General features: G+C 45.2%; 1 protein-coding gene across 1 annotated transcript; it reads right to left on the bottom strand.

The window, feature by feature from the left end:
- Positions 1-8,718: 8,718 nt before the first annotated feature.
- GALNT12 (polypeptide N-acetylgalactosaminyltransferase 12) lies at positions 8,719-47,606 on the bottom strand (the record flags this gene model as incomplete). Its single annotated transcript, XM_082656979.1, has 10 exons — positions 8,719-9,175; positions 11,402-11,548; positions 16,773-16,886; positions 18,802-18,933; positions 21,324-21,500; positions 22,883-23,000; positions 25,761-25,946; positions 28,643-28,832; positions 33,454-33,623; positions 47,242-47,606. The coding sequence occupies 10 exons, from the start codon at positions 47,604-47,606 to the stop codon at positions 9,035-9,037; spliced, it is 1,740 nt and encodes a 579-aa protein (XP_082513105.1). The 3' UTR covers positions 8,719-9,034.
- Positions 47,607-60,948: the final 13,342 nt, after the last annotated feature.

The following is a 60,948-nucleotide window of genomic DNA, read 5'->3' on the forward strand; positions in this document are numbered from 1 at the left end:
TAGCTTAAAAAGCCTAATAGTACTCAAGGTTTATAATAAAATCAGCAGTCCCCTGTCCCAACCCTACCCAGATCTGGCTCTCAAGAGAGCCCCTCCTCTCAACATTTTCAGCAATTTCTTCCAGTATTTGCCTCAGAACTTCAAATAACACATTAGCCCTGCTTTCTCACGATTTTTCAGTTTTAGACCATTATTACTGACTTCCTATTATGGAAAATGAAGTTTCTCTTATACCATTTCTCTCCCTCTTGCTGTCCCACCCTACAGCCCACTAATGTCGTTTCACTGCCCTCAGAGCATTTGGGGGGTCCTGAGCTAGATGAGACTTCTCTGCAGGGATGGGGAATGGAGTCTTGACCTTCGGTTAAATGCAGAAGATTTAATGCAAGCGTCTATCTTTACTCCCTCACAGAACTCCAGTGAAAACCACATTCCATAATGATGTTTTGAAGAAGGGAGGGCTGACAGCCTGGAGGAGAGAAGATTGAGACACATATCCTCTCTCCTTGAATCTCTGAGGGGAAGAGAGAGCACACATGCTGGGTGGCCTCTAAGCGGGGGGTCCAGAGCAATAAGGAGGCTACAGAGAGACAGATTTCAGCCTCGTAAGAAGTTGTCCAAGAACACAACGGATGACCTGTGAAGAGGGGAGAATCCCCGCACCAGCAGTGGGCAAGCTAGGGCTGGTTGGCCACTGCTGGGGACAAGGAGGGACTCCTGCTTAGGAGGGAGTTGAATACATGACTTGTAAAGTCCCTGCAAATTCTATAACCCAGTAACTTGCTTCTTTTTATAACAGTTGGCAGTCAGAATCCAGTGGTGCTGTGCAATCACTGTTGAGTTAATAACCAGAGCTGCCCAATAGACACACCCATCGGGCAATTTCTTTTTAGGACACTGAAATAACCATCTTAACAGTCTGATGAGCAATCAGTTCCACTGACCCTTGCCTTGTAAAAGAAGGTTCGAGATGATTCACAGAGCAATCATGACATGGCAGATGGGACAGAACTCTCAGTCCCACGGGCTCTAAACCCTCCAAAGACAGCAAAGTGCTGGATGGGGCAACCGCAGGGGATCTGGCCACGGACTGTGGGCCTCCTTGGCTTTGCAGCAAGAATCTCAAAGGGGAAACTGAAGAAACACCCCCCACCCTCTTCTTGAATCCTGCCTTCCTACTCTTGCCTCGTTTTAAAGAGAAAGAGGGCAGAGTGTGGGTGTGGGCAAAACGGAGCCCACCAGGACAATGGCACCTGGAGGAGCAGGTCTGCGCCCCCAGCGGCTCTGAGCCTGGAGCTCTATGCCTGGCTCTGCTCCCTGACTTGGCACTTGCCCAGAGACGTGACTCTGCTGTGACCCCTGTACTCTCCAAGCAGGACAGACTCTCATTAATTCTCGTGCCATGACCAGCAGTGTGCTGTAACTGGACTAAGAGTGAGAGGAGGGCTGTGGCCAGGGTGTACGAGCTGCCTGACTTGGGCAAGTCGCCTCCCCTCCCCTCCAGGAGGTACCAGGTCCCAGCAGTTACAACTGAGCTCTGGAGTTAGACCATCTGAGTTCAATTCTAGCACTGCCCCTGATTAGCTGTGTGACCTGAGACAAGTTCCCTACACTCTCTGAGCCTCAGTGTCCTCACCTTTAAATTGGGGATGGGGGAAGCTGGTAGGAGGTGAGGGGAGGACCAACACCTACGTTACTGGGTGTTTTCAGCATTAAATTAGCTCATTTACATGAAGTGCTTAGAGCAGTGCCCAAACTCATGGTATTATTATTATTATTATCAGCAGATGCTGAAAATAAAAAGGAGACAGCAATCCTCACTCGGCTGACTTTATAGGAGCAAACAAAATAAAACTCTTGAAAACAAAACTCTAAAGTTGTGTATAAGTGTGAAAAATTTGGTGTACAGTGCATTAAATCTCACAAACATTAGGAGACTGTAAGAGGCCAGCATTTCCAACCCCACTTGCTTAAATAAACGTTGCGGCTATGATACAACAAACCATGTGGCAAAGTCTTTAGAACTTCTTATCAAGATAGGAAACTAATTTTCCTTTTTATAATTTAATGTAATACAGCAAGCCAATATTTGAAGATACAATTTTTTTAAAAAGAGTACCAATTTAACACTTTAAGAAAAACACACCCAGGCCAAATTTAGAACGCTGATTACTACATAGACTGACAGGTATTGACAAAGAAAACGCTGTCCCTAACTTGTTGTGTGATCTCAGGCAACCCCCTTCCCTCATGGGCCTCATTACCACCTCTACCCACTGGGCAAAGGATGATCTCTGGGTGCCTTCCAGGTCTGCATCCCATGGACCTGAGATTTGGAGGATTCTTTTAGATCAACAGACACGCCTGCAACTAAAGCATTGTGATATTTCCTGAGCTGACAACACCATCTAGTGTGTGTGTGAGAATACACACCAGGGACCAGGCAACCAGGACCTGCATTCTTATTCTCACTTGAATAATCTGCTACTCAAAATTTGATCCAGTGTGGCATCATCTGCGTGCTTGTGAGAAATGCAGAATCTCAAGGCCTATCCCAGACCTGCTGAACCTGAATCTACCTTTTAACAAGATGTCAAGTGATTCCCATGCACATTAAATTGTGAAAAGTACTGCTTTCATAGGAGGAGAAAAGGGAAGCTAGTTAGCGCAGGAAATTTCCCTTTAACACATATCCAGAATCGACCCATATAAATAAAACAAATCCTTCCCAACTCATGTGTAAGGAGACTGTCATGCAATGAAGGTTCAGGTTCTTGGGAATTTTTACAAGTTTTCAAAAAGGAATCTTCTGGAATGGTAAGTAGGCATCTGATGAGATGGGCATCCCTGAGCCAGAGTTTCAAATGCACCTGCATGGTCTACATTGTTATTAATGTAATAATCATACTGATGAGTCTTTGTTTCCACAAATTCAACATGAACTTGACCACTCTGAGCTCCCATAGGCCACCTCAGGTCCCAGCCACAGGGCCCATCACAACATGGCAGCTGATTTCTTCAAAGCCAGCAGGAGAATCTCTCAGCAAGCGACCTCTAGAGGCTGAGGTTTGCAGCCCCACAACCTCAAGGAACTGAATTCTGCCAACAAACAGTGGGCTTGGAAGAGCCCAAGTCCCAGATGAGATAGCTGCCCTGGCCAACACTTTGATTTCAGCCAGTGAGATCCAGAGCAGAGAACCCAGCTAAGCCATGTCCAGACTTATGACTTACAGGAACCACTATATTTGCCGCTATATCTGAGGCAATCTATTACGCAGCAATAGAAAACTAATAAAGATTTTGGTACCTGGGAGTGAGATGACACTCTAAGAAATACCTAAAATGTAGGAGCAGCTTTAGAATTGGGCAGTAGGAGGAAGCTGGAGGAATTCTGCAGCACATAATAGAGAAAGCTTAAATTTCCTTAATTGAACAGACTGTTAGCAGAAATATAAATGTTGAGGATGCTGCTGGTGAAGGTTAAGAAGAAAGTGAGGAACATGTTATTAGAAAGTGGAAAAAGGAGATCCTTATTATATAGTGGCAGAAAGCTTAGCAAAATCGTCTCCAGCAGTTATGTAGAATTTTTAAGGGATGAACCTAGTTATATAGCTAAGGAGATTTCCAAGCCGTGCTGAAGATGCTGCCTGGTTTCTTCTTGCTGCTTATGGTAAAGTGAAAGAGGAGAGAGATTATATATGTATAATGTTATACATAACATTATATATATATAACTGTTATACAAAAATTAAGTAGGACTGAATTATTTAGAAAATTTTCAGCCACTCCAGATGGCAAAAGAGGCTAAAAATCAGAATGGCTACTGAAAATGTGGCACAGAGAAAAGACTGAGTGTGTGACTGTACAATCTTCTGTTAAAACCTCAGAGAGATCAAAAGCTCAGAACGTTCAGTCACACAAAGGGACCTTTTAAGAGATCAAGAGTGTGTGCATGTCATGGATCTTCTTGACTACACCAGGGGCATCCAGGAAGCTGAAGGTCATTATCACTCAGCCTTCTCAACAGGAGGCCAAGAGAGAAAAGGGATTTGTTTGAAAAGATCTAGTGGATGTGGCTTCTGTCTAATGGAGTGAAAAGCAGTGAATCCATGAAAGACCACAAAGTTCTTGAGAATTATCTCAGCAGAAATCCTGCCAGCTGGGGGGACTTCCCTGGTGGTCCAGTGGCTAAGATTCCATGATCCCAATGCAGCGGGTCCAGGTTTGATCCCTGGTCAGGGAACTAGATCCCGCATGCCACAACTAAGACCCTGCACAGCCAAATAAATATATAAATAAATAAATATTAAAACAACAAAAAAAGAAAAGAAATCCTGTCAGCTTGGACAAAATGGGACAGAGAGAGAGAACAAAATGAAAAGAGGAGGTTGGACAACCAAAATTCTACTGGTGGGAAGCAGGCTCACAAAACGACTCAGCTGCAAACGTGTGTTACTTTTCATAAAATAGTAAGGATGACAAGAAGGTGGAACCACGTGCCCAGAGGGAAGAGCCAAAAGCCCCTCATGATTATTCCCAGGTCTTGAAATTGAATCAAGAAAAGTCAAATGTTTACCTGATTTCAAAACAATTATGGACCCATGACTCCTTTTGACTTTCATTTCCCCCTGTTTGAGCCAGAATATCTATAAACATTATCCTATGCCTTCCTACCACTGTATGTTGGGAGTATTGGGGTGGATAAATGGCCTCTTCAGTGTAACAGATGGAGAGCAATGGTGTCCTAGCAGCTGCATATACTGAAATGAGCTGCACCTGGACCTGGACCTGATTTAGATTTTGGACTTTTAGCTGATGAGATTTAGATTTGGATGATGAAAATTTAGACTTTGAACTCATGCTGTAATGAGATGAGACTCTTGGGAACCTTGGGAGGGAGTGAATGTATTTTGCGTGTAAGGGATGTGAATTATTGGGGATCAAAGGTGCACAGTGATAGGCAGAACTCTAAGATGACCCCCCAAGATTCCTGCCTCCTGGTACACATGCTGAATATAATGCCCTCCCCTTGAGTGTGTGCAGGATCTGTGAATATGATGGCATATCACTCCAGAGAGGGAATTACCTGGATGTAATTAAGGTCCCTAATCGGTTGACTTCTGAGTTAACAGAAGGAAGATTATCCTGGGTCAACCTGACTAGATCAAGTGAGAACTTAAAAGAGATAAGAATCAGCAACAGACACTCTCCTACTGGCCTTGAAGAAGAAAACTGTCATGTTGTGTAGAAGGCCATATGGCAGGGAATGGAAAATGGCCTTTTAGAGCTGAGGTCCTCAGTTCTACAGCCTCAAGAAATTGAATTCAGCCAACAATCAGTGAGATCACAGATGAGATCACAGCCGTGGTGGACACCTTGACTGAAGCCTTGGGAGACCCTGAGCAGAGAATCCAGTCAAGCCATGTGCAAGGGACTTCCCTGGTGGCACAGCACAGTGGTTAAGAATCTGCCTGCCAATGCAGGGGACATGGGTTTGAGCCCTAGTTCGGGAAGATGCCGCGGAGCAACTAAGCCTGTGTACCACGACCACTGAGCCTGTGCTCTAGAGCCCACGAGCCACAACTACTGAAGCCCGAGCACCTAGAGCCCATGCTCTGCAACAAGACAAGCCACCACAATGAGAAGCCTGCGCACCGCAATGAAGAGTAGCCCCTGCTCGCCACAACTAGAGAAAGCCCGCACGCAGCAATGAAGACCCAACGCAGACAAAAAAAAAAAAAAAAAAAAAAGAGCCACGTGCAAACTTTTGACCTACAGGAACTGTAAGATAATATATTTAACGTTTTAAGCTGCTAAGTTACAAAGGCTTCAAAGCAGCTATTAAAAATATATTCAAATAATTAAAGAAAACTATAATTAAAGAACTAAAGGAAATATGCTAACAATGAGTCAATATATAGGAAATCTCAACAGAGAAACAGATACTACTGAAAAGAACCAAATGGATATTCAGAGTTGAAAAAAAATGACTACAAAAAATGACTACTGGAATAAAATGACTACATAGCTCAATAGTTTGATTTGACAGAAGAAATCAGTGAATTTAAAGATAGATCATCAGAAATTATCCAATTTGAAGAACAGAGAAAGGGGCAGAAAAAATATTTGAAGAAATAATGGCTAAAACCTTCCCAAATTGATTTTTAAAACATTAAATTACATTCCAAGCTCAACAAACTCCAAGTACAATAAATACAAACCACATTTACACATATCTTAAACTCCTGAAAGACAAAGAGAACATCTTAAAGGCAGCAACAGAAAAATGATTCAACCCATACAGGTAACAAAATGATTAATGGATGACCTCTCAATCAAAACAATGGTGACACTATGGTAGTGTAATCCCAAATTCACTGTGCTGAAAGAAAAAAATCCTTGTCAACTAGCATTCTATATCCAGCTAAACTATCTTTCCAAAAACTGAAAGCATAATAAAATCATTCCCAAATAAACAAAAACTGAGAGAATTTATTGCTAACATATCTATCCTAGATGAAATACCAAAGAAAGGCCTTATACTGAAAGAAAATTACACCAGAGGGTTACTCAGATTCACAGGAAGTAATGAAGAGCATGGAAAATGGTACATAGATGGGTAAATATAAGAGACTGTGTGTATATTATGTGTGCATATTTTTTCTTTTTCTCTTACTATTTAAAGCAAGACCTAAACCACTCTGTTACTGAGTTTATAACATATAGATATAACATATATGTCCATAATAGCACAGGGGAGGAGACAGGAGCTATACTGATACAAATTTGCTAAATTTTACTCAAATTAACTCAATACTAAGAATGAAGAAGATTGTAATAAATCCAGGAAGCATAATATAATCCCTTAGGGCAACTGCTAAAAAAGTAACTAAAAAATATATCTGAGAATTTAACAGAAGACATTCTTATCCATATCATGCAGATGAGGAAATGAGTGCTAGCAGGTGAAGCAACCTACCCCAGCTGGGGCTGGCCCCCAAGATCCTGACTCCACACAACAGGACTGGAGGCCAATCCATACCTTCCAGTGGGGCAGGTGGAGACCTACCCAGGCTGAGATTCCTCATCCATTAGTGAAGGGAAGATTCCTCAAAATATTGTAAATTGCCTTACAGTCTGAAAATATCTTCCTGGACACCCTGAATATTTTTATTAGTTCTTCCATCCTAAAAATTACCCCGTAGAAACTGCTGGCGAGAGTAAGAGGGATGACTTCTCAAGCAAAGCTAATTACCGGCAGTGTCCAGTGAACACACCCAAAAATGCTTGTGTAGACTCCCAGCACTCATTATGAATTTGATCAGCATTAATTTTCCGTCTGCCTGAACTGCCTTCCTATACCCTGGGAGGGGCTGACATCCCTTCAATGGAGCTCAGACTGACACTGCAGGAAGGGCGGGAGGAGGGGGCAGGGCAGGACTTCTTACCTCCATTACAGGCCGAGGGGGCATCTCACCTGCTTTATAAGTTACCACAATGGAGGAGGGAAGCTTTGGCCTCACAGCATATTACATTTACAGGAGAACTGAGCTGTGCTGGAAGGAGTTCATATCGTATTCCTGCCTGCTGAGGAGCTATTTAATCCTGTAAAGATAAAATAGCTAAATTATTTAATATTTATTTTTGAATAAACACCTACTGATGTTTACTGTGCTTCACATTTTATAAAGTGCATTTTTGAAAACAGAAATTTAATGAACCCATACTGTATGCCAGGGACTAAGCTAAGCCCTCACCTGTTCTTTGTTATTTAATCCTAACAAGTGCCCCACAAGCTTGGTTTCATTATTCTCATTGCACAGATGAAGAAACTGAAGTTCAGAGTGGTTAAGATGCATCAGATTGATCCAAGCCAGGTGAACTGGATTTGTTCCTGGCTAATTGTTAAACTGCATCCCTCAAAGGGGAATGTGTAAAAAAGAGCCTGAGACAAAATTTGATGCTTTTTAATCAATTGAAGACATGTGTGTCATCTCTCACATCTGACTGACTGCAAAAACAAAGATTGGCAATGTTCTTGCTTTTTTTAAAAAAATCACTCATATTGACTTCATCAAGTTGACAAGATCTCAGAAGTAGATCTGGGATCCTTCACAAATCAGAATTATGAAGAGAAACTGCAGCAGCTGCTGTGGCACAAAATCTAACATGGATTGAAATGACCAAATATTATTAATGTACAAATTTGAAAACTGAATTTCACATACAGCATTACATTTCTCCCTGACACTAATGTGTGATAAAAATTAAAAATGATATAAACATGTTTTAAAGTCATTGTGGTAATTACTAAAAGTAGCCAGCCATCCCACAGCTAGGCATTGTCAGAAGTCTACTCTGTGCAGTTGAAGTTTATATTAGCCCAGTACATCAAATTGTTCCCTTGAAGTTTCAACTTTGGTGAGTCCTCTTCGACTAACATAAAGTTTTGACTATGACAGCAACACATAACCACATAGCATTCTTCATTAAATAAATCTAGATTATCTCAATGACCTGAAGGAATCAATATAATGTTCCAGTGTCCACCTATCTACAATGAGAAAAATCTTAACCCAATGTTTGAGGTATTATCAATTTATGCAAAGTACATTGCATGAGTCTAATTTCCATGCAAACATCTTCATACCTGGGAATCCTTTCAAATACCAAAATAAAATATTTACTTTTTTGCTAAGGGGAATAAAAAGACATGACAGTAGAATATACATCTTGATAGAAAAATAGTTAAAGCTTTTAATTCTCTGAATACCTAGAGTTAACATTTTATGACTACCCTTTGAAAACAGGGTATTTGGGAACAATTTTAAAGTTTTCAAAATCAGTACAAAGCTTATTCACATTTTTATTAAAGCCAACATCACTTTCACAAATCACAGAATGATTTCCTTATGAAAAGAAGAGCAGCCAAGTGTTTGGTGTGTCTGTCTCTGTGCTTAGCTAAGTCTGTTAAACACGGAGTCCAGGGGCTCCCCCCATCTCCTCTAGATGGGCTCCGTAGTACAGTGACACTTCATACCATGTGTTCCTTGAAGAACCATTTCTGATGATCTGAGTTGGTACAGTCTCGTAAGAGTGGTACAAAACCGTCGCTCAATTCCTTCCTCTCAGCCTGAACACATTTCTTGGACTGTACATGAAATAAAGAACCATCCTACAAAAGATAATAGACATTGGGTGTTCAAGATAATTATAAGCAATTCCTCAGAAAGTATCTTTTCCTTAAAATGTGTTGTTAAGTGCTCAGGGTGATTTTTATTATTTCAGAGATATTTATTGAGTAGTGAGTGTCTGCAGGTATGAAGGCAGCCCATGACTGTCTGTGCAGAGAGAGGGCCAGGCGTGTAGAAACGTATGTCATGCTTGTCTCTCCCCGGAGCTCTTCATGGGGTCCGTGACTCTACCGTCAGGGCCGATGGTGCCACCTGCTGGCCATTCTGGGATCGGTCAGACCCTATATCTCACCCTTACTGATGTTCTTTTCCTTCAGGGTAACCAGGACCAAAGATCCTTTATTAATCTCTTCCACTTCTCTTAGGTCAACTAATTCCATCTCTGGTAGTCTCTTTCTCCTATGTATTTAAGTGGAGAATCTGGAAACTTGGCTTTAGTCCCAGCTCAGCCACAGACCGGCTGGGTGAGGGTACAGGTCACCAGAGAGGAAGCTGGTTCTGCAAACAATGCCAATTCCCAAACCCCGAAGGACAATGACCCTCTCTACCGCCTCTCCCATTTCTTCTTTCCCCAACTGTTGTTGAGTTAACTCGGCAAGTCTCTCCCCAAGTTCTGGAGTTTATTTTTTTCCCTCTGTCTCTCTCTGGTGTAAGCTGTACAGCCCCAAGGAACTTCATCATGGTTGAGAAGCAAAAGGGCAGAACAAGTGGCATACCTGTTCCAGGGAAACAGAACCCTTGGAAATAAAATTAGATGCAAAAGAATCTCTATAATATTAATCTGGAAAGCCCTTAAAGGTGCTCATAAGTTGCCTTTAGAATAATGTGAAAGTAAATAATTAAAACTTCCCTCCTCCCACCTTTCTAAAGAAACTTGCTTAAATGGTCACTGAAATTAAAGATTTTTAAGGTAAAATTTTAACGACATTTCAAACCAATTTCATGATTTCTTTTTTTTTTTTTTTTTTTACAGTACACAGGCCTCTCACCACTGTGACCTCTCCCGTTGTGGAGCACAGGCTCCGGATGGGCAGGCCCAGCGGCCATGGCTCAGGGGCCCAGCCACTCCACGGCATGTGGGATCTTCCCGGACCGGGGCACGAACCCGTGTCCCCCGCATCGGCAGGCAGACTCTCAACCACTGCGCCACCAGGGAAGCCCCATGATTTCTATCTTGCATTACTCTTCTTTGAGGGCTTACAATGGCTTCCAGTTGGAAGAAAGAAGGGAAGGACAAAACTTTTGGGGTTTACAAAAATATTTTTCCCTATTATTTTTTATATCACATAGACAGCACTATGGTGCCTGGTTTTTCCAGGAAACCTGCAAATTTCGTTGCTAATCATAACACTTTCTACAGGAAAGCATATTCCAACTTCTAATTATACTTAGAATTAATCCATTTATAAGTAGTATAGATGAATCTTTCTATCCCTGGGGCCAGGCTGGGAATGAAAGTTTTCCATTGACATAAAAGTGAACTAATTCTTTCTTCTGAATTATTTTCTTTGGATTTATTCCCTCAAGTGCTTTTTTAGTGAGTCTTTGGAGATGACTGGTGTATGAGTCCCACCACGGGCTTACTGCAAACATGGTAGAAGTAGTGCCTTTCAGGCGTGAAATAACACCCAGTTCCAAATCAACAATGGCTCTTCTGATAGAGAACCAACTCCATCAGAGAGGTTTTCTTGGTTATTATACAAGTAACAATTAATGTCTATAGAGCTTTACAGCTTCCAAAGACTCTTTCTGGCCATACATCTACTCTTCACTAGAGGTAGACAAGGCTGTGATTATTGTCCCCACTTTAGAGCTGGGAAAAATGAGACTTAGACAACGGGAGTGGCTTCTACTTGGATCTAACCTCATGTCCTCACACTTGGCAATTTGTTTCACTCGTTTGAACCCCACATGATCTCTGAACACATTGGCGACAGCGCCTCTTCCCATTCCAGCCAGTCACAGCTTAAAGTGTAAGGAGGACAGAAAGACTGAAAGGGAGTGGACAGTGAGGAAAGAAGGAAAGTGCTATGAGTGCTGGATGCCATGGGATCCCTTGGGGTCACTGTGAAGTTCCTGGTCTCCTGTAGGAGTATGTAGTCTCACATCCCTGAGACTTGCTAGGGACTTGCTTTACTTCTAGACTCCCCTCTGCAGCCCATGGGACCAGGAGTGACAGCAAGGAAGGCATGAGACAGCTCCCTTACCTGCTGCAAGATGAACTTCTGATCCTCTGGGGTGGCTCCCTCGCAAAGATGCATGATGAGAACATCCATTCCGGCCTCCACCGCCACGCAGCCTTCTGGCTGGTGGGTGTTATAGCGTATTTCATTCTGGGACGTGTACTCGAAAAACTAGAAACAGGGCGGCCAACATGTGCCAGTTACCCTCTGATGTGCAAAGAGGGAAGTCTTTAGAAAGAGGGATGAAAACCTGGGGTCACCAGGGCGTGGGTGCTGGGATCCAGCCTTCTCCCCTCACCCACCAACACCAGCCTGTGTCCCCGGAGCACCACGTGCACCTCTGGAGGGGTGCTTAGCAAGCATGAATGGAGGGGCCCTTTCTCATCCTTCTCGTTTGCTAGATTGTGAGGGTGGGGCTGGTTCCTGGGTCACCCCACACCCGCTGTGCCTATCCCCAGGCTGTTGCAGAACGGCAGGAAAGAAGATGGACCGGTCCCAGCAGTCAGGGGCTCTCTGTGACCTTGACCAGCCACTTCCTCTCCTTTTCTTCATTCCTTTCCTCCTCCTTCCCCTGAAATATAATGGAGGCAACCATACCTTGGAGACTATAAAAGTTCTGTGTACAAGCAGGCAACAGGACTGCTAACAGGAGGACTTGTTCTTCAGAGCAATGGTTTTCCTACCCTAGTGTGCCTAGGAAAAATGCTGATTCCAGGCCCCACTCCCAAAGAGGGAATGAGGATTCCTTCTGTCTGAGATGGGGCCTAGGAAGCTGCACTTTTACACTTCTAACAAGACACACAGCCACCCATCCACCATGATCCATCCCCTTGCTTCCAGGAGATTCTGACACAGGTGACTGTTCTTAAGGCATATGGAGCACTGCTTCTCAAACAAATCTCCCTGAAAGCTGGTCAAGACAAGAGGTGGGTTGGGGAGGGATGGGATGGATCTGAGAATCTGCATTTCTAAGCTCTCAAGTGATGCTGATGGTACCACGTGGGGACACCTTTGAGGAGTGCTATTCTAAAGGGGGTTGAAGAACCTGAAAATTTTAAGGCTGTAGGGGTCCGAATTATGAAAGCTTACTGTTGACCATAATGGTGCATAATATTCAAATGGAATCGGGGTGACTCCAGGTTGGAGGAAAACTTGAATGCCCATCCCTCGTCTCCAGTGTCTGACACCTTACTTAGGACAGCAAGGCTTTGAAGGTCCAGAACCAATGCTTTGCTCTCTCCTGCATCCTCCCCTGGGCCCACCCTGAAAGGCTTGCCTGCTTCCCGGGCAGGGTCCTGTTATGGTCCTCAGAACTTCCAGGTCTTGCTCCCCTGCCCAGCTTGCAGTTCAGCACTTAACCCAGACCGATCTACCTGGGCCCTGACTGATGAAACTGCCCTAAAAACCGCTTTGCAATGTGGCACTACACATCAAATCCTATAATTTCATTTAAGAATTAATTCTGGAGAGACCTTCAAGATAGCAGAAGAGTAAGACGTGGAGATCGCCTTCCTCCCCACAAATACATCAGAAATACATCTACACGTGGAACAACTCCTACAGAACACCTACTGAACGCTGGCAGAAGACCTCAGACCTCCCAAAAGGCAAGAAGCTCCCCACGTACCTGGGTAGGGCAAAAAAAAAAAAAGAATAAACAGAGACAAAAGAATAGGGACGGGACCTGCACTTCTGGGAGGGAGCTGTGAAGGAGGAGAAGTTTCCATGCACTAGGAAGACCCTTTACTGGTGGAGACAGGGGTGGGGTGAGGGAGAAGCTTCAGAGCCGCTGAGGAGAGCGCAGCCACAGGTGCGCGGAGGGCAAAGCGGAGAGATTGCCGCACAGAGGATCGGTGCCGACCAGCACTCACCAGCACGAGAGGCTTGTGTGCTCACCCGCCGGGGCGGGCGGGGCTGGGAGCTGAGGCTCGGGATTCGGTCGGAGCGCAGGGAGAGGACTGGGGTTGGCGGCATGAACACAGCCTGCAGGGGGTTAGTGCACCACGGCTAGCCGGGAGGGAGTGCAGGGAAAGGTCTGAAGCTGCCTAAGAGGCAGGAGACTTTTTCTTGCCTCTTTGTTTCCTGGTGCAAGAGGAGAGGGGATTAAGAGCGCTGCTTAAAGGAGCTCCAGAGACGGGCGCGAGCCACGGCTATCGGTGCGGACCCCAGAGACGGGCATGAGACGCTAAGGCTGCTGCTGCCGCCACCAAGAAGCCTGTGTGCAAACACAGGTCACTATCCACACCTCCCCTCCCGGGAGCCTGTGCAGCCCGCCACTGCCAGGGTCCCGTGATCCAGGGACAACTTCCCCAGGAGAACGCACAGCGGGCCTCAGGCTGCTGCAACGTCACACCGGCCTCTGCCGCCTCACGCTCCCCCGCATCCGTACCCCTCCCTCCCCCTGGCCTAGGTGAGCCAGAGTCCCTGAATCAGCTGCTCCTTTAACCCCGTCCTGTCTGAGGAAGAACAGATGCCCTCAGGCAACCTACACACAGAGGCAGGGCCACATCCAAAGCTGAACCCGGGAGCTGTGCTGAACCCGGGAGCTGTGCGAACAAAGAAGAGAAAGGGAAATTCCTCCCAGCAGCCTCAGGAGCAGCGGATTAAATCTCCACAACCAACTTGATGTACCCTGCATCTCTGGAATACCTGAATATACAATGAATCATCCCAAAAGGGGGTGGACTTTGGGAGCAACTGGAGACTTGGGGTTTGCTTTCTGCATCTAATTTGTTTCTGGTTTTATGTTTATCTTAGTTTAGTATTTAGAGTTTATTATCATTGGTAGATTTGTTTATTGATTTGGTTGCTCTCTTCCTTTTTTTTAATATACATATATATATTTTTCCTTTTTCTTTTTGTGAGTGTATATGTGTATGCTTCTTTGTGTGATTTTGTCTATAGAGCTTTGCTTTTACCATTTGTCCTAAGGTTCTGTCTGTCCGTTTTTTGTTTCTTGGTTTTTGTTTTGTTTTGTTTTGTTTTTGTGGTACGCGGGCCTCTCATTGCTGTGGCCTCTCCTGTTGCGGAGCACAGGCTCCGGATGCGCAGGCTCAGTGGCCATGGCTCACGGACCCAGCCGCTCCGCGGCATGTGGGATCTTCCCAGACCGGGGCACGAATCCGTGTACCCTGCATCGGCAGGCAGACTCTCAACCACTGCGCCACCAGGGAAGCCCTGTTTCTTGGGGGTTTTCTGTAGAGTTTTTAGCACTTGTTATCATTGGTGGATTTGTTTTTTGGTTTGGTTGCTCTCTTCTTTCTTTCTTTTTTTAAATTACTCTTTAATTTTTTATTTTTAATAATTTTTATTATTTTTATTTTAATAACTTTTTATTTTATCTTATTTTTTTCTTTCTTTCTTTTTTTCTCCCTTTTCTTCTGAGCCATGTGGCTGACAGGGTCTTGGTGCTCTGGCCAGGTGTCAGGCCTGTGCCTCTGAGGTGGGAGAGCCGAGTTCAGGACACTGGTCCACAAGAGACCTCCCAGCTCCACGTAATATCAAATGGCGAAAGCTCTCCCAGAGATCTCCATCTCAATGCTAAGACCCAGCTCCACTCAACGACCAGCAAGCTACAGTGTTGGACACCCCATGCCAAACAACTAGCAAGACAGGAACACAACCCCACCCATTAGCAGAGAGGCTGCCTAAAATCATAATAAGGTCACAGACACCCCAAAACATACCACCGGATGTGGTCCTGCCCACCAGAAAGACAAGATCCAGCCTCATCCTCCAGAACACAGGCACCAGTCCCCTCCACCAGGAAGCCTACGCAACCCACTGAACCAACCTTAGCCACTGGGGGCAGACACCAAAAACAATGGGAACTACGGACCTGCAGCCTGTGAAAAGGAGACCCCAAACACAGTAAGATAAGCAAAATGAGAAGACAGAGAAACACACAGCAGATGAAGGAGCAAGGTAAGCACCCACCAGACGTAACAAATGAAGAGGCAACAGGCAGTCTACTTTCCTGAAAAAACTTTCAAGAAGAAAGTTTTTCTACCTGAAAAATAATTCAGGGTAATGATAGTAAAGATGACCCAAAATTGTGGAAACAGAATGGAGAAAATACAAGAAACAAATACTGTATGCTAACACATATATATGAAAAAAAATATGGTTCTGAAGAACCTAGGGGCAGGACAGGGATAAAGACACAGACGTAGAGAATGGACTTGAGGACATGGGGAGGGGGAAGGGTAAGCTGGGACGAAGTGAGAGAGTGGCATGGACATATATACACTACCAAACGTAAGATAGATAGCTAGTGGGAAGCAGCCACATAACACAGGGAGATCAGCTCGGTGCTTTGTGACCACCTAGAGGGGTGGGATAGGGAGGGTGGGAGGGAGACGCAAGGGGGAGGAGATATGGGGATATATGTATATGTATAGCTGATTCACTTTGTTGTAAAGCAGAAACTAACACACCATTGTAAAGAAATTATACTCCAATAAAGATGTAAAGAAAAAAAGTATTAATTGAGTAAGTCATCTGAAATGCAGATCTGTTGGTGTTTTTTCCCTCTTTTTTTTTTTTCTGACCAAAGATGTCAGTGGCAGGGTTATTTATAGTCACAAAAACAGAGAGAAAGGGAATCAGTTACCTCAACAGTAATTAATATAGCCACACAAAGGAATATCAAGGGGCCGTTAGGAATGATATTCTCAAAGGGTGTCTAACAATACAAGTAAAGTATGATTAAGTAATGGAAATAAGAGACTATAAAACATGTAGACATTATAACAACTATTTAAAATACATAATACCAAGCTCATGCATTAAAAGACATCGGGGGACTTCCCTGGTGTTACAGAGGTTAAGAATCCACCTGCCAATGCAGGGGACATGGGTTTGAGCCCTGGTCCAGGAAGATCCCACATGCCGTGGAGCAACTAAGCCCATGAGCCACAACTACTGAGCCCGCGTGCCACAACTACTGAGCCCGTGCACCTAGAGCCCATGCTCTGAACAAGAGAAGCCACCGCAATGAGAAGCCCACACACCACAACGAAGAGTAGCTCCCACTCACCACAACTAGAGAAAGCCCGCACACAGCAACGAAGACCCAGCGCAGCCAAAAATAAATAAATAAATTAAAAAAAAAAAAAGACACGGGAAGTAAATATATCTTAATTATAATGGTGGTCGCTCTGGGTCCTGTCATTTACTACTTGCTTCTACTTTTTATATTTCCCAAATGTTCTGTGATGAGTATATATTACCTTTATAATAAAAAAGTCACATATTTAATGCTTTAAAAACACACAGATTTCCCCTCATCTCCCTCTTTAAAGGCCCACACCAATGATCCCTTGAGCACTGAGCGTCCCATTGTCCATTGTCCCAGAGCTTGAGAATGTCAATCTATTAAAGAAGCAGCACCTACCTGGTTCTGACCCATCCCATGACAGTGGTACAGAATGACCTGATGTCCTGTGATCTCGTGTTCATTGGGAGGGTTATAGTCAAAGCAGTAATCTTTTAGTCCTTTGTTCTGGAGCTAAACAAAACATAAAGGCATTTTAGTCCAGATTCCACCTAAGGCTGTGTGGGCGGGTAAATGGAGTAAGAGGAGTGGCTGCCTCAAGAACTGGACTCATTGCTAAGAGCCCCTGCCATTTCTAGTTTTAAAAGTGTTTTCCCATCCTATACCACAGACAGGAATCATAAGCTCCATTTTAAAACGATAAACCTGAGGAGCAGAGAGATGAACCCTTTATGGCCTGAGAGCTCATACCACTTCATGTCTCATTAGCGCAGCCTTACTGCTGCACTAGGCCAAACACAGCTGGATTGTCACCTTGCGTACGTACCAAGGAGCTCCTGCTATCGCACATCTGCGAAGGATACCCCAATTGAGAGACCCGACATTCCACAGATCAGAAGTCCATCATTGTAGATTACAGGAACAGCATAATACAGAGCCAATGATTCACACACAAAGTCACACAACAGGTAAGCGGAGATACCTGAGTCTTGAATCCAGGACCTCAGACTCCAAGTCCAGTACTCTCTCCATCACTCAATATTGCCTAATCTAATGTCATCTCTAAGGTACTTTTGGATCTAAATCCCTTTAATCATTCTAAGAGCAAAAAACCGTGGGAGGTTCCATGCTCCTCCTCCCTTCCAGGAGCCTCCAGAGAAAGACTCAAACATCTTGCAAATCCCTTTCTGGAGAGTTTAAAGAACCTCCTTCTGAACCCCACTCTTGCCCCGGCCCTTGTCCACCTTTGACTAGCCTGGTCCTGAGGATAAGACTCAGCCATATAGAAAGAAGAATCCACAATCCACTAGCTCATAAAACACAGAACAGCATGTTCTTGATGTCCCTTTGCTTGTGAAGGAATCTGGGAACAGGAGATGTGAATAATCAGAGCATCTTATAGCTAGAAGAACTCAAACGTCATTAAGCCAAGTTGTCCCCACTCTTGACCACCAAAGAACCTCAACCTCAAATCATCTCCCTACGTTCAAAAGATGTGGTCTTCCAAAGAAACTACAAGAAAAACTAAAAAAGAAGAAAAAAAAGGAGAAACCCCTAAAGATTAAAACAGATTGATTAAGCTAACTATATCAACTTGGTGATAGACATAGAGAATGTTTTGAATGACTTTAGAGCATAGTATGTTTGACTACACTTCCTTAGTGAAATCTATTTTATAAATAAATAGAGCTGCAAGAAATCTTAAACCTCATTCAGTATTACACTGTCAGTGGGAGGGTGGAGCAGAGAAGAGGGAAAGCAAGAGAGGCAAAATCTTGGTAATTGTAGAATCTCAGGGACAGGGCTCATTACACACTCTCTCTGCATTTCTGTATGTTTGAACATTTTCGTAATGCTAACTGAAATGAACACACCAATACCCTTTGTATTTATCAAGACTTCCAGAATGGAACACAGCTCTTCTGATGAACACAACACAGCAGAAGAGGCCTCCCTAAGTTGGTGGAGTTTCAAGCAAAAGCCAAAGGTGCTGGACATTTTAGTTGACCTCATCCCAACAACATTTCTTTTAGGTTTTTTGAAATAACACAAGTGACTCTCCTTCCCTACTACTGCTTTTGTGGATCCCTGAGTTGGGAATTAGTAACTGGTCCAGTTACTGAGACTTGAAGTCATGTGATAGGAGTTAGTATAAAAAAATAGGACTTGGGAACACCAAGTTTCCAAGCCTCAGTTTCCATCTGTAAAATAGGAGGCTGTACTCACCAATTCTGAGATGCTTCCTGTGCTGACATTCTGGACCTGAGGCCCAGAGACTCAAGGGGAGAAGGAAGGACAGTGGATGAAAAGGGGGGAGGGGTGTGGGAGAGGCCAGCTGTCGCCATGAAGGGGTCTTTCTTTCACAGAGTTCGTCAATCAGACCTGGAGGCCAGGAGCACCCTGCCCAGCATGGGTCCACCTCGCTCACCATCCCGAAGAAGCCAGGCCTGTCCTCAGGCACGTGCAGTTCTGGATACACGGTACTCAAGAACCACTTGAAGTCCTTACACTGGAGCCTTGCACGGAGCTGCCTCCTCTCTGTCACATCCCCAAAGGGTTCCTGAGAAAATGACAAAACAGTGAGCCCCTGCAGGCCACGGCGCTTCCTATCAAAGCCCCTCTCTCACTCACTCAGTAAGCTTTTATTGAGCACCTATTGTGTGCGTAGCCTGCACGGTGCACGGAGGATAAGGAATGGCCTCAGACGTAGTTGCAGCATCTTAGTAGGAGAGACTGCTGCACAAACAATGACATCCCCAGGTGCTCTCACTGCAGGGAGGTGTGGCCAGGTACAGGAAGGAAAAACACAAAGCACCTGCAGATGGGACAGGGAGCTGAATTCTGGGGCTGCACCAGCATCCCTGGCCCCATGTGTCATCCATGAGCGTGTGATCACAGACCAGCAACAAGTCAGTAGCACACGTATGCCATAATGTTCTGATTCACCACTGATACCTGAACACTCACTTCCAAACAAAGGTAAGTATTCTAGAGGTAATTATGAATGAAAACCTTATATGCCCAATCTATTGAAGTCTAAATATATTCTTCGGATAGTAAGAGCAAAATACTGCAATAATAAATACTTGTAGAAGTTTAGTTTTATGGACAAAACCAATGATTAAGAACTTTTTTTTTTTAGCTTATTAATTAATTAATTTATTTTTGCTGTGTTGGGTCTTCGTTTCGGTGTGAGGGCTTTCTCTAGTTGTGGCAAGCGGGGGCCACTCTTCATCGCGGTGCGCAGGCCTCTCACTATCGCGGCCTCTCTTGTTGCGGAGCACAGGCTCCAGACGCGCAGGCTCAGTAGTTGTGGCTCACGGGCCTAGTTGCTCCGTGGCATGTGGGATCCTCCCAGACCAGGGCTCGAACCCGTGCCCCCTGCATTAGCAGGCAGACTCTCAACCACTGCACCACCAGGGAAGCCCCCAATGATTAAGAACTTCTGAATAATTAAATAAAGCAAGCATCTATTTAGCACAGCAAATGTGCAACCACAAGAGCAATGCTGAGCGCAAAGATAGGACTGTCCCTGACGTTATACTATTAAAATTTGACAAGTTAAACATTTAACAAAATGGTAAGGATAGGAAAAACATTTGAATAAAATTTCCAATTTCTCCTTATTTCCCAGAAGTTCATTCTTTGATGAGAGTCACTATGACCTCATCTTCAACCAAATGTCCATTTCAACACATGGTCACTGGTCATTCAGACAAAAGGTGCATGCAGTGCCCCTCTTACTAACATATTATTCTTTGGGAACCATCAGGAAGAGGGATCTGTGGGTTTCAGACTGGGTGACAGGGAAAAGCAGATGTTTCTACCCTGCAGCCCTGGGCAAGAGAGAGGAAACAATGACCCTGGAGCCCAGAGGCAGAGAGAGACCAAAGGGGAGGTCAGGGTGAGGGTCCCGAGGGTTCCACAGAGCAGAAAGAGATCCAATGGGGTGGACCCAGTTCTACCCGCATCAGCTACGAGGCCTTGGGCAAGTTCCTTAAATCACTCTCTCTCTGAGCTTCAGTGTTCTCACCTATAAAATGAAAATTTCAGAGCTACCCTGAAGGGCTGCTATAAGGATTCACAAGAAGAGAGTTTCATCAAGTGGCCAGGAAAGAGGTCTTGGGACAGAGCTTCTTGTCTTTCCACGTGGCCCTTAGTTATGTGAACACAGGTAAGTGGGAACCCTGTCCTGGGGTGTGCAGAGGTGATGTGTCAGAGGCAGTGAGGCTCTTTGCTAAAATGTACTTGTAACCCCAAAATCAATACTTGTGGTGTCTTCACGCTTTCAGTCATTCTAAAACATGACAGTCACCCAACGTGCATGTTCCCAGCTGAGGTCACGTCTCAGTTCTTGTTCTGAAAGCAAGTGTCCTGTTCATGGTCTATTTAGTGGCACGGTTTTCAGATTGTTCTGCATTGTGTTGGTGATTTCACTGTTTTAAATGGCCCCCAAGCGTAGGGCTGAAGTGCTGTCCAGTGTTCCTAGGGCAAGAAGGCTATGATGTGCTGGAGGGAGAAAATAGGTGCATTGTATGAGCTTCACTTGGGCATGAGTTCAATGTAACCAATCAACAGTATATATTAAATAAATTATTTAAACAGAAACACACATAAAACCAAGTTATGTATTGATCGATCGACAAAAATGTCCACCTGCGAGAGGTTTGCAGGACTCTAACCCTGTACTTCCCCCACGAGCAATGGCTCAAGAGTTGGTTCCAAATTCAGTGACTGCAGTGCCTGTATGCAGCATTGACTGCTGCGAATAGTGAGAATCAGCTGTCTGTTGTTACTGTAAGTGAAGGAATAAAGTTTTCCCATACAAGTGTCATGAGCACCCAATTTCCTCTCTATTTCTGGAACTAGATCTACTATGGTAGGAGGACAGAATTAGCTGCTGTTGTTCGGATGCAGCCAGATGGAGCGTGGGCAGGCCGGGGAACTCACCAAGCGGGCCTGGGGGTTGCGATGGTAGTAGAGCTCTTTAAATTCATCCATCCACACTTCAGCTGCGCGGACACTGTTGGCCAGAGCCTTGTTGCGGGAGTAGGGAGCTTGCCTGGGGAAAACGTGGCCAACGTGCGAACACGGGTGTGTCTCCAGGGTCCCCCCGCACTGCCAGATCTGTACACAGAGCGGGTAGGAGGTGCGGGGTGGGGAGTGAGTGGGAAGTCAGCTGCAGGTCCACAATGCCCAGAGCAAGGAGGCTGGACACACGGAGGTCATGGTGAACACTGCCAAGGCCTCACCCCCCATGGGGCAGGGGGCCACTCCCCCAGCATACTCAGGACACGGGATGCAGTCAAAGAGCAAGAAAGCAGCCTCAAAGACAACTAAGCCATCGGAATCCAGACCCCAAAGTCCATGCACTAAGGCTCATGCGCTTGACTCCTAGGAGCACCGACAGTGGACCTCGCTGGGAACTTACTTATTATGTAAAGCACAGGCTGATTACCTGGTCTCCTAGCCACAGAAGATAGGAAAGCAGCAAGTAAGAAGAGAGGTTTGGAAGGGGGACAGGAAGAGCTTCTAGAGGCAGACAGAGCAGCCTGACACCTGGGGAAGAGGTAGAAAGACCATTAAAAGCACACCCCAAAACTCAGCAGGTGGAGTCATCTGGAGCCTTTGCATGCTGGGGCAAACGGCTGTGAATACCCCATTGTCCCCTGGATGTATGACCAAGGATAGCAACTGGTGCTTATAATGGGGGGGGGGGGGAGGTGAGTCCTTAGTGGAGAGTCAAAGCCTTGTGTATTAACTCTTAAAGCAGGAAACCATATAAAATATTTGTAAAGTTTAAAATTTTCCATTTAAAAGCACGAACATCGACATAAGGTTTTGATACTTAAAATGCAAGATTCAATTAACTAGAAAATACACCCAAATGCTTGGGCTTTCCCAAAGGGGCCTCTGGGGATCACATACAGCAGAATCAATAGATGGGCTCATTACAAAAGGCAGATTCCCAGTCCCTACCGTAAATCTATCAAATCTGACTTTCCAGAGACCATGCCTGTTAATCTGCATTTTTAACAAGTTTCCCTAACAATTCTGCTATGTGTCAAAGTTTGAAAGTCACTGTGCCAAGTAAAGAGGCTACTTTATCAAGCAGTCAAGCAAATCAAGGCTCCAAAACATGGGATCAGGAGGCAGGGACCCGTGTTTTAGTCCAGTCTCTGCCATACACTCTGTGAGTGACCTTCAGCCAGTCGCTACCCGCCTCCGGCCTCTGCCCCTCCTCTTTATGGAGTGAGAGGAAAGAACCAGGTGAGACTTGCAAGACCCTTTCCAGCCCCAAATCTATTAAAAGTGTATTTTTTTAAAAAGTTTACACAAGAAGACAGGCGTGATTACAGGATATGTGTGCCACTGTCATCTTTGAGGATCGTTGGATAAACTGCCAATATGGAGGAAAAGTCCACCAGGCTCTCCTAGCAAATACATCCTTCCCAGAGAGAAAGAGAACAGGTTAAGAATGAGTCCAAACAGAAGACTGGAATACTTACTCTAAATGAGAATTCGAGGTTTTCTCCGCCCCAAACTTCCATTCCTGTATCGTAAGACCCCAGGTATTCAAAATATTTCTTACTCACAGAAAACAGCCCACCAGCCATGGTTGGAGACCTAGAAGCGTGTGAATCATAATTCAAGGTAAGCGGCAGGAAACCATCACAGTTAGTTGAATCCCTTCTCACCACAAGCCTGGAGTCCATTCATCCATATAAGCATACCCTGAGTTCACGTTCTGGGCCTGGTGCTGAACTGGGCTGGAGGCACAGACGTGCCCCATAGCCCCTGCCCTGGGGAAGCTCACAGACATCTCACCAGGCAAGCACAGAGCAAGGTGTGGGATGACTAAGGCCAACCTAGGGCCCAGCGGGAATGCAGAAGCAGCCATGAGATGCGGAGGGGGGCGGGTAGAGCTAAGTTTCTCGGAGGAGGCATGGTCTGCAGCACAAAGGGAAGTTAGCCAAGAAGAGGCATGGAATGGTCCTCCAAGAAGACAGGAGCATGAGCAAAGGCCCAAGGGTGAGAGAAAGCCTTGTACTTCTAGGAGCACAGACAACAAGGAGAGATGAGAAGAGAGAGACCAGGTTCTAAGAGGGTGGCAGAAGTAAGGGTGTGGTGGCCTTGCTCGTGCAGCCCTCACAGATGTCCTTTATGGGCCAGTAGAGGCCACTCTGGCATCTTAAAGCTCCCCAAGGGCTTGAGCCTCTCCTGCTGGAATGGCCTCCCCTGCAGGACCCACACGGCCAGCTCTGGCCTGCTGCCTCAGCCAGCCCTGTTTCCTCCCTTCCAGGTTCATCTAGGAGATGGCACTGGTTTCAGAAATGGCCCAAGGCTTCCATCCTACCCCCGCAGAAAGCTATAGCGTCAACACACCACAGAGATGCAGAGGAATACATTTAAAAATGGGGAAATTATAACATGAAGAGCCTAACAGTTCAAAATTTTAAGATCCTCCAGTAGTGCTTCCAGGCCTTGACAAAGTATTGGCTTTTCCTGCACTCCAAGCTCTGGGCCAATGAGAACAGGACAGCAAGACTATGGAAGAGAAGGTTCTAGGCTACAAAGCATTTTCATGTGTGTTCATCCTAAAGGCTAGGAAATAGGTAGGTGGATATGCTCATACCTATTTCACAAGTGAGAAAACTGAGGCCCAAGGATATTATGGGAGGGGAAGGATAGCTGGCCACAGTGTCCCTGAGCATGTGCATGCGTGCGTGCATGCGTGTGTGGCGGGGGGGGGCAGTTTGTGTCAGCATCACAGGCTGCATATGTGACGCTTGATATGATCCCTCCTACTTGGTGTCTCAGTTTCCAAACCTGTTAGATGAGGGGTTGGGCAGGATGCCGCCCCTCAGGGCTCCCGTAGAAGCCTACATGTCATCCTTGAGTCGTCCTCCCCTCATTCCCATTCAATTCCTCCCAATTTTCCCACCACAAAGTCTCTGGAGTCCACCATGTCCCTCCATCTTCTCCTGCACCATCATCTCTAAGCTGGAGGACTGCAACGCCTCCCAGTGGTGCCCCTGCCTGCAGCTCCACCCCCTCCAGGCCCCCACCCCCCACCATGTGGCATCCAGCACAGATTTTAGAGAATGCAACAGGCTAAATAAGGTCACTTCCAGCTCAAATCCCTTCAGTGGCTTCTGAACACCCACAGTAAAGTCCAAACCCCTTTCCTTGGCCTTCAAGGCTGGATATGACTTGGCCCCATTCACCTCTCCAGCCCTGTCTCTCAACACCGTCTCCACAGTTGTTCCTCTCCAGCCAGCACTGGGTCATCTCAAGGTCTGGACTCAGGTGGAAGGATTCAGAAGGCCAGCTGCCAAACATGGGTGCAGATCTACGACACCACTTCTGGGTCAATACCCCAGTGATAAAGCTGAAGTCCAACCTCCACTGGCCTGACTCCCACATCTGTCTCCCATTTGGTGCTAAACTTGGAAGGAGAGGAAGAAGCCAGACTATGACTTCAACACCTCAAGAATGAGGGCAACCCAGCACCGCTTGAGCCTTCTCTTCTCAGACCCAGGCTCACCCACTGGCCAAAGCTGGACCCTGTACCCCCAGGTCTACTCATCCCCTGCAGCTCAGAAGGAGCCTGACAGTGTGTCCTCAAAATATTAGCCATGGAATCACCATAGCAAGTCCAGTCCTAGGTATATACCCCAGAGAACTGAAAACAGGCACTCAAACAGACAATAGTGTACCGCTGTTCACAGCAGCATTATTTACAATAACCAAAAAGTGGAAATAACCCAAGTGTCCATCAACAGACAGATGGATAAAGAAAATGTGGATGCATACACAATGGAATATTATTCAGCCATTAAAAGGAATGAAGTTCTAGAAGGACCTTGAAAATACTTTGTTAAGGAAAAGAAGCCAGACACAAAAGGATAAATATTGTGTGATTCCACTTATATGATGTACATAAAATAGGGAAATCCATAGAGATGGAGAGTAGAGTAGAAGTTACCAGGGGCTGGAGGAGGGGAGGAAAGGGAATTATTGCTTAACAGGTATAGAGTTTCTATTTAGGTTGATGAAAAAGTTCTGGAAATATGTAGAGGTGATGGTTCTACAACATTGTGAATGTGCCTGATGCTACTGAATTGTGCATTTAAAAAATGGTTAAAATGGTAAACTTTATGTTATACATATTTCAACACAATTTTTAAAATAAATTTTAAAATATATATATATATATATATATATATATACACCAATATAAAATCCACATATATAGCAATGATTTTTAATAAAAGTAAACAAATACTCTGGAAAAAGAAAAGAGAGGCAACAGCTAACCATCCCTCCTGAGGGCCTTCACTGACAAGTTGGCCAGATGCGTGCTCAGAGAAGTCAACCCCTGACCTGATGACATCGATGGGGGACCGCATGCGGATCCTCTCCCTCTCGGGAACCACGTGCCACGTGAACACCAGCCTCCAGTCGAAACCGCCAATCTGGGGCTCCCCAGCGTTCCCCAGGTACTCGAAGGTGTTCCAGTCGATCACATCGATCACAGGGCACACCACTGCCAACTCCTCTTCATGGATCCTGAAAACAGTCAGAAGAGCCTTCCACTAGAAGGAGGAACACCTGTCTGAGAAAGGCCTGCTTCTCTTATTCCAGGGGTCTACAGCCAAGTCAGCCCTGGCAGGTGAGCAAAAGGGGGCTGCTGGGCGGTGGGGGGAGGCAGGGAGCTAGGACTCTGGCCCTGATATGAAAAGTCCCACAGCTTTAATATTCTGATTCCATCTAGAGATATTCTGGTTAAATTTGAATCCCTCTATGAAAGTCATGATGTCAAAATTAAAGCTAAATTTTAAAACGGAAAGCACATTTTCAGTTTCTTCAAGACTGCAAGAGATTTCTTCATTTAATTAAAATGAAACATCTTCAAGTCAAGAAATAATTATCTCCCTGTGAACAGAGATGCGCCCAGACCAAAGGGTCTGCTTTGCAGTTAGAAAATAAATTTTAATCCTGCCTCTTATTTACTGTGTAACATTAGCATTGTCACTTAACTGCTTAGAGCCTGTTGCCTCATGGGTTACACTGGAAAAATATACCTACTCATAGGTTAATGTGAACTCCCTACGGGAATGTTTGTAAGAGGCTGGCAGAGAACCTGGAACTACTGCTATATTTTTCTTTTAACCTTTTTTATTATTAAATGTTACACGTAGTGGAAAATGTGATAATTTCCTTTTGCAAGCATCAGCTTGTGCGTAGTCTTCAGCAGTTCTCTCCACAATAATTCTTACAAGCCCAGCCATCCCAGCAGGCTTCCGGACTGTGTTTCTTTGCATTTGACAGCACACCAGGAAACATGAACTGAGACTGAACCACGTGTGAACGCTAGATTTCTCTGGGTTACATTTTGGGGGCAGTTCTCTAGAACTTGAGACCTATAAATCATTAACTTGTGACTTGCAGTCCAGCTGGTTGGAACCACGGGTAGTCTAATTTTTGCAAGAAAGGGAAAAACGGGGGGAGCCTGCACTGGAGTAAAGAATTCTAAATCACGGTTAGAGAACGTGCAGGCCCAGTAGCAGTGGTTACTGGGTCGTGTTTCCTGGCATCTTGTGAGCCAGGGACCAGGGATGCAAACATCCTGCAGTGTGCAGTCCAGCCCTACACAGCAAAGAATGGTTCTGCCCCAGATGTCAACAGCAGCTTATAAAATGCCAGGAGCACTACCCAGTTGATGTGACAACCAAAAACATCTTCCACTTCCAAAAGCCCCTGGAGGAAAGGGGCTACTGTGCCTGGTTGGGACCACCTGAGGGACAGTCTACACTCCAGTGTCTCAACTCTGGTGCACCCTCAAGTCTTCAGGGAGCTTCTGAAACATCCAGAAGGCCAGGATCTACCCCTCCAAATAGTCCAGGAGTTTTTAAGGTTCCCCAGTTATTTCTAAAGGGTAACCAGGGGAGAATCCCTTTGTCTCCAGGTATGGAGCAAGGACGTGATTATGGGGAATGCTGCCTCGCTCTCTCCAAAGGGTGGGACGGGGTGAAGTGGAATTCTAGATGGCATTAATGAATCAGCTGAAGGGGAAAAGTGCCCCTACCATGACTTTAGACAGGCCTAGAGGCAGCCCTCTGTATGCACAGTTGGGGAAGGGGGGAAGGATGAACTCACTAGTCCGGGTTCCAGAGTGAGCACCTAGCTGTCACTATGTTCTAAGTAATCTCAGAGTCCATCACTGGCCTGAGGAATCCTGAGTCCTTTCTGCGGGTGAAGCTCACCAGAGCTGAGCGGGAGAAAGAGGCAGCAAAGGACCGGGACAGCAGGAAGTGGCAGAGCAGAGCTCAGTCTCATGCAGGAACAGAGGCGAGGGGGTCCCTAGCTCTTTCAAACAGACCCTGACAACCAAGCGTTGGATGCCAAGGGAGAGCAGTTTGCCAAATGCACAGACTCTGATCCTCCAGCCCTTCACCCACTCCACAGGGAGGGGACCAAACAGAGACCCCCCAGACTTTCCTCTCCCACCCGGAGGAGCTCTGGGCTTGCCAGCTCAGCTCCTGATGCTGAATCAGTAGGATGGAAAGGGAAAGAGAGAAGAGAAGAGAACAAAAGTAGGCCGAGGGGTAGATGAGAAGGTGAGTGTAAGAGACTGTGGGACAGCAGAGGAAATATCCTTGAAGACACAGCCATATTTATACTTTCATGACTCTATAAAAAATATATTAAAACAATATTTTATGACTATATTGGTAAAAAGACAAACAATCCAGGCTAGATTCATTATTCTATATTCATTATTATGATATTCATTTTCCATTCTGATTTTAAAAGAAATTAACATAAAATTTTTTTGGGGGGGTCCCTTAAAGTTTCATGGGTGGGCCGTAGGTATTGTAGGTACTGCATGTAATAAATAAGTCAGCCCAGCTTGAAGGAACGACACCAAAATGTATACCCTCCAGGAGTGCAATTCTGTGTGACTGATCATATTTTTTTCTTGGTTGATCATACTAAGTTTTCTACAATAAACGTGTATAATAAGCAGTAATAAAAGCAAACACTCATCTAGGACCTCCCACATGCTGGCATGTTCTAAGCACTGTCCGTGTATTAAGTCATTTAACGGCCTCCACAGCCCCAGGAGGTAGGGACTGTTACCACGCTGTTACCAGGGACAGAGGCTTTGCCCAAGGGGCATCTGAGCCCAGCACCCCTGCCTCTCATGCCAGTTTGGTCAGGGCCCCCGCCTCCCCCCCGCCCCCCACCGACGGTCCACGCACCTCTGCAGCAGCGGCTCCAGCCACCCTTCGTGGCACTCGCAGTGGCAGTCCAGGAAGGTCAGCACGTCGCCCTTGGCCGCGGAAGCCCCCAGCAGCCGTGCCCGCACCAGGCCCTCCCTCTTGTTGGCGCGGATCAGGCGGACCTTGGGCAGCCTGGCCAGCTCGGAGGCCAGGCGTTCCTTCAGGTGCTCTGGGGAGGCAAGCGGGACACTGAGGGTCACCGCCACACATCCCCAGCCGCGTCCTTGAAGGGCCTCCCTGTTCCCAAAAGAAGACTAAGTAGACACGAGCCTCCTTTGCTCTGCACCAGGGACGTGCTCACTGCACCCAGAACCAAGGCTGGAAGCCCCTGAAGGCCAGGGAGGCTGAGGTGGAGGATTCCAGAACCACCAAATGCTCCCGTTCAAAACACACGCACATTGAACTGTACTCCTGAAATGAGTGAATGTGTCATGTGGATGTATCTCAACAAAGCTATTACCTCCCAAAATTACCTTGACTTGTAAACATTTAAATAAAAAGCACAAGAACCATCCAACCACGACTTTTCCAAAAAATTGTGTTAATATAAACTTTGTTCATTTATGTTAATTATGCAACACATCATAAAATTTTAATTTATATGGAATTATATTAACATAAATTTTATTTATAATACAATTACGTTAACACAAATTTTCTCAGAAGTACGTTTCAGTTGACACAGTAATAATAGTAACAATGGCAGCCAACATGAGAAAGCCTGCTGTGCTAATTACAGTCCAAGTGATTCATAGAACTCACATGAGTCTCATAACAACCCTATGAGGTAAGTACTACTACTGTCCCCATTTTATGAATGAGAACATTGATGGCAGAGAGGCTAAGTGACGTGCCGAGGTCCCAGACAAGCGAGCTGAGGAGTCATGATGTGAACCCAGGGACTCTGGCTCGAGTCTGCAGGCTTAACGCTGCCTCCAGAGCTTTCTTCCACAGCTGCCCATCCTTGTTAAACAAATCCAAAACTTGTCAGGAGGACATGCTTATCCCATTTTGTAAGAGAGGAAATGAGTCCTTAAGAGTTGAAAGGATGTGCCCACAGCTAGAACTGGCCCCAGGACTCCCAACTCCACACACAGGCTCTGGGACTAGAGGTCCCGATTCATGCCTCTCGATGGGTAGGTGGAGGCAGGTGAGAACCAGTCAGGTAAAATAAAAATGAGAGAATCTCCCCACATCAACATGGGCTTCATCTCAAAGTCCCCCTCAATCATCAGTGACGGGAAAACTTTGTATAATGTTCTCAGTTGCTTTGTTGTCTGTGAAATGTTTCCCTAAGTACTCTTGATACTCAAACAAGAAACAAAAAACATTCATTGGTTGATTTTTTTTCAACCCTAAATATAACTGCATATAAGCTAATGGCAGGAATAAGGGAGGTGACTTCCCAAGCAAAGCTAATTAGTGGCAGTGCCCAGGGAACACACAGGAAAACTGTGGTGCAGCCACCCAGCACTCAGGATGGGTTTGGTCTGCATCAATTTTCTGTCTGCCTGAACTGTCTTCCCCAATCCTGGAAGGCGCTGACATCCCTCATCAGCTCAGACTGACCCTGCAGGAAGGGTGGGAGGAGGGGGCAGGGCAGGACTTCTTACCTCCAATACACGCTGAGAGGGGCATCCTGCTGACTTTACAAATTACCACGATGGGGAGGGGAAGTCCTGTCCCCCCACAGTCTTGGCCTTACATTTATGGGAGCACTGAGCTGTACTGGGCTGTATTCCTGTCTGCTGAGCAGCTGCTTGATCCCATAAAGAGAAAATAATCTGATATTTGCTTCTGAATGAATACACTTCTGAAACGTTTTTGGCACTCTGCCGTTTTTTAAATAGTTCATAAAAGCTGAAGTTATCGCTGAACAAGTGCCAGCAATGGGCCAGGCCCTGACGTAGCAAGCTACCACCTTCATCTCATTTAATCCTCAACAATGACCCTGAAAGGTAAGAACTACTATTATGCCATTTTACAGGGCTGGAAGGCAAGGTTGAAACTGGTTAAGCTCCTTGCTCAAGGCTATACGGCTGCAAAGTGCTGGAGCTGGGATTCTAGGCTATGCGGCGTGACCCAGAACCAGCGTCTACACAGACATATTTAAAACCCTGGGAGGAAAGGAAATGGAGATGCACGCCTACTATAAGCTGGCTGCTACGTGAGGTTCTGTCCTACACATGATCTCATTTATTCCTCACCACAAGTCTCTGGTATTAGTGTAGATAAACCCATTTATAGATTAGAAACTAAGGCTCAGAAGACAAGTGACTTGCCCAAGGTGCCATGACGGGTTATGGTAAAGCTCGCCTAAGACCCCTGACCACAGAATTCAGCACCTTGTAGGCTACACTAGGCCTCAACCCCCAGTCTGGCTTGCCTGCCGCCATGGGGAATGCCAGCTGTCCCCTAAGACTCACTCTCCCCATGCTTTTCAGCTGAGCACATGGACACCCTCCATAGAGACGATGTTCCTAGCCTCCCTCACAGGTAGGTGTGGCCAGGTGACACTGTTTTACTCAGTGGGACTGAGGGCAACTTCCAGGTGTAGCTCCCAGTCCCCTTGAAACCCTCCTGCTGACGGGAGTGAACAGGAGGTGAAGACCCAGCCTGGGCTATGCAGACAGAGGCAGTGCACCATCCTCGAGAAGAAGGAGACTTAGGGCAGGAGGAGCTGGGCCCTAATAGCGCGGAGGGGCCACACCTGCCCTAGACTATTACCCCAGATTTGTGATGTGAGCGAGAAATCAATTTTTATCTCATGTAAATCACTGTTATTTTGAGTCTCTGTGAGAACAGCCCGGCACACCCACCAATTAGGACCTATACACCAGGCTCTGAAGTCAGACAGACCAGCCTCAGAGCCTGAAGCAGCAGATGCCCAATAAGCAGTGGCTCTACCCTGATGGGTGGTCCGGGGTGGTGATTTGGTTTGAAACAGGCTCTAGCAACCAAGCCCACAGCTCTCCCTCTTGCAGGGCCGTGACATTTCCCCTCACTTCAGCTTAGCTGCCCTCACGTCAGCTAGTGGCCAAAGATGTGCTGGCTGACTACCGCTCCATGGACAGGGCTAACCCCAGCCAGGCAAGGCCATGGCAGTCCCTACGCCCCTCCCCCTTCCATCCGTGTCCACCCCCAACGTCAGCCTTGCTCCACAGGGCAGCACAGTTGAGTCCCCAAGACCTAGCGACGTTCCAGCTCTCCCAATAGCCCTCAGGCGGCTCCCAACAGGCTCCTATTTAAGCTAAACCCCTTAGATTGGCCTCCGAGGCCCCACCTGATCTGGCCCCACCCACCCTGCAACCTCATCCCCCAGGTCACCCTCCACCAGCCGGTGGTCTGACGCGGAGAATGGCTGCTGTTCCAGCTTCTGCACCTGCTGCTTCCAGCCCGGCCCCTCTCCCCAGACCTTCACTGCGCTGCCTCTCTAGCTTCTGGCTTAAAGGCTACCTCCTCAAAGAGGCCTCCCTGACCTCCACCCGCTAGAGTAGGCCTGGTGCCCAAGCCCCACTCGCTCTCCTGTTCCCAGTATTCTTTCAGAGCACTTCCTACTCGTGCTGTAGTATAGTATCACGTTCCATTATGGTATGCTATGTTATACTGTGTTGTACTATGTGATGCATATTATGTTATGTTCTTTATATGTTTATTGACCATCTCCACCCACCTCTCTAGAATGTGACTTTTATGAGAGCAGGGATTTGTCTTGTTTCCCACGGAATCCCCAGCGCCTTAGCACACATTCAGAAAACGTTCACTGAATCATAAAGGGCCAGCCTTGGACTGCAGTGAATTGCTGGATCCCAGGTCACTGGTTAGGTCTGTAGGGACAACAACCACCCTTTCAATGGAATGCCTCTCCCTGGCTTCAGTTCTTCTGTCTAGGCTGCCCCTTTTTGATCTCATCCCAAACTCAACGTGTTCAAGGCCAAATGCCCCCCTTCCCCTGCCAGACCTGCCCCTCCTGCCCTAAATGGCTTTTCTAGCTCTGGGACCGCATCACCCTTCACCTGGAGACCCAAGCCGGAAGCCCGAAGGTCCGCCTCACACCTCAGCCAGTTTCTGGGCCTGTGGATGCCACCTCCCGGGTACCCCTCCTTCCACCCGCCTGCCCTTGCCCTGCCCTCCCCTCCCACCCGACTCCAAGCCTCCATCTCCCACCTGGGCCACCTCCACAGTCCCCTGGCCTCCCTGCAGAGCTCCCTAGTACCCCATTCTCCACACTCCAGCCTAGAGGGATTCCCCAAAGAGCAAAACTGGTCTCCTGCTTGAAATTCTGCCTTGGCTCTCCCTGCCCTCAGGACAAAGCCCCAACTCCTCAGCCTCGGGTCGAAGGCCTGAGCCCTCTCCCCCCACCCACCCCCGTTCATCTCTTGCTACTCACTGCAGCAGCCGGCCCTCCATCCTTCCTGAACTACTTGCAGATCCTACACAGTCCACACAGCACTGCACCTCTAAGCCTTTCCATATTCTGTGCCCTCCACTTGAAACGCCTCCCTCCACCTTTGCTGTCTGCAAACCCAGCCTTCAAGATTAAGGTCAACCATCCCCTCCTGAGCACCCAGGTGGGGTGAGTCCCGTAGCACCGTGTGGTAGAGCCCTCTGCCATCACATCTGCCTCCCCCCACCTGGCTCTGAACTCCCTGAGGGGAGTGGCCAGCCACACAGGGGTGCAGGAAGCCTGTCCTTCCAGGCCTGTTCTATATGTCCCACGTCACACTCTCGCTTCCGAGGCACAGCCACAGAAGGGCAGGCTCTTCCAAGAGCCCACGTCAGGGGCTCACCTCGATCGCTGTAGTCATCTACAAGGATAACTTCTTCTAGCAGGGTGTCTGGGGATGTCTCGAGGACACTGTAAACTGTCCGAAGGAGAGTTGACCAGGCTTCATTATAAAATGTTATGATGACAGATGTCGTGGGCAATTGATCATAATTGTATTTCTTCTCTTTGCACCTGCGAACACAACACAACTTCAGGAATCAAGACCCCACTGTTGACTGTATGTACCAGGCCCAGGCTGGTGCTGGGGATGGAGTGATGAAAGGGACGTAGGTCACGGTCCTGGGGCCTCCCCCTGGGGAATGGCAAATAGCTGCTGGGATGTTCCAGAGTCCCCCGTGTTCCATTAGGAGACCCAGCAGATTCTTTAAAAAGGTTTCAAATACTTAACGAGCTTGAACTGCAGATGCTGTTTTTAAGCTTTAAAGCAATTTTCAGATTTGTGCAACATGCAAACTCAGCAGAATCAGAAGGGAGGGGGACTGTCACTTTTCCCCGCCCAACAGCTCTCCCATCTGTCCACGCCTTTCCAATCCCACTGAGGCCTTTGCTCAGACTGCGCCCTTTCCTCCCTTTCCTGCTTGGCACACTCTCTGTCCTCTTTCAAGAACTCACCCCGCCTTCTCTGGAAAAGTCTGGGGACACCTGTGTGGGGCAGGTGCTCGCCCCTCCTTGCTCCTACAGCACCTTGCCCACGTCTCCGTTTCAGCAGGTGTCACTCTCCGTGCTCCAGAACTCACCACCACTTGAGTCTCCCCCTACCTTCTCCCAGCACCTTTCCTACTCTGCATCCCAGCAGGGGCTATGCTTTCAAAGGTGATGCACTGAATGCATAAACTGGAACCATGGCTAGGATGTGTGAACATTCCAGGAAGGGCTCTGTAGAGAACACTGACTACCCCCCAGCCCCCATACCACTGCCACCACCCACCCTCCCGTTCCATTCTGAGGCAGTCTTGTGGTGAGGAGGGCGCTGAGCCCACCCATCTCTCTGGGGTTAGGGCTTGGCTGGCAGTGATAAGAACCATTTAGCTCCCTCTTTCTTTGGTAGGGTTTTCTGTTACTTTGCACAGAAGGTTCCAGGTTGACACAGAATTCTCTCCTCAGAGTAATGGATGACAAACTCCCAGTGTCATCCCAGGGAGTAGGCAGTGCCTGGAAATCAGGACATGGCTGACAGCAAGATAGGGGAGGAACAGAAACCCACAAGGGACACCAGAAGGACCAGGGTTTGAAGGCTGGCCTGGCTAAAGGCCAGACCAAGGGATGGGGTGGAAATTTGAGAAGAAGATAAATGTTGAGGCCTGGCCAGCCTCCGGAGGCAGAAAGGGAAGGTCTTACAGATAAGCTAAGTGCAAGATCGAAGAGATGGAGAACCAAGCAGGGTGAGGGGTGAAACCAACATCTATTGACTATCTACCACGTGCCAGGCACTGTAGCAGTGGGACCTGTATCAGTCAGTCACCGATCATTTCCTCATCGCCTACTATGTGCCAGGCACATAGGCAAAGCCCCTGCTTCCCAGAGCTTACAATCAGGGGGACAATAATCAAATAAGTAAACATATCAATAATTTCAGAAAGTTAGGGTGCTATGAAGAAAAGGAGGGGGATGAAAGAGAGAGCAACTACAGAGGGGAGTAGGAAGGGGGAATGGAGGCAACCACAGAACAGGTAATCAGGGAGGGCCCCTCCAGGAGGTGACATTTAGGATGAGGCCTGAATAATGAGGGACCCAGTCCCACAAAAAGCAGAGGAAAAGCCTTTTGTGTACACAACTTATTTCTTTTTTTCTCCTTTTATTTTATTATGAAAATTTTCAAACATGCAAAAAGTAGAGAGAACAGTATAAGAAAGTCCTGTGACCCTTTCACCTAACTTCAGTAGTCCTTAACACATGGTCTTGATTCATCTTTGTCTTCACCCACTACCCCCATCCCAGACTAATTTTAAGCAAAACCCAGCATACCACAGCATCCATAAATATTTCAATATATATATCTAAGGGATAAAGATTCTTTTCATAATGAACACAATATCATTGTAACACTTTAAAAGTTAGCAATTCCTTAGTGCTATCACATCTCCAGTCTATAAGCTTTCATCAAAATTAATGGTGTGTCTTCCAATGGTTGGAAGACACACCATTCTCTTATGAACCAATAAGAAAGACAAATGCTACCAATCATAACTGCAGAATGCTCTGATTTTAAGAGACATCCTAATTTCAGAAATGTTTAAATATTTTTTTTAAAGTGGCTTAGAGCAGCGGTACCCAACCTTTTTGGCACCAGGGACCGGTTTCGTGGAAGACAATTCTTCCACGGATAGGGGGTGGGGGGTGGAGATGGTTCAGGCGGTAATGCAAGCAATGGGGAGCAGCAGATGAAGCACCGCTCGCTCCCCTGCCGCTCACCTCCTGCTGTGCGGCCCGGTTCCTAACAGGCCCGGGGTTTGGGGACCCCTGCCTTAGAGGGAATTCCCTGGTGGTCCAGTGGTTAGGACTCTGCACTTTCACTGCTGAGGGCCCAGGTTCAATCTCTGGTCAGGGAACTAAGATCCCACAAGCTGCACCACGTGGCCAAAAAAAAAAGAAAGAAAAAATGCCTTAGAATTGATGAAATGTAGCACTTTATTTCACTCTCAAAACCTCTTCCTACGTTAGCATTCACTGTTCCTATTTTAAAGACAAGGCTGAGAGGCGGGGTAGCCTGGACAGTTCTCAGAGTGCCTGCAAGTGTGTATGTACTTGGCTGAACTCCTTGTGTCCCTGTGCGATCTTGTCACAGGGTTCTGGCTCGTGCCTTTGACCCTGCGGGAGGCTCAGGTGGGCCATCAGAATCTAAACAAAGATCCCTACATCCCCTCTCCTCAACCAGCCCTCCCTCCTACCAAGAAACAGGAAATTTCTCCTCTCATCCCTCTCAGGGTCTTCTAAGTAGCTCCAGGTCCCTTTTCCTAAGCGCCAGGACAGTTTCTGTAGAGGGCTCTGAGGCTACCCAGGCAGCAGCCCAGGCTCTGCCATCACTGGGGTGGCCTTGCCACATGAATAGGCTTATCTGAGAGTCTCTGAGAGGGGCTGGCTCTTCTCAGCCCCCTTTACATTCTCATGCCTGCTTCATCTGTAGGCTGGAGGCATGACCACGCTGGTGCCCTGAAGCGATAAGGCATTCCCATCAGCCTTAGCCAGCAGGACCTGAATTCTTGGACACGCTGGTCTTCTGAATCACGGAAGTGATTACTTAGCGCTGTGCTCCACAGAGGGGAGTCCAGCCCATACTCAAGGGGAGGAGAATTAGGCTCCTTCTTTTAAAGGGAAGACTATCAAAGAATTTGTAGGTATATTTTAAAACCACCACACATGAACAGAATGCAGCAGGAGTAAAAGTATGTGGCTTCTAAGACCAGGTCATAAGACACCGAAGGTTCCTCTTTGTTCCCTCCCATGGACCATCCAATCTGGGGAAAGCCAGCCACTGTGTAGTGAGGACACTCAAGTGTCCCATGAAGAGATCTATGTGGAGAGGAACTGAGGCTTCTGACAGCCAGGACAGCCCAGACAGACTTTCCAGCATATGATGGGCCATCCTAAAAGCAGATCCTCCAGCCTCAACAGTCCCAATCAAACCTTGAGATGACAAAAAACCCAGGTAGCATTTTAACTACAATCTCATGAGAGACTCCCAAGCCAGACCACTCAGATAACGCACTCACAAATCCTTGACCCACAGAAATTATGCGAAATAATAAACGTTTATTGCTGTTTTAAGTCATTAAGTTTTATGGTCACACATGCGCTGAAATAAATCGCAAGGAAACTATCAGACAGGCCTGAATTGACATTTTATAAACCAACAGGCCTGTACTCTTTTAAAAAACGTGACTGTCCTAAAACACAATGAGAGTCTGAGGAACCATTTCAGACTAAAGGAGACTAAAGAGGCAGGACAACTAAATGTCCTACTTGATTCTCAATTAGATACCGGGTAAGGAAGAAAAAAGTTGCTCTAGAAGTTGGGACAGTTGGAAACATCTGATATTGTATACATTTCCTGAATTTGATAACTACCTTCATGGTATCATGAGAGAATGTCCTTGTTTTTAGAAAATACACACAGAAGTAACAAAGGATAAAAGATTATTATCTCTGTAACTTATTCTCAAATGTGTATAATATTATAGGATACATATAGAAAGAGAAAAATTAAGTAAATGTGGCAAAATAATGAGTGGGTCTAGGTGAAGGATATAGAGGATTTTGGCTATTCTAGCAAATTTTCTCTAGGTTTGAATTTTTCAAAATTAAAAGTTTAATACAAAAAGAAGAAAAGAAAATTTTTAATGTTGCAAAGGGTGTACCCAAACACCAAGCCAATTCTGACCTATACGTATCTCAATCTTAGTGGCCCTGTCCAAGGCCCTCTCCTTTCTCACTCATTCCCACTTCTACCAAAACAGCTGCCCTCTGAGGATGTGGAGGAAAAAGAACACTTGTACACTGTTGGTGGGAATGTAAGTTGGTGCAGACTGTGGAAAACAGTACGGACATTCCTTGAAAAACAGAACTACCGTATGACCCAGGAATTCCACTCCTGGGTATATGTCTGAAAAAACCCAAAAACACTAATTTGAAGATACATGCACCCCAAATATTCACAACACCATTATTTACAACTGCCAAGATATGGAAGCAACCTAAGTGTCCATCAACAGACAAATGGATAAGAAGATGTGGCAGAGGGTTTCCCCGGTGGCGCAGTGGTTGAGAGCCTGCCTGCCGATGCAGGGGACACAGATTCGTGCCCCGGTCCGGGAAGATCCCACATGCTGCGGAGCGGCTGGGCCCGTGAGCCATGGCCGCTGAGCCTGCGTGTTCAGAGCCTGTGCTCTGCAACAGGAGAGGCCACAACAGTGAGAGGCCCGCGTGCCGCAAAAGAAAAAAAAAAAAAGATGTGGCAGATATATACAATGGAATACTACTCAGCCATAAAAAAGAACAAAATTTTGCTATTTGCAGCAATGTGGATGGACTTGGAGGGCATTATGCTAAGTGAAATAAAATAAGTCAGACAGAGAAAGACAAATACTATATGACATCACTTATATGTGGAGTCTAAAAAAATACAACAAACTAGTGAATATAACAAAAAAGAAGCAGACTCACAGATACAGAGAACAAACCAGTGGTTATCAGTGGTGGGGGGGTGCAAATTATTGGACGTAAGATAAGCTCAAGGATGTATTGTACAATATGGGAAATATAGCTAACATTTTGTAATCAATCTAAATGTAAAGTAACCTTTAAATTTTGTATAAAAATCTGAATAAATTTTAAAAATAAAATAGAACAAAATAAAAGAATAAAAAGTCAGAGACAAAAATTGTTTTAATTAAAAAAATGTTGATGAAAACAAAAACAAAAAACAGTTGCCTTCCTCCAAATATATGTTAGAGCAAAAAGAAAACACACACATATATGTATAAGAATATTAATAACTATGTCTGGATTTAATATTCTCTGAGTACTAGACAGGGTGCATAGAAAAGCCACCACAGCCCACTAGAAGCATCAGAAAGAACTGCTTATACTACATGAAAAAAAAATGTGTTTTTGTGAAACTAAAATTAAGATTTTTTTATCTTTAAAAATAAGGTAAAGCTAAAATTTAGTTTCACATATGCACCAGTCCAAAGAGAAATGAGTAGAAATAAGGACAATGAGGTTTTCAAACATGAAATTTATTCAATTTAAACGAACTGTCCTTTAGTTTGAAATCACATCCTTACTGTTTTGGATTAAAATTTATTTCTTCTCATGATGGGAGTAAATAGGAGAACAAGACAAGCTCTGTTTGACCAAATAGAGTTCGGACTGTATGTCAGCCCCTCCTCAGTGTTTTTGTTTATGTGTTTTCACTGCTGTGCAAAATCCAGAAGTTCAAGGGCACTGTTCTCAAATGTCCAGGTGGGCTATTTGTGTGCTCTGAGATTACAAGATACCAATTTAGCAATATACACTCAGAGCTTTCTTTTTTTATTATTATTAAACATTTTTTATTTTTGGCCACGCTGCGCTGCATATGGGATCTTAGTTCCCCAACCAGGGCCCTCAGCAGTGAGCGCTTGGAGTCCTAACCACTGGCCCCCCAGGGAATTCCCTACACTCAGAGCTTTAAAATGTTCCTCTTCTCATTCATCTCATATCAATACATCTAAGAATTTCTCACCCAAGTGAATAATCAGAGATACCCTGAAGGAGGCTTGTCGTAAAAATTTTTCTTTGTAACATTATTTATAATAGTGAAATTCTGTAAACAATTTAAATGTCGGAGGATAAACATTCACGGTTGCATGAAGAAATGCTACATGGCCATCCAAAGCCATGTTTTCAGAGAATATTTAGCAATAAAAAAAGGATGGCCACTCTCTGACGTTTAATCAGAAAAGCAGGGTACAGATCTATAAACAGCATCATGTCAGTTCTTCGAACAACAAAGTGTGTGTGCATGCACTCACACATAAACAGTAAACAATAGAAAGAAATATGCCAAGAATGTTAACAATGGTGATCTCTGAGCAGTGGGATTATCACTGATTCTTATTTAATTCTTTATATTTTTCTGCATTCTAAAATTGTTCTATAGGGCTCCCCTGGTGGCGCAGTGGTTAAGAATCCGCCTGCCAATGCAGGGGACAGGGGTTCGATCCCTGGTCCGGGAAGATCCCACATGCCACGGAGCAACCAAGCCTGTGCGCCACAGCTACTGAAGCTGTGCTCTAGAGCCCGCGAGCCACAACTACTGAAGCCCATGCGCCTAGAGCCATGCTCTGCAACAAGAAAAGCCACTGCAATGGGAAGCCCATACACCACAACGAAGAGTAGCCCTGCTCGCCACAACTAGAGAAAGCCCACGTGCAGCAACAAAGACCCAACTCAGCCAAAAATAAATAAATTTATTTAAAAAAAATCGTTATATAATGAACATGCATCATTTTTATAATCACAAGAAAGATTTTTAAAATGCTGAATCATATTTCTTTAGCTTGCCATAGCAAATGTCTTCACTGAGTAATATTTAACATTCTGCCCTCTCCTTTTTTTGTTGTTGGCGTAGTATATTTTCTCCTTTGTTCTTTAAAATATCGCTTTACAATAGCCAAGACATGGAAGCAACCTAAATGTCCATCGACAGATGAATGGATAAAGAAGATGTGGTATACACACACACACACACACACACATATAATGGAATACTACAGCGACATAAAAAAGCGTAAGATAATGCCATTTGCAGCAACATGGGTGGACCTAGAGATTACCATACCAAGTGAAGTGAGTTAGAAAGAGAAAGACAAATACCATATAATATCATTTATATGTGGAATCTAAAATATGACACAAGTGAACTTATTTACAAAACAGAAACAGACTCACAGACATAGATAAAAAACTTATGGTTACCAAAGGGAAAAACGGGTGAGGGAAGGATAAATTAGGAGTTTGGGATTAGCAGATATAAACTACTATAAATAAAATAGATAAACAACAAAGCCCTACTGTATAGCACAGGGAACTATATTCAATATCCTGTAATAAACCAAAATGGAAAAGCATACATATATATATATAACTAAATCACTTTGATGTACACTAGAAAGTAACACAGCATTGTAAATCAACTATACTTCAATTGAAGAAAAAAAGAAGATAAAACATCCTTTAAAAGCATTCTCCTTCATGAAGTTCAATATATCCTTCCTGAATATCTCTAAATTTGCATCCAGGAAAAACACTTTCCCCTTTTCCTGGGTGATAAAAAGCTGTGCATCCTTCCATTAGGCAAGGGCAGCTATGCATCACTCAGGGTTCCACTTCTGCATAGGAGATAAAAGAGAGCTCAGAACCAAATTCACTGCTAAATCATAGTAAGCCATCCTTTCCTTAACTTTCTGGTATAATCCATGTGCTTTGTAAGGGCAGGGGCTGAACTGTGTTTTCCTCTGTATTTTCTGCATGCTTTGCAGAAAATACCTAGTAATACCTAGTAATAATAGTAACATTTGTTGAGTGCCTACTACATGATAGGCAGCGTGCTAAGCATTCTACATGCATTATTCCCTTTAGCCTTCAAAACAACCCTACTGGGTGCGGACTACCATAACCTCCACCAGTACAATATATGTCTATGTATTTTATGGATGTGAATGAATGGGTGCGGCAAATACTTCCAGGTCTTCTTTTATATTATATTTAGGTTATCACATAAACATCTTTAAAAAAATGAAAATTCATATCCTTTGGAGAACAGGCCAGGGAGGTCATAATATACATAGGTGTGTTTTATTGGCCCAGAATGCCTTCTCCTTTCTTCATCTTACTGCACTTTGCTCTTTCAGGAACCATGCCTCCTGCACTCTCAAGCTGTATGGTTTGTGCAAGGCTGGACACACACACACACACACACACACACACACACACACACACACACGCATACATACAATGTGTGTGCACACACTTGTGTATACATATGCACATATACACACCCCTCTGGGAAGGTCACATGCCCCTGGCCTGACCAATCAACATTTTCCTGATGAAATCAGTTGAGTCCCTGTATTCAGGGCCCAGAATAATCTGAACCCAGTTCTAATCTCAGACTGTTCTGTCATAGAAGTCAATATATTTTCTTTTATATTTAAGTCAGTTTGCATTGAGTTTTCAGTCACTTTCAACCAAAGAACCCTAACTAATAGAGAAAATAAGTCTTTTTTTAAAGTGAATATAGGACTTCCACTCAAGGCAGTATGAAAGATTTAAAATATCTGGGAACACCTCTTGGTAAAGGACACCCAAAAAATTCTTGATAAAATACTTTTAAAAAATCTTTTAAATGCATGGATCAGCTTACAAAAAAGTAAAAGAAGTCCTCAGAGCACAGGAACAACAAGGAAATCTATGAACCTGGATATTAGAGGTATCAGACAGAGCATAAAATAAGTATGCTGACTATGCTTAAATAAATAAAAGAGGACCTCAACTGAATGACAAAGAAACAAGAATGACAGACAAATTTAACTCAGTATAGACATCTCACAGCAAAGAGCAAGCCAGGGGACAGTGGAATACTATCTTCAAATGCCAAACTATCAACCTGGAATTATATACCCAACCAAACTATTTTTTGAGAACAAGAGCAAAATAAAAACATTTTCAGATAAATAAAACTGAGTGTTTACAACAATAACCTTGTCTACAGCAAGAAATACATGATATCTTTCAGGAAGAAGAAAAGAATCCCAGAAAGATCTCTGAGATCCAAAGATGACCATTCAGGAAAGAATGATGGGAAGAGAAAATGGTAAACATGTGGATAAATGTAAACGAATACTGCATTTTTAAAAATGTCTAATGTGTTGGTTTAAAAAGCAAGACAGAATTAAAATAGTGGAGTAAAATGACATACAAATTGGGAAAGAAGGTGATCAATGTTAAAGCATTCTAGGATCCATAGTTATCGATTAACTTTAGACTTTTTTCAGTTAAATATATACTTTCAAATTTACCACTAAAGCTTGGAAATAGATAACTGCCAAATTAATAGAGAGAGAAAAATGGAACCAGAAGGTTCTATGGGTTCAAAAAGCAGTATGGAAAAAAGGGAAAAAACATAGAAAAAGCATAACAAATAGAAAGCATAAGTAAGATGGCATAATCAAACACTAAAGTATCAGTAAGCACAGTAAGTATAAATGGACATAACTATCTAGTTAAAGTCAAAGACTGTGAGTCAGGATTTTTTTTTAATGATAACACAAAATCCAGCAACATGCTAATTAGAGACATGCCTAAAAGCTAAGTCACAGAAGAAGTGAAAATAAAAGGATGGGAGAAGGTATCATGAAAACTCTAACCAAAAGGAACATGTTCTGTTCTGTAGACTTAAGGTACTGATTCAAAGAAAGGACGCCACTCTGACAACCACGAGATGGGTCTAGGAAAAACTAATAAAATAGCCTCAGTTTACAACCTTGTCGGGGAAGCAAAGAAACATCAGTCTAATCTCCACATCATGTGTGATGTTTCTCCAAAGGTAATGTTAAGAGAACAGACAAGCAGGCTACCTCTCTGCAAAAAGAGAAATCTTAACCAACTCCCTCCTGCCAACCCCAGCAAGACACAAACACTTTCTTTTGCTGAATTACCTATTTAGAGCTATTTTGAGACTCTTTGCCATCCTAGCACCCAAGTCCTAGTCCTTAAACTCGGATACACACTCTGCAACTATAGCACTAATACGGCTAAAACCAGAGCAAGCGTTCAGGAAATGCAAACACCTGTGTGTATTATTTACACACTTTTCTAACCAGCGGTTCACAACTCCTTGGCAGTGGCAGAGAACAGCTGATGTTCACATGCGTGGCAACCCCATACATGTGCGGTGGAAATGCAGAGCCCCAAGGGCGCTGTCACTCCACCTTTCTCTCCTGCTAAAGAGGTCAGAATGCAAATGAGAATAACAGTATAGGATTATCTCAAGGCTTCCCTTATCTATGAAAACTAAAACTTCATGTAAGTATTGGTACATGATTACCCATCATCACTTGTGACACACCTTGTAACTGACTGTGATGTCACCACGAGTTTCATCTGCATTTGACCTGTTATCAGTCCCCACTTTGTCTAATTCTGGTATTCTCCCACAGCCTCAAAAGCACCCACCCTTAATCTTTGGAGCGAGAAATCCAAAGGCTCTAAGCCAGTAGTTTTCAACACTAGCTGCACATCAGCCTCAGCCTAGGCCCTACCCACCAAAACTCTATTTAACCATTCTGGGGAAGATCCCTCACATAATTTTTCAAAGTTCCCCAAGGCCACAAACCCAGCTATCTGGCTCCCCACTTTGGCCTGCTGCCATCTCACAGCGAAAGTTCCCTCTCCTCACTAGGCTCAAATGAGACGGTATTTGTGAAAGAGTTTTGCAAACCCTATACTTACTACACTACCATGCAAGAATTCCTTGTCATCCTCCTCCCTCCTCCTTTTCCTCCTCGATTCAGTGCCGTAACTAATAGAAAAAAAGCGATGCACTAATCTACTGGCATGTGAATTATTAGCCTCACAGAAGGGCCAGGGTCTACACCAAGTCTTGAAGAATTAGAGCCAATACTTCGAAGTGTCTCTATTAGCTACCAAGACTTGCAGATGCCAGAAGAACCAAGCCAAACAGTCCCTTGCCTATGATAACACACTGATCCCCTGTAGTGCAAAGACTTTGGTTAAAAACGTGTGTGGGCCTTTGTACATACTCATGCCTGAATATGTTCTCACCCACTTACCCGTGTGTATATTTTTCAGAATCTATTTCTATACCTGGAAAAGTCTAGAAGGATACACAGCAAAATGTTAATAGTGGTTCTTCCCAGGATGGTAGGTTTATGGATGATTTTTCTTTTTCTTTTTTTTTTGCTTCTCTGTATATGCAAACTTTTCTAGAGTGAACATGTATTGCTCTTATAATTAAAATTAACAGATAAATAATTGCTTCCATATCAAAAGGGAGGATGGAATAAAAGATCTGGGTTCTAGATCAGCTCTGCCCCAGATCTGTGTGTTACCTTGGGGGCATGGCTTTTCCTCTCTGGTTAGATTGGATGCTCCCTCAGGAACTTCCCTCCTATGACATTCAAGGATCCTAACCACACCTCTGCTTATTAATTAGTTCTAACCCTCCCCCTCACCCAGGACCCCGACTGTGAACTCATAATCTGCCATTCTGGTTTCTCAGGCTAAATCTCAACACCTTATTAGGTCCTCACACCCGTATGAACTATAATAAAAGTGAGTCTTCGTGAAAGGCCTTGACACTACTGGCTACATCTAAGTTATACCTCAAGGCCTGGCTGGGCTGAGACCGACACAGATGGAGCTCACCTTTCTCTCTAGGCAAGAATGACCCAATAGGCCTTGCTGCAGGAATTAAAGACAGGAGGCATTCACACTCCTTATCACGCTGGGTTTGGATTAACTTCCCAGGGTCATTGCAATAGCAGGATCTATAAGCAAATCCTGATAGGACACAGAGCAGCTGTGTCACCATGGAGATGGAACACCATACGCCCCACAGGTCATCCACAATGTTTCAAAGAGACTTCACAACCTGGGACAACAGAGGAAGTTGGAACCTGGAAAAGAAAAACTTTATGACCAATCCCTGGACGACTCTTAAAAGCAACCTCCTGAGTGTATTGTTGGCAATAGGGAAGGCAGGAAAAACTAATAAGAACTGAGTACACAGTGTGTTCCCAGGTGTTAGGTGTTTTATTAACTCCTAGGTTGTGTTATTTCTACTCATCCCCTATTTTGCCGACAGGGAAATTGAGGCTCAGAGAGGCTAGATAAGTTGCCCAACATCACAGAGCTGATGAGCAAAAGAGCCACGATTTTATTTCACATGAGCTGGGTCTGAACCCTGATTCTGACCTGAAAGCTTCCCCTAGACCTTGCCTCAGTGAGCACCCTTCGTGTTTCAAGGAGATAAACATATATTCAGCCATTTGGCTGAAGAGGAGGAACTACCACCAACCCCAACAAACAAAGCTCGACTCAAAAAGATAAACAGTAAAAGTGCCTAAGGTAAAAGCATAGGCTAGGCATGAGCAGATCCTGAAAAACAGCAGAGACAGTGAGGTGCAAATCCATTCAAACTTTGCCAGTGAGGGCAGAGGTGGGGCCTCCTCCTGCAGACATTCATGCTCTCTCTGACCAAGGACGCACAGAGCAGTTGCCTAAAATCCTGAAATCAGCACAGTACCATGGGGGCCAGGAGGGTCACAGTCCCCCAAGGCCAGTTCCACCACTTTCCAGCTGTGGGGCCTTGGGTGAGTCACCTGACCTCTCTGGGCCAATTTCCACACCTGTAAAGCAGGAGGGACAAGGAGCAGGGAGGAGTGGCAGATGCCTGGTAGATACAGGAGGTTGCCCACTTGGCTCCAGAACCCCCTCTCTGAGCCCTCTTTCCCTCAAAGTCTTTAAGGAGGGGGCTCCAGCAGGGACCTGGAAGATCCCTACCAAAAGAGGAAAGGAAATAGAAGGTCAGGAGGGCCATCCTCCACCTGCCAGCTTGTTCCCTTCTTACCTAAGCAGTGGGTACAACCCCTCCAGACAGCAGCTCCTATAGGAATTAGGCCTCTGACCACACAGGTTCCAGGACTGTGTTACCCACAGGAGTCAGCTCTGCTGGACCACAGCCAGAAGGAGCCCTTCCCAGCAGCCGCTCCTTCCTGACTTCCTCCACTTAAAGGTCAGGAGTACCAGAGAGAGGGCAAGGAGGCTTGCGACTTCCGACTTGCCCTTCCAGGCACCTTTCATCTCACCTGCCAGGCGGGCCCTCCCCTCCTGGTTGATTCATGGGCCCTGGTGCACACAGGTGCACACAGGTAAGTGAATGAAGCCTGTCTCGAACCCCACAGGTCCTTAGCTTCGCCAAAGCAGGACGTTACAGGCGTAACTGGACTGGGGGTGCCTTTGGACCCAGGAAGGGCACCCAAAGGGTCTCATCTGAAACCTGTCTGCAGATTTGTCAATTTCTGAGATTTTTCTATGTTCATTTTTTAAAACTTTCTCCCCCACCCCGCAGTATGAACACTTTCACTGCCCACTTCCGAGTGACTCAATAAGACGCGAGATCCCCAGGTCTTTCGAGACCCCGGTTCCACCTTGCCACTTCACAGCTGCAGAAACTGAGGCCCGGGGACTCCGAGGGCGGTGCTTCTCCCGCCACCTGGGGACTCACAGAGGGTTCCAGCGCTCGGGCAGGCGGCGGTGCAGCGAGATGCGGTCGCTGAGGTAGATGTTGATCTGGTGCAGCCGCACGCTCTCCTCCTGCAGCCGCAGCTCTTCGCCCTGCAGCTGCAGCCGCACTGCCTCGCCTCGCGCGCCCAGAGCGTCCTCCCGCACCGGCGGCCGCGGCAGAACCGGGTCTCGCCGCCCAGAGCGCGGGGTGCGTGGGAGTCCTGGCTCGGCCGTCCCGGCCCCGCGCCGCGCCCGCAGCACCGAGCCCAGCCCGGCCAGGGCCAGCAACGCCAGCAGTACCAGCAGCGCCTCCCGGCCGCGCCGAAGCCCTCGCGGGCAGCGCCTCCACGCCGCGCGCCCCAACATGCGCCCGCCAGCTGCGGCCAGCGCCCGGCGCGCCCCGAGGCGTTGGCGCAGCCAGCGACCCGGATCCCGGAACCGGCGCGCCGCCCCGCCCCCGGCCCGCCCCACCTGCGCCCCGCCCCCTTCCCGCCCCTCCTGCCTGCCGAAGGGGCGAACTTTTACAGGGTCCTCAGGAGGGCTCGCTGAGCCGTGCACCTTCTTGGTGGGCTGTGTGCTTTATTAAAAAGGTAACGGCCGTAAAACCCTCAGCTCAGCGCCTGGCAAGTCGTAAGCGCTCCGTAAATGTTGGCCGAATGCGCTGTGCAGGGCGCTATGAATTTCACTGCCATTATCTCATCTGACCCCTACACAGTCCAATAAGAGAGGTACATTTTACAGATGAGGAGACTGGGGCACAGTGAGGCTAATTTACACCGGGCTATCTCATGGAGGCCTGCAGGCCTACCGACCTAAGACATACTGCTCGGATCCCTTGAATAACAAACCCTCCTCTGGCTCCCTATTAGTCGGTAATGTTTCTTATTCCTCACTTTACAGACGCCTCCAAGAAACTTATCAAAGAAATGAACTATCCTCTCAGAAAAACACGCAAACACACCCATGACTGCACACACCCCAGGCCATCCCTTCATGTTAAGTAGCCCGGTTCCTGGCTAGAGGTTTCCTTTGGGAGGATTGGGAGAATGAGGAAGCCACAGGGGTGCCGGAAATATTTAATAGGGTCCAGACGAGAGTGAGGCATGAGGCTCTCTCCAAGGCAGAAAATTGAAGCGTGGGCCAAATAAGCCTCAGTAATCAAAATAAACAATATTTTTCAAAATCAAAATGAATGCAAAAAATCCATGACAACAAAACACCAAACTTTTAAAGGTAGAAAATCTAACCCTGTGCTTGCACAGCTCACTTCACTCACCTCACCCTAATCCCAGCCCTGATTCTATCTCTTGATTTTAGTGAGGATTACATGGATAAATACATATGTAAAAATTCATCAAGTTCTTCTTTAAAACCCATGCACTTGACTTATGAAAGTTATATCTCAATTTTTAAAAATAAAGAAATAAAAGAACAAAGAATAAAAAAAGGTGAACCCCTAGCCTCCAGGACAAGTGCTGAAGTCCTCAGCTTGACTGGAGAGACCCCCATAATGTGACTCCAAATTCTGTAATGCCTATCCCCCCAACCACTGGGGGATAGGGGAGGCATGGTTTCACTCCAGGCCTTTGCATAGGCTGTTCTCTCTGCTGGAAATGCCCTTCCCTACCTAGCAAACTCCTACCCATCCTTCAAGACCCTGCCAAAAGCCACCTCCTCCATGAAGCCTTCAGCAATTCCATGGTTTTTTAGGTAAACGTATTTAAAGATCACATCATCCTTTTGTGTATTAGTCAGGGTTCCACAAGAGAAACAAAAGCAGGAAGAGATATATTAAGAGATTTACTGCAAGAAATTGGCTTATACAATTGCAGAGACTGGTGAAGCAAGTCCAAAATCTATAGGGCAGGTCATCAGGAATGACAGGCTGAAACTCTCTGACATAAGCAGAAGCTACAATCCACAGGCAGAATTTCTTATTTTCTAGGGCAATCTCAGTTCTGCTCTTTAGGACTTTAACTTATTAAATCAGGCCCACCTAAACAATCTCCTTCCTTAAAGTCAGCTGATTGTAAATGTTAACCATATCTACGAAATACCTTCATGGCAACATTTACATTAGTGTTTGATTGAATAACTGAGGATTAAAGCCTAGCCAAGCTGACGTATCAAACTGACCATGTCTATTAGTTTCCGAGAATTGCCATAACAAACTACCACAAACTAGGTGGCTAAAAACAACAGAAATTTATTCTCTCACAGTTCTGGAGGCAATAAGTCTTATTAGCAGAGCCACTTTCTCCCTGGAGGCTCCAGGGGAGAATCTGTTCCATACCTTTCTCTTAGTTACTCGTGTTGCCAGCAATCCTTGACATTCCTTGACTTGTAGATGCATCACTCCAATCTCTGACTCCATGGTCATATGACATTCTTCTAGTGCGTTTGTCTCTGTGTCCCTTCTACTCTTCTTCTAAGGGCGCTGGTCATTGGATTTGGGCCACTCTAATGATCTCATCTTAACTTGATTACATCAACAAAGACCCTATTCCCAAATAAGGTAACATTCATAGGTATCAAGGATTAGGACTTCAACAGATCTTCTGGGGGGACACAATTCAATCCATATCACCATCATACTTTGTTACAGCCCTTCATACCCTGGCCTTGTAAAAAAAAAAAAAAAAAAAAAAAAAGAACGTAAAGGATTAAGAGTATGGGCTGTGGTCACTTTATGATCCCAGAAGTTGGTTCAGTGTCAGACACAGTAAGTGCTCAATTCATGGCTGGCTTTGTGTCTCACACTCACTTAAGTAGGCACCTGTTTGAACTCAGTGGGGAAGTACCTGATGGAGGGCACAGCCTGGTTAAGTGCAGAGAAAAGTTACTCCCAAAAGGTAACAAACATGAATTCTTTAGGTCTTCTTGCTGGAAGGGCCTCAGCAACTCAGTCTGGACGTTTTCAGAATCTGCTCCTAGAAATCCCAAGGGGAAACCATCCAGGAAAGTAAAAAGGAAGCTGACTGGACAGGGCTCCAGTTATTCTCCCTGAAACCAGAGCATTGACACATTTATTTGCTTAATCCTTTGAGCTTCCTTATTAGATCATCGCAGCCACGTCTCTAATTAACAGAGGACTTGGTAACCAGGCCAAAGGAAGTACGTTGTCCAGGCCCACAGCTGATCAGTAGCAGAACAGGAAATAGAACAGAATAAAAAGGTATGGTACAAACTGCTAGATGTCTGCCAATATCCAATCTTCTCTTTTTCCTTCTCTAGAATCCTTTTTTTAAAAATGTGTTTGTTTCTCTGGACCCATTGTCTTCCAAAATAAAGACTATTTCCCAGCCCTCCTTGCAACTAGGCATGGCCAAGTGACTAAGTGTGCCACCAATGGGCTATAAGTGGTGGTGTCAAATAGGGCTTCTGAGTAATGTCCTTAAAGGAAACTTCCTTACCTTTCTTTCTTGCTGGCTGGATTGTGGCTATGAAGACTGGAGCTCAAGCAATCACCTTGGGTCATGCACTGAGAATGGTGAAACACCATGGCAGAAGGAGTCCAGTTCCCTAACATTGTGGACACTGAACCAGTCCTGCTGGCCTCCTTCCAGGCTTTGTTTAGTGAGAGAGAAATAAACTTCTATCTCATTGAAGCCACTGTTTCTATGGGTTTTCTGTCTTAGGCAGCCAAGTCTAATCCTCACTGATAACAGATGATTAATTGCAAGAGAATTCTCCCCAAATCTGACTCTGATGGTACGGTGATTTTAAAACCAGGCTGAAAATTCTTTGATACTCCCTTCCCTTGAAACAAGGCAGACTTCTAACTGCTTCAACCAACAGAATATGGTAGAAGTGAAGTTCTGTGACTTCTAAAGCTAGGTATAAAAGGCCATGAAGCTTCCACCTTGTTCACGGGACCACTGTTCTCGGAGCCCTGAGCTGCCAGGAAAGAAATCTGACGATTCCGATGCCATCACGCCAGAGAAGCCACAGGCAGACACACAGTCAACAGGGTCAGCTGAGCCCAACCTTTAGCCACCCTAGACAGCCCAGGCAACAGACAGGTGAGTGAAGAAGCCATCTTGAAAGTGGCTCCTCCCCAGTCATTCAAGTCATCTCAGCTATGGCCCCAGATGTCACAGAACAGAGAGGTGCTGTCTTCAAATCCCTGACCCACAGAACCCATGAACATAATAAGATGATTGTTGTTTTACACCATGACGATTTGGGATGGTTTGTAACACAGCAGTAGATAACTGGAACAACTGGATGATTTTAATCAACATATTTCAAGAGGAAATATTACTGAGCATCTAAACATGTGCCAGGTACTGTGCTACAGACTAGGCAAACTACAATGAGCAACTGTCGATGATAAACAAAGCTGGATACTAGTTAAATGGGAAAGACAGATTTGAATCGGTAACATACCATTTCAATAGGGAAGGAGGTCCAGTATGAACTGATTCAACTTTGATTTGCATAGGGGTAACTGGGAGTTTTAAGTAGAGCTGAGGAAATGAAAAATTACAAAGGATTGGTCAGCATAAATGCTGATTAGCCCAGATATGTCTGTTGGCTTGCAATCATCAAAGTCAGGATTCTATCCTCCCACTGAGACTGGCAGACAGAGGCCCTATCCTTCCTGACGATCGCATTTTAAAGGAATGACTGGGGCTTCCCTGGTGGTGCAGTGGTTAAGAATCCACCTACCAATGCAGGGGGACACGGGTTCGAGCCCTGGTGCGGTAAGATCCCACATGCTGCAGAGCAGCTAAGCCTGTGAGCCACGACTACTGGGCCTGCGCTCTAGAGCCCGCGAGCCACAACTACTGAAGCCCGCGCGCCTAGAGCCCATGCACCACAACAAGAGAAGCCACCTCAATGAGAAGCCCGCGCACTGCAACGAAGAGTAGCCCCCTCTCGCCACAACTAGAGAAAGCCCGTGTGCAGCAATGAAGACCCAATGCAGCCAAAAATAAATAAATAAATAAACTTAAATAAATAAATAAAGGAATGACTTTCAGGTCCTTGAGAAAGATACTCCTGAATTGTAGGAGATACATACACATCTCAAAGGGACAGAGAAAGGATTCACAATTGTAAGCCCTTTTCAGTAAATGTTCTTAAAAAGGGTGGTCAGGGGCCTCTGGTTAGGTGTTGGACAGAGCAAACAGCAAATTGTTTAGGTAGTCTTCAGCTTTCTCAGGCAGGCACTTAAGGGGTGCTAGTGTCACAGTCTTGGAAACTATGTTAGTGTTTAAGTCTTTTAAGGTGAGGGGAGGCGGGTGGATGAAATCATTTGTGTTGAGAGTCTGTAATTTTTACAGGCCAAGTTTGAGCCCTAGTCAAGATGAAAGCTCAGAGGAACCTGTCTAGAATTTGGTCAAGGAGAGAATCTTTGTCACAAGACAGATACTTCTGACATCATGGTGCTGAGAGTGTAATGGAATGGACAGATAATAAAAAGATAACTTATTAGAGTTGTGATAAATATTTTGAAGAAGCATTGCAGGGTGCTAAAAGGACTTATACTAGTAGAACCTGGTTTAGTTTAGGGGTTTAGGAAGGTTTCTCTGAAGAAGTTATGTTTACACGGATACCTGGATGTTAAAGTGAGATCAGTGATTTGAAATCATACTTTAGGTTAATCTGGAACTCCCTTTGCTGCTGCCCAGCTCAGGGAAATGAATAGTTTTGTATCTCCTGTAGAAAGATAATGTGTAAACTGGTAAGCTAGTCCAAAGCTTTTCATCAAATATTCTCTATTTTCAAAGGGACCACAGCCCAAAAGTTAAGAAGCATAAGTCTGGTCTGATTCTCTCATTTTACAGATGGGGAGCCTAAGACATGAGTGGGGAAGCGGTCTTGAACAAGTTGGTGGCTCAGGCAGAGTAGGATCTAACTTGCCATCTGCTTCAATTCACAGCCTCTGGTTACTGGCCTCCTTGGAGGATATGGCCCTTCCATGAGCAGCTCCCCCAGGGCTCCAGGAGGGGGATGGGGTTTGAGGTGAACCATGCAAAGCAGCTCCTACCCAGATCTGCTGCTGCTATCAGACTATAGACTAGTGGGAGGTGACTCCATGCACAAAACAGAGTCCACTGGTTGGCGCTGGAAGGCAGGTGTGATAGGAAAGTCTTGGAGCTGTGCCTTTTGGTCTCTGTCCAAACGCCCAACACATTTAAGATCTGTCAGATTAGAAAACAGACAAGGATTACAACTTGGATCGGCTTACCAAATTGGAATGCTTCCCAACAGAGGCTTAGTTGCAGAGAAAAGAGTGATGGAATTAGGCCTTACAAGACCTGGGTTCAAGTGCCAGGTAGTGGATACAAGCTGTCACTTACTGAGCACCTATATGTGCTGTAAACTGCTAGCATCTCACTTTACCCACTGACAATCTTGCAAGGTTTCTTCTCTGAGGAAACTTGGGCTCAGAGAAGTGAGGTGGTTTATCCAAGGTCACACAACATACAAGGGGCAGAACAAGGATCTGAGGCCAGGTCTCCTGACCCCTAGTTCAGGATTTCCTACCACACACCTCAATGGCAGGCTGCTGTGAGACCAAAGACCAAAGACAGCTTAGCCTCGTGGGTAAGAACACAGCCTTGCAGCCCGCTTGCCTGAGCTCAAATCCCAGCCCCATCACAGATTGCTGTGCAGCCTTAGGCAAGTCACTTAACCTCTTTCAACGCAATGTGCTCATGTATAAAATAGTGGTGATAATAACAGTACCAGAGTAGGGTTTTGGGAAGGATTGAGCGATGTAGTCCACACAGACAGCCTCCCTGGACACAAAGCAGGGTGGAAAGAGCTTCTGCAAGGGCAAATGGAAGATGACTAGTACTTTGCTACTCAAAGTGTGGTTCTTAGACCAGCAGCATTGGTACCACCTGGGAGCTACAACAGTTTGTTAACAGAGGTAAAGTAACAGGAGTTACTCTGCTTACCCAGAGTAAGTACTATGTAAATGTTATTAATGATGATAAGTTGGCATCCATAGAGGGCAAATCCAGCTGGGACCTTAATTCTTTTCATACCTCTTCCCAAATTGACTAACTTGTCCTCTCCTTGGGTTTCTTGTTAGTTTGAGGAGATAACTTGTTCTTTGACCACACCATCTCATCTGCTGCTCAACCAACAAATAGATTTCCGTAGAAGGCACTTTTGATTTGTCATATTAGCTCCCTTCACAGGGGATCATTACAGCCCTTTTAGAGCTTAATAAGTTATACGGTAGTGGTACTTCAAACATTAGTGGGGAAAAGATGACTGATTCAATTAATGATTGGGGCAACTAGATAAACATTTGGAAAAATAAAGTTAAATGCCAACCTCACACCTTACACCAAAATAAGTTCCAAATGATCTAGAAATGTCAAAGTAAAAAAAGAAAAATAAGAAAATCCAATGATGAAAGTACTGGATGAGAAAACCCAGAGACCATTATGGAAAAGATTTATAAAGTTGACTACATAAAAATTTTTAAATTCTGTAAAGCCCCAAATAATGTAAACTCAAAAGACAGAAGACAAATCAGAAAGACATATTTGCAGATGACATTTACCCAGTATATGAATCAACAGAGAAATAAAAAGAACAAACAGAAGTAAAAATGACCAAAGGATTTGAAGACAGCTCCCACAAAAAAGAGATCTAAAATGGTCTATAAATGTATCAAAATATGCTCAACTTCTCTACTTAAAAAGCATGCAAATTAAACTTCCTCCAAAATACTTTCTTCACCTACCACATTGGCAAAGACTAAAAAGGTTATTAATTCCAGTGTTGTCAAGGATGTGAGTAAACAGGCACTCTTATCCAGTCAGTAGGAATGCAAACTGGTACAACCTTTCGGAAAGCAATTAGGCAACATTTATTTGAAATGTTAATGTTCGTATCCTTTTGATTCTGCAATTTCACATCTAGGAATTTATCTAACAGAAATAGATTCATAAGTGCTCAAGAGACAAGCTTACAGGAAGCTTATCGCAGTATTGCAGGGGTCCCCAACCACCCCCACCCCCCCCACCGCCGTGGACCGGTACCGGTCCTCAGCCTGTTAGGAACCAGGCCTCACAGCAGGAGGTGAGCGGCAGGCAGCGAGCAAAGCAAAGCAAAGCAAAGCAAACGAAGCTTCATCTGCCCATTGCCCCCCATCACTCGCATTACTGGCTGAACCATCCTCCTCGTACCCCCCCACCCCAGTCTGTGGAAAAACTGTCTTCCACAAAACCGGTCCCTGGTGTCAGAAAGGTCGGAGTCCGCTACAGTATTGTATATAAAAGCAAAAAGTTGGAAACAACCCAGATATCCATTAATAGTAGATTATAAAATGAAGTACTGCACATCCATACACTAATATGCCAGAGTGTCATTAACAAGAATGACATTAATTCTAAGTGTTTAACATACAAATGCGTTTAAGATGCATTGTTAAGTCAAGAAAATCAAGTTGTAGAGCTGTATGGATAGTATGATTCTATTTGAGTAAAATACATTAATATATAAAAAGGAAAAACTCTAAAGAAATATTCACCAAACCATTAACCATATTATATTTATTTCTGATTAGTGAGATTCTTTGGCCCTTTCATTTTCATTCCATTTTTTTTCAACGAATATTTATTGATTACCTACCACTTGGCAGGCAATGTACTAGGTTCAAGGGATATGATGGTAAACACCCAGAGCCATTGATCTCAAGAAGCTTACATTCTGTATTTCTACAACATTGGAACTCTTTACAACACATATCATCATCTTATTAGGAAGATATTTTAAGGTAAATAAATACTCTTTAGAGATTATTTTACTTCCAAACCCTCCTTACCTCCTTTCTAATCCATTGCACCAGTCTCTGATCCCCCTGTCCCTCCTTTCCAACCTGTTTCCTCTCTTTTCCTACAACTACCCAACTCACACCCAGTTTTTCTGCCTAACTTGTGGTCAAGCTCTCCCATAAAGCTGTCAGTGACACCCTCAAACTCTGAAACCTTCCTCTGAATTGATAACAAAAGCTCACAGACCACCCTGTTCCACAATCACGTGGGATTCCCTGGGGGCCAGGGGCTGTGTCCCTATCATCCAACACACATAATGTCTGGCACACAGAAGGCACTCAGTTAATGTTGGTTGAACGGGGATTGTGTTGGTGATGGAGGTACACCACTCAGAAGGCCCTTCAAGAGAACCTGCTGCAGGGAGAACAGTTGACTAAGAGACTCTAGCTGCTATGCCTTCGGGTCCTCCGTGATATTCTTGCTGAGGCTACAGTTCCTCTGGTTTCTCCCAGTCAGTGACCAAGCATGGGAGGGACACCAGAACCCAGCCATTTCTGTTTGACGCAGGAAGACTTAGCAGACTCCCTTTGCCTGGGGACTCCCCATCAGCCTGGTCGAGTCATTCCCAGAACTGCAGGGCAGTCTGAAGCTCTTCCTACCCAAGCCTCCTCCCTTTCCACTCTCTTTTCCCAGTTGTCAGACCTGCATCTGGGTCTGAAGGCTCTCCTTCCCTTTTCTTCTTCCTTCCACCTTTATCGTACACAAGCATTTCTCCCAGGAAAAAAAAACATTATGGCATTTGATTCTTAGAGGACCCAAACCAACATAGGGATCAGTGAAAAGATACTGGAAGAGAATTCATAAATAATAAGACTGTAGATACACTTGCAGAAGAGATTTATGTATAAAGATGTGCTGGATCCATTCTTCCAAACCTTTGTGCACACAAATCACCTGGGAATGGTGTTGAAATGGATTCTGGTTCAATAGGTCTGGGGTGGACCCAAGATGCTGTATTTCTAAGAAGCTCCCAGGATGTATTGATGCTGCTGGTCCAGGGACCAGAGTTTGAGTAGCAAGGTGCTGGAATCTTTATTTGCCCCGCTCGGTCTCTCCTCCCTGGGAGGCTGACTGTGAGGGCCACATCAGTAGGCTCTGAACCTCAGGCTAACAGTTATGTTTGGCCAATGAGGAGCATTGACAAGAGATCAGAGGGCAGGAGGAGGATGAGGTCAGAAGTTTTTATTCCTCTGGGGATTGCTTCCTACTGGGTTGCCGTAGGATGGCTGCATCCCTCTACCAAAGGCCCAACTCCTATCAGGTAGATCTCTCCAGTTTTCTCTCTTGCAGAATTCCAGTAACTGCTCTCTCCCTTTCCCCCTTCAGGCCTGGGGTGGTGATGGCTCCCTACTGTTGCCAGCCTCTGAGTACTGCAACATCCCTTGTAACTCTTAGTAAATACTGCCCACGTGTCTGTAATTAGTTCTTTAGTAAATGGTCCTCATTTCCTCAGCCAAATGTGCCACCTGTCTCCTGCTGGGAACCTGACTGCTACAAGTGCTGTTCAATGCAGAATTTTTTTTATAAGAGCAGAAAACTGGAAACAACCTAATTGTGCATCATTAAAAAATGATTAAATAAATTACGGTACATCTGCTTAATGGTGTTACATGCAACAATTAAAGAGGATGCAGTAGGGACGTCCCTGGTCGTCCAGCGGTTAAGAATCTGCATCGCAATGCAGGGGACTCGGTTCGATCCCTCGGGGAACTAAGATCCCACATGCCGCAGGGCAACTAAGCCCACGTGCCACAACTACTGAGCACTCGGGCCACAACGAGAGCCCGTGTGCTACAACTAGAGAGAAGCCCGCGCCTGGCAACAAGGAGCCTGCACACCACAACTAAGACCCGACACAGACAAAAAGAAAATAAATATATATATATTTTAAAAAAAGGATGCAGTAGATCTATGTTCATGGAAAGATGCCCAAGCCATTTATTTAATGAAAAAAGGGCGGGGGAATATTCAGAATAGCATGCATAGTAGGAACCCACTTCTTTAAAAAGTAAAATAGTAAAATATGCATTTGTTAAGGCTTGTATTGCATCCCCTGCTCAAAACAAACCTAACCAAAAAGAATGGGGGTGGGGGGGTTCTGATTCCATCTTTTTCTATCACTTGTCTCTGCTCTTCTGTGTGGTGGCTTCACTCTCAGGCAGGTTGTCTTCAAGTGGGGGCAGAGCGAGCCCCAGCCTGGCTTATGACGTCCTGACAGCTGACAACCTTTAACAAAAAATCCTGCACTGAAGGAATTGGAATGAGCTTGGACATACGCTAATCACTGAACCACGTGGACTGAGAGTGGGGGAAGGAGGCTCCCGAAGAGAAAGAGGGTGTCTCTTCCCCAAGTAGGAGAGGCAGGACAGGTGTAAGCAATACAGATCCACTCTAGAGGGAATATTTGTAGTAGACATTTGTTATCCTTTTTGGCTGCCCAGCATGGGAACCCCCTTCCTATGCTGGAGAGTCTCCTACCTTCTGGGGCACACACAATGGAGCCTACCTCCCATTATACATGCTGAAAAAGCTAGAAATGCACTTTCCCAACTCCCTTTCTGCCAGGCAAAACACATGACCTGGCCAGGCCATTCAGATGCTCCCATCTCTGCCTTGGACTCTGAAGCTGGTGACACCAAAATGGGCCTGTGCAGACTCCATCCTGGTATAGGGTGCAGCCTGGCATGATTTGGGACATTGTTCTTGGTTGTGGGGCCTCCGGGGCTGGTTCTCTGGCCCCGTGGGATCTGTGAGCTATGAACAAAACCTCGTATTAAATCCCCTTTCTTCTTAAATTATCCAGAGGGTTAATTTCTGCTGCTTGCAATCAAGAACCTTGATTAATGCCTATAAGTAGGTGTGTATGTTTAAATATGTATGAAATATTTTTGGAAAGATAAAATAAATGTGAATATTGGTTACCTATGGGAAGTAGGACTGGGAAAGTGGGAAAGTGGAGGAGGAGGGAAAAAGGCTTTTGCTTTATGCCCATTTGTATTGTTGGAATTTTTTTTTTTACCATGTATATTACTTTTACAGTGAAACAACTAGTTAGTAAAATATAAGAAAAGACACCTGAATAAATACAATAAGACAAGGAAGCAATTGCTCAGGATTTTCAAGGAACCAAGTCTTCATTAGACATTCAAAAGAAAGTCATCCTCAACTCTGTTGTGATGAACAGAGCCAAATGTGGAAATGAGTGACAGTGTTTGTTTAATTAATTAATTAGTTATTTATTTTGGTTGTGCAACTAGCGGGATCTTAGTTCTCTGACCAGGGGTTGAACCTGTGCCCCCTGCAGTGGAAGCTCATGGAGTCCTAACCACTGGACCACCAGGGAATTCCCCACACCTTGTTTTATTGTGCTTTCCTTTATCGTGCTTCCCAGATGTGGCATCTTATAGACTGAAGGTTTGTGGCAACCCTGCATGGAGCATGTCTACCAGCACCATTTTTCCAACAGCATTTACCCACTTTGTGTCACTGTCACATTTTGGTAATTCTTGCAATATTTCAAACTTTTCATTATTATTATATCTGTTATGGTGATCCATGATCAGTAGTTTTTGATGTCACTATTGCAAAAAGATTACAACTTGCTGAGGGCTTAGATGATGCACTCTCTCCAAATGTTAGCATAACTTGACTGCTCAATTCCTTCAGGTCTCTTTGCAAATGTCACATTCTCAGTGATATCTTTTCTACCCAACCTATTATAAAATAACATCCCATCCTCTAACCCATTTACTTGGATTCTGTTATGTTCTATTTATTGTTTTAATAACATTCATCACCATCTGACAAGGTATTTACCTTGTTTGTTTTCTTAAAGACTATTGCACACTTACTAGACTACAGTATAGTGTAAACATAAATTTTACATGCACTGGGAAACCAAAAAGTTGCATGACTCACTTTATTGCAGTGGTCTGGAACCGAACCCGCAATATCTCTGAGATATGCCACCTCCCACATGGCCGAAATGATTAGCTCTATTACTGAATCTCACACACTCAAACACTTGCCATGACTCTCCATTACTCACAGAATAAATCTCTAGCACTGAAGCATTTTGCAGCCTGAACCCTGTGTACTTTCGAGACTTTTCCTCATTTTACCCTTCGCCTAGAAGACCTTATCTTCCAGCCCTGCCGGTCCATATCCGAAGGGCATTACCATCTTTGATCTGCCAAAGCCATGACCCTTATTCCTTCCTCATGCCCTCATCAAGTTTTGTTCTGTATTATAATTCTATATACTAGACTTAGTCATTTAACAGTCAAGTTAAATGACCTAGCACCTACCATATGTCTAGCTTTTTGCTAGGCTTTGGGACCATAGCTCACAGTCTGTGGAAACCAATTACCCCAGATCAGAATGTTAAGTCTGTTATCGCGATGAGAACGTGTAAAGCAATTGGCTGGCAGGGCTGCTCTCGTTAGAATCTTTCTCTTTCCCTCCGCCTGGATTGCACTCTCTCCAAATGTTAGCATAACTTGACTGCTCAATTCCTTCAGGTCTCTTTGCAAATGTCACATTCTCAGTGATATCTTTTCTACCCAACCTATTATAAAATAACATCCCATCCTCTAACCCATTTACTTGGATTCTTTTATGTTCTATTTATTGTTTTAATAACACTCATCACCATCTGACGTACAAGTTACTTACTTGTTTGTGTATTTACAGCCTCTTTCCACTGTCAGGTCCAGGACAGCAGGGATTTTATTTTGCATCTTCTCCGGGGCCTAAAACAGTGCCTGGCACACAGTAGTCACTCAATAAATACTTGTTGAGAGTAGAAAGAGAATTGGACTATACGTCAGAAGACCTGGGTCCTAGTCACAGCTCTCCCACACGACAGTCGTGTGGGCTTTAGCAAGACACATCCTCTTTAAGCC

Source organism: Grampus griseus, assembly GCF_964374135.1.
Source record: "Grampus griseus genome assembly, chromosome: 6".
In the NCBI taxonomy this organism is placed as follows: domain Eukaryota; kingdom Metazoa; phylum Chordata; class Mammalia; order Artiodactyla; family Delphinidae; genus Grampus; species Grampus griseus.